Source organism: Nuphar pumila, chromosome 6, assembly GCF_984573655.1.
Source record: "Nuphar pumila chromosome 6, dmNupPumi1.hap1.1, whole genome shotgun sequence".
Taxonomy (NCBI): domain Eukaryota; kingdom Viridiplantae; phylum Streptophyta; class Magnoliopsida; order Nymphaeales; family Nymphaeaceae; genus Nuphar; species Nuphar pumila.
In genome coordinates this window covers 24,719,830-24,791,918 of record NC_143254.1, presented here as the reverse complement: position 1 = coordinate 24,791,918, position 72,089 = coordinate 24,719,830, and the positions used below count along the sequence as shown (strand labels likewise).

General features: G+C 38.6%; 3 protein-coding genes across 3 annotated transcripts; 2 read left to right on the top strand and 1 right to left on the bottom strand.

The window, feature by feature from the left end:
* The first annotated feature begins 2,694 nt into the window (after window positions 1–2,694).
* Window positions 2,695–15,962, top strand: AAE14 (acyl-activating enzyme 14). The gene is made up of 10 exons (XM_090010100.1): window positions 2,695–2,944; window positions 5,061–5,133; window positions 6,606–6,750; window positions 9,034–9,135; window positions 9,478–9,575; window positions 11,075–11,268; window positions 12,043–12,161; window positions 13,367–13,773; window positions 14,890–15,110; window positions 15,746–15,962. The coding sequence occupies exons 1-10, from the start codon at window positions 2,748–2,750 to the stop codon at window positions 15,873–15,875; spliced, it is 1,686 nt and encodes a 561-aa protein (XP_089866226.1). The 5' UTR covers window positions 2,695–2,747; the 3' UTR covers window positions 15,876–15,962.
* A 7,027-nt stretch (window positions 15,963–22,989) lies between these two features.
* LOC149834389 (GATA zinc finger protein) lies at window positions 22,990–24,731 on the top strand. The gene has a single exon (XM_090010099.1). The coding sequence runs from the start codon at window positions 24,112–24,114 to the stop codon at window positions 24,508–24,510; it is 399 nt and encodes a 132-aa protein (XP_089866225.1). The 5' UTR covers window positions 22,990–24,111; the 3' UTR covers window positions 24,511–24,731.
* Window positions 24,732–32,508: 7,777 nt separating this feature from the next.
* LOC149834388 (uncharacterized) lies at window positions 32,509–48,775 on the bottom strand. The gene is made up of 9 exons (XM_090011379.1): window positions 47,855–48,775; window positions 42,606–42,735; window positions 38,887–39,374; window positions 38,681–38,761; window positions 38,430–38,537; window positions 37,925–38,038; window positions 37,734–37,814; window positions 34,366–34,437; window positions 32,509–33,144 (listed from the first exon to the last, which is right to left on the bottom strand). The coding sequence occupies exons 1-9, from the start codon at window positions 48,173–48,175 to the stop codon at window positions 32,857–32,859; spliced, it is 1,683 nt and encodes a 560-aa protein (XP_089867505.1). The 5' UTR covers window positions 48,176–48,775; the 3' UTR covers window positions 32,509–32,856.
* Window positions 48,776–72,089: the final 23,314 nt, after the last annotated feature.

Here is a 72,089-nt window from a genome sequence, read left to right as displayed (position 1 = left end):
AAAATGAGAGATGAGGAGGGGTTTGGTGGTGGAGCTTCTCCAACCTATTTTTTTCGAGAGGTGAGTGGTGGAAAAATCATCATGGGGGGGGGGGGCAGCTTCTCCAGTATCATTTTATGATAGGTGTATCATGAATGGTGGAGAGGAAGGTTTTTCGGGAGGTGGTAGTAAAAAATCATTGTGGGGGTGATGGTAAAGCTTTTTCATACTCATTTTTTGAGAGGTGTGTGATGAATGGTGGTGAGGGTGGTTTTTCGGGAAGTGGGTGATGGTGGGTAGTGGCGAAAAATCATCGTGGGGGTGGTGGTGGAGCTTCTCCGACACGATTTATTGGGAGGTGGGTGGTAGTGATGTTGGTGTGATGGATGGTGAAAAATCATAATAGGGAGGGCGATTTTTTCGGGAAGTGGATGATGGTGATGGTAGTGGGTGGTAAAGAGTGTAAATCAACATTCTCTCTTGGTATTAAATTCTCTCTTGGTACGGAACATTCCTCTACTATCTTCGAAGGAATGTTTCTTATCAAAAATATACATTTTTATAAAAACTCTCTTAAAGAAAGTCTCTTTAAAGAAGCTAAGCATGGTGTCAGGTAGGGGTGGGAAAATCTGACACAACCCGCCAACCCGCTTCTTAGCTGGGTTCGAATTTGGCTTAAACGGGTTCGTGTCGTAAACAGATCAACCCGCTTAACCCGTTTATTAAACGGGTCGGGTTCGTGTTAGGGGTATGCCAACCCACCAACCCGTTTGACCCGTTTAATAAACGGGTTAGGTGGGCGGGTCAACCCGTTTACACGAACCCGTCAACCCGCAACTCGTTTATATTTAAAATGGTTCTTTGGGATGATTAAATTCACAACCCGTTTGTAATCAAAACTGGTAATTGTGTCGACCTATTTTAAATATACGCGACACTTTTAAATATATAAAACCCGTCCTGCAGAGGTGACAAGACTTGAGAGCAATAGCATTAAATGTGAGAGAGAAAAAGAGGTGAAAAGTTAATCGCAGATGTGACAAGACTTGAGAGCAATAACATTAAATGTTCTCATCTGAAAAAAGCGTTAATTTTTTTTTAACATCAAATCAAGCTAAAAGTATAACTCTTTTTAATTTCTTCTTACTTAAAATACCCCCCTCCCTTCTTATTTTCTGCTTGCAACATCTTTCAATGAAGATATATAATCGTGTCGGGTCGACCCGACCCGTTTATTAAACAGGTTAACTGTGTCGGGTTACCCATTTAATAAATGGGTCGTGTTCGTGTTTGCCACATTTGACCCGTTTAATAAAAGGGCCGGGTTCGTGTTGAGGTGTTCTGACCTACCAACCTGTCGACTCGACACGATTGCCACCGCTAGTGTCAGAAGTTGAAAGCCAGAATCCTTGGAAGAGTTACTTATGCTTCCAAACAATAAAGAAAATTCAAACTCCTTTAAAATCAATTTCCCTTAAAGTCTAGTTTTTGTATTTCTACATACTCGCAAATCCCTTCAACACCTATTCCCCAACAAAACCTAATATGAGAAATTTGATGAAGATATCCCTAATACACAATATAAATTTAGGGCAATACATGCATGAAGTCACTCGAATTATGCTCTTTCTTGTTGTGTTGATACGATTTTTACACAATTCACAGAAGTGTCGTGGTACTACGCCATTATGGTTTCATACAAATATATATATCAGATATTTTATTTTTCGTGTGATTTTTAACAGTCCATAAAAGTCCCAATAAAATTACAAGAACTCCAAAATATCACTTATTTTGGATATATTATAAAATTTTACATGTTTTCAAATTTTATTTATATTTAAAATATAAATACCATTTTTTATTAAAGAACCTGATTTATTGAAAGATTTTCCCTAGCCCCCAAAAATACATTCTGAGCGAACAAGACTCATGGTTACAACATTATGAATGTTTTTACTTATAGAGGAAATACTTTTGGGATTTGGACGAATCTACAAATTGGATTATGTACCTGACCAGGCCCGATCCGACTCCTTTCCCCTCTACTCATTTCCCCATGCACGAAAAGCCTGAGAAAAGTTGGACTCAACCTATATCCAACCCATACATCAGGTTTCCTTCCAGCTAGTAATTAGGGATGCAAACGGGTAGGATCCTGGATGTTTTGTATTTTTTAGCCTGTTCTTGATCCGGTTCTCCATGCATTTAGATGTTTCGAATCAGCTCCATTTGAGCCCTTACTAGTAATATCAAGATCCAGCTCGATTGACTCCACATATTGCCAGGTCCAGGTTGAGGTCTTCTACGTCAAAACTGATCCGACCCGTTTGTCCCCCCATATATGTGCCCGAGAAAAGTTGGACTCAACCCATATCCAACCCACTACATCAGGTTTCCTTCCAGCTAGTAATTAGGTATGCAAATGGGTCAGATCCTGGATAGAGGTTTTGCAATTTTCAGCTGTTCCGATCCGACTCTCCATGTATTTAGCTGTTCCGGATCCGGATCATTTTGCATCCTTACTACCCAGCTCGATTGACTCCATGTATTTTCAGGTCCAGATGGAGGTCTACTGGGTTGGAACTGATCCGACCCGTTTTGTCACCCCAATCTGTGTGCATTATCCCAACTCAACCTCTCCTTATCTTTTTAGACTTGGAGAGTATCCTATACACCACACTCTTATATATGGAACTCTTCCTTTTGACTCTTTGAAGAATGGAAAATGAAGAAACAGAGTGACTTCCGAGTAGCAGTCACAAACAATGGATGGCCGGAGGGGACACATATGTCAATGCCTATGCCGGATCTCGACGACCCGACAAGACTTTCCGGTTACCGTATGCGAGGGCCGGCAAAAAACCGGCAACCAATTTGTCGAAAGTGTGCTCGGTATCGCCGGCTGGTTGACTGAGCTCGGCCTGAGACCTGGGGAGGTCGTCGCTATTGCAGCATTGAACAGGTCTGTCTCCCTTTACTAGGCTTCTTGGTCTCTTACTCTGTTGTGGCTGTCTCTGTGGTGCACTACACATGTTTGTGTCAATTTGGAAAATGACAAGCATATCCCTTATCACGAACCTAAGATTTGATGGCCTCTTATTTTGTAGCTGAGTTGTGGTTGCATCAGCTAGGTGCTCACTTTGTCTTGGATGAGCCTGTGATTCCGGCTGTTGGATCTTGAAAATTGGATGGTTGTGATTTTTGCCCCAGTTCACTGAGGATGTTACTTGAAGGAAAAGCACAGGCCCTGCTGCACATCTGGACCAGTGATTTTTGGGTTTGATGGTCCAGATGTGAAGCTCAACCAAGCTGATTGAGCACCATGCTCATGTAATAATTCCTCTCTAAAAGCTTTATATGGTTTCTTGTAGTCTGTCCTCGGGTCGAATCCTGACTGCAGAGGGAAACCATATCTGCAGGGCTGTCACTGTTTAGGATCCGGTGTGAAACACCTAATCCAAATATACAGTTATGGTTACAAAAAAAGACCTGTAACAATATTCTGGTGGGATTGGAGTCGACCCAGAGATTATTTGGCCCGGTTTGAGCTGTGACTTTGTTGGATATCTGACCTGATCCAGACCTACCCAAGAATTTCTATATGAAATTTTAACCCAAATTAGTGCTTACATTCTAGGGTCCAGATTTTGGATCTCCTTTTCTCGACTCTACTTAGCGTGAACCCGATTGTGTAATCATGTCAGATTCAGGTATATACCCAAATGGGTCATGTGCCCGACCTATTGAGAGCACTATCCGTACCAGGGTCGGATCCATGTGAAGCATAAGTGGTGGACCATAGTCCGATTCATCGTTTTATGCATAAAACTTGAAAAAGTTGGGTCCCAAGCCAGAGCGTTTGGGTCCGATTCTATCCCTGCCCTAGGCTGCCGGGATCTGAACATTTTCACTGAGGATCCAATTGAACCATCAAACTACTTGGCACTGGTTGCAATAGCAAGACGACCTAGTATGGATCCAACCCATCATTGATTACAACATAAAATTTGCCTGGCTTCAAACTGGATCCTTTTTTGCTCAGATTCTATCCAGCTGTCCGGAGATCTTCACACTTAGAATCTTTGACAAGGTTGTGGATCCGGTTGAGACATGACGCTAGCTGGGTCTGGATTTGGGTTGTTGTAACATGGGTTGGGTCATCACTATGATGTGAAGCAAACTGGATCTTCATCAATTCTTACTCTATCCAAATTACTAGTTGGCGTCAATAATTGCAATTAGGGATGGCAGTGGACCGGGGAAAAATGGGGCCCCACCCCGCCTCGCCCCGTTTGAATCGGGGATGGTGAACATGAAACAGGGATGGAGGCGGGGTTGGAGGTTAAAATCAAAACCCGTGCAGGGATGAACTTACACTTTCTCCTGCCCGCCCCACCCCGTCCCCGATCCCCGTTAGTAAAATGCTAAAATTCTCTTTAAAGATGACAGTGGATTGAGAAAAAAATGGGGCCCCGCCTCGCCTTACCCCGTTTGGACCAAGGACGAAGGACATGAAACAAGGAAGAAAGTAAAAATCAAAACCCAGGCAGGAATGAAGGGAATTTTTTTGAGACGGGGCAAGGGTAGATACCTTGTACCCCCCCCCCCCCCCACCCACTGCCATCTTTAATTGCAATATCAAGCCTTTATGCTATTTCTTTTAGCAACCAAACATACTAGACCCTAAAGGAGCATGCGGTTTAGGTTCGAATCTCATGAGTGTCACTCCTTGCACAAACCCAAGCATGACGACTCCTTGGAGGCAATGGGTAAGCCCATAGAGTTTTATGCTGCCGGGACAGTGACCCTAATTCCGGCAGGCAGAGACAGCGCAACTAGGTCTATGATACTGTAAGCAGTTTCTCCGTGTAAATATATATAAAAAAAATAAACACACTAGAAATGTTTTACAAATATGGATGTGATTTTGACTTCCAAATTTTCTTATAACTGTGGACATTGATAAGCTCTTTTTTTGAAATATAAATTTGTCAAATTTTTGTTTTCTAATTTAGAGGTTCTGCCCTTATGGGCAACTGATAATGTTTTGTGTGTGTATGTTGGTGGGGTCCATGCAGTGACTTTTACATGGAATGGATGATGGCCATCACATTTGTTGGTGGAATTGTTGCTCCCCTCAACTATAGATGGGTAAGACCCAAGGCTTTCTTCTCATTTCTTTTATTTCCCTTAATATCTTTTGTTGAGGGATGTGGGCCCTGCAGTATTTCTAGGTTTCCAAAAATGATTTAAAAAATATATAAAAATTATAAAAATAAAGGTGATTTGTACTCAATGATGTACCAAATATTTAAACACTCCCCCTTTATACACATATATTGGAAAATATTTGTTACTAATGAAGGTAAGGAACTAATGAGCTAAAAATCATAGCTGCAAGTTGTGTAGACTCAATCTAAGGGCATGGTTTGTTTGCTAAGATTCAAGCCTTGGATCGTAATTTTCTGATATGAAAATATAATCTTTTTGAGTTGAACCCTTTTAAATACTTAATCATTTGTCACAATCACATGATTCAAAACAAGTTTCCTACTAAACAAACCATGCAGATCACATCAGTAACATTTGATCTACAAAAAGTTAACATTTTTTGAAGAAGAGAGTGACTTCTATTCATTAGTTCCTTACCTTCATTAGTATCCAATATTTATAGTACATAGTACTATTGGATCTAGTGAAATCAAGTTTCTACATGCAAGATGTGCAAATGGATCATATTAAAACCAAATCCAAGAATAGATCCAATATAAAACACTTTGATATGATCCCTACACCCTTTTGGATTTACATTAATGAACCACATCCTGAATAAACTCTCGGATTTGGTTTGGGGTTCAGATCAAATCCAATTCTTTTGCACCCCTCATAGTGACAAAAAAAAAAAAAAATAGCAAAATCTCTGCAGCCAAAAACTCGCAAAAAATATTTTTTTTTTGTAAATCTTCCATTTTGGGCAAATTCTTGGCAATAAAAAATTAAATTTAAATATAAAAAATATTTTATATAAAAAAACAATAATACAAACACATGGTTTCTTTTCCGATATATAGCCGAAAAAACATAAATATCATGTTTAAAATGTGATATTTATGTTTTTGATGAAAAAAATCACAAAAATTTAAAGGGGTGTTGCCAAAACACTGTTTTGAAAATGGAGTTGGTGGCGTGAACATCACATTTCAACACCATTTACAAGAGGATGTTTTCCACAACTCAATCCTCAACACTACATTTTCATATTTTGGCATCACACTGTTTTGAAAATGGTGCTTTCATCTCAATTCATGGCTTGCGAACAGAGCCTTATATTAAGTGATAATGATGTACTACTCAATTTGATTCTGGCATCATCTTCAGATTATCTCTACAGATGATTCTAGACAAAACCTTTACATTTGGCTATTATACTTTTGAACACAGTTGGTACAAGACCTCATCTGACTCATTTTTAAGTCTATTCTTAGCTTTTTTTGGATGTAACTTCTATTCTTAGCTTACTTGGTCAAGTCTTAGCTGAACCATACTGAATCTGAAGTTTGATTACAAAAACTACAACCAAAGATGATGTGATTAAATTTGCATGATGATGATGATATATGTAGAGCTTTGAAGAGGCAAGGGCAGCCATGGAGTTGGTAAATCCAGTCATTTTAGTTGTAGATGAACACTGCAGATCATGGTCAGCAAGGGTTGGGGACATGCCTTGTCTGAGGTTTTGCTTCTTCACTGACCCTGCAGTAACACTTGGTAAGTTCTCTTTCATATTACTAGAGGCGGAGCCAAAAATTTAAGCCAGGGTGGGCACAAATGCATAGTGACTCGAGAATCAGCTCGTCCACTCGTGACTCGGACGGGTCACTATGCATTTGTACCCACCCTGACTTAAATTCCGGGCTCCACCCCTGCATATTATCCCAATTGTGTGCAGGGATATAAACTATTCAGATTCGGGTCGAAAGTGGTTGATGCCATATCCAACTAATTGGATGTTGACCAAATGGACTCGAATTCGAATTGGATTGTGGATAGAGAAAAACTCATACTAAATCTGTTTTTTTTTTTACTTACAAATAGATTTGGATATCCATCGAATCCGAGTATCGGATGCGAATGTGGTTTTGGATTACCAAATCTGACTAAACCGAGTCAGATTCATGGTATATGGGATAAAATCCCGATCCATTGACATTGGCATCATGTGACTGTGTTGAATGAAATCCACTGTTCCTAATTTTGGCCTCACGTAACAAAATGTATGACCTCATTTATTGCCTCTACCTTTCATCAGCAACCTCTTAAATGACTTTTTGCTTCACTTCCCTGCTCTTGGAAATACTTCATTGAATGCTTTCTTTTTTTATATTTATATATATTTTCTTTTTAAATTCAAATCATTGATTGGATGACCATGAAGAGTCATGAGGACAGCAACTCATGCTCCCCATACAAGTCACAAAAGTATAAAAATCTCGGCAGCCAAAAACTCCTGAATTTTTTTTTGTTGTAAATATTGCATTTTGGCAAAATCTTGGCAATAAAATAAATAAATATTAAAGTATAATTTTATAAATAAATAAAAATAAAAATACATGATTTTCTACTATAAATAGCCGATAAAAACACAAATATTCCATTTAAAACACTTTATTTATATATCCTGTTTAAAATAGGGATAAATTGAAAATATCACGAGAAATTGCCATTTTTAACTTTCAGGTAAGTTCTCGGGATATTTTCATAAATCTCGCAAGATTTGTCACTATGGTCACATAATGGAGTTCTATGTCCTAGGGCCCATAATATCCTATTCAGATGTAAACGGGTCAAATATAAGTTGGACCCAGGTTTTGCTCGACCGGTTTTGATCAAGCTCTCTTCTAGGCTCATAGCCCCTAACTGGATAGAAACCTCCAAATGGCCGGTGGGACCATATATGATCAGATCTGGATCGAACCATACATGTACCAGATCTAGGCAAGCAAACAAATTAGACATGGGTCGAGTCAAGATCAGCCTGACACTACTGTCTCCAAAATTTGAGCCATGGATCCAGATATTGTTCTCTATATGTCATGTCTCAAATTGCAGTTCCAGATCTGATAAAGAAACAGAACCATCTGGTATTGGATCCAAAACAGGTAGAATCTACTGATTCTAAAGTGAGAAAAGATAAACTGGTTGGGTTAGGCCCAATTCCAAACCGGGCCGGACCATATATTGTTATGTAGGACCTGAATAGATTGTGTATCCGTTCCAGATCCAACTCAGCTTCAGATGCTTACCATTCAAACCTGACAGTATGGGTTGATCCAGTTCAGACCCAGAACTCCGACCCGTTTGCAATACCACCTTATGTTTAAGTGCCTCTATTAATCACTCTAAATAGGTGCTTTTATTAATCACTAACTGTACATTATGATCATCAATAATATGCTTAACACATGCTTTTCTTCTTTCAGTTTTAAATTTTTGCATTTATCTTTGTTTTTTAAAATTCTTAGCATTTGACACTGACCACCTCAGGCAGGGATACTGAATATAATTCAGAACTAGCCTGTTTTCATTAAGCGAGTACATGTGAAGTCAGGATTAAGGATTTAGTCTAGTCACATAAGTACCTAAATTGGTTGGATTGGAGAACTAGACTTAGATCTGGCTGGGCCTTTCTGTACTTAGTTGATCCAAGGTTGAGTTAGGTTGCACTTACAACAAAGACTCTGTTTTATGCTGCCTTGTAAGTATGGCAGAGACAGTGCGGCTAGGTCTCTGATCCTGAAGGCGGTTTCTCAGACAGCGCGGCTAGGTCTCTGATCCTGAGGGCGGTTTCTCGGTGTAAATATAAAAAAAAAAGGTCCGAAATCATTGTCTTTCAGGTGCAGTTCAGTTCACAGTCAAGTCCCCACATGGCAAATTTGTCAGATTGATCAACCATGTAGTGGAGTTTGCTTAATCAAGCCAGTAAAGTCTTGTAATCTAGCTAAATCTGTAAATTATCAATTTAATTTTGTTTAATTAATTTGTTTTTCAAAGGGATAATTACAAGCTGCATTCAACGATCTCCGCAAGAATTGTTAACAGAATTTAGCTTCTGTTCGTCGCCGGAGTCTGTTGCACTCATATGCTTCACATCAGGTAAGATGATCAAGCTTACCCTCAAATTCCTTTTCACAATGCACTGTTTGGCTTTTGGAAATTTGTTTTTCTTTGGCTTCTAAACAAAAACATACTTTTTGGAAATACCTGGTTTGTTTTGGAATCACATTAGGCCATGTTCATAAATTTCAATATTTCTCTGGCTTTGATGAATCCAGAAAGAAGTGAGTAGTATGTTTCTATCTAAACTGCAAACTACAATCTCTCTCTCTCTCTCTCTCTCTCTCTCTCTCTCTCTACGTAAACTTATTAAGACTCCCCATGGTGTGGAATTATAATGACATTGATAACAGTAACCCTTTTAACTATTATCCTTCTCAGGAACCACAGGAAGGCCTAAAGGAGTTGCCTTGAGCCATGCAGCTTTGATGGTTCAGTCCCTAGCCAAGATTGCTATTGTTGGCTACAGTGAAGATGATGTAAGTCCTCATTAGGCGTAGAGTATGGGTGGGCAACGGGCTGGGTGCCCGATGGGCCAAGCTGACCCGGCTCGCCATGGGCTGGATTTGGGTTAAGGTTTTACATTTGGGCCTGTTAGATACCAGGCCAAAACCTAGGCTGTTATACGCGTGGGCCAGGTCCAGGTCGGCCCGATGGGCTAGAGCTATTTATTAATTATTTAATATTATAAAATTTTAAAAATAAATTAATTACATAGTAACTTTGTAATTATTATTATTTACCTAATTAGTTACATTGATTTTATGAAAACTAGAAAGATTATTAGTTGGGTACATTAGAACTTGTTAATTATTTGCTATTTACCTAATTAGTTTTTTTCATTTAATTCATTTTTTTGGTATTCTAAAATTCAATTTATTAATTTTATTACAAATGGGTTTGGGCTGCACTGGGCCCGCTTCACATTGGTTCATTGGGCCAATGGGCCGGGTCATGGGCTGCTCTTCAAACCCGAGTCCGTAACAACCAGGCCAAAACCTGGCCCGTTAGTAAATGGGCAGGGCCGAGCTCTAAACGGACCCGACCCGGACTGATGCCCACCCCTAGCCTAGAGGGGATACAAGGATCGCTTATGTACCACCATCCGTTCACATGACAGCATTCCATGGAGTACGGATCCAGTCCTTTGACATAGGATGAGTAGGATTGGTCCACAATTAAACATTGATGGACAGCTAGGATGGACCCATCCTATATCAAAGGACTGGATCCTTTTTGCATTCCATGAGCCCCAGTGCAACAGAATGCAGGCCCCACTCAAAATACGGCCGTGTAATTGGCTGGGAGACATAAGCGATCAGTTAAGAGATCCGTGGATCCCAATTAAGCCTCATTCTACTCATATGCCTTTCACCTTTCCTTTGAGATGCTCTTACATATATATGGCCCGGTGAGAATGTAAGCTATGAATGGCTCAGATCTGGGTGAGCCCCAGAAACCACAATCTTGATCCTTGGTAGATGGGACCCAAACAGAATAAGGGTTGGATCTGGATTGAGCACATGTTCTTGTGATTGGATGTTTTGGGATCCATACCATTGGCACTGGATAAGGAACCCCCAGAATCAAATCCAGATCCATCTCCAGTTGGTACCTAAATTTTGATATGGATCTAGTTTGTCCTGCAACATTTCCTACTTACATTCTATTATTTTTCTTTCTTTCTTTCTTTTCTTTCTTTTTTTCAATGACCAAGAACCCTTGCTGAGAACCGGGCCATTTAATAGGCCTGCCCCCTGCGAGGTAAACTCGGGTGGGGTCACCAACACCCAGGACCTTAAGGAGCCACCAATCAAAGGCACTTAAAAAACTGGTGGGAGTCGAACCTGGGACGAAGGGGTCAGCACCTTCTTGCCATGCCCACTGCCACTCGGCTAAGGCATTCTATTAGTGAATATATCTAGTTTGTTTTGTAACCTTTTGGATTGATAATCTATTACTATCTACTATGGAATAGGTGTATCTTCATAATGCTCCCCTCTGTCACATTGGTGGCATCTCCTCAGCTTTGGCAGTGTTGATGCTGGGAGGTTTCCATGTCTTCATACCAAAATTCTCTGCAGAATCAGCCTTTCAAGCCATTGACAAACACTCTGTGACCTCTTTCATCACTGTCCCCACAATGATGGCTGACTTGGTCTCCTTTGCCAGGTAATTGTGAATCTATCTTTTAGTGACACTTTGCGATATCCGGAGAGCGTACCGATGATATATATCACGTGAACTTTAGAATTTTTTTTGTACTAAAGGTAAAAAGTCATTTTAAAGCAAAAAATATATAAAATTTCGACATTGGGCGATTTTTGAAAATTATAAGGTATTTTGCAAAGCACATCATTTTTGTCGTATACTACGATCATTTTCAGTATATAAAAGAAGGAGCAGAGGAACAATTGCCTAGAACTGAGCCACTTAATGGACCCACCCTCTGGCGAGGCAAAGCTCGGGTGGAGCTCACAACAACCCTGCCTTATGTGGCCACTTTCAAAAGCTATGGGCACACCCGTGTGCTAGTGAGGTTTGATCTGGTGCCTTCATCTCAATGCCTTCGTAACCACCCCCATGGGCCACACAGGTGACCCCCTGGTGGTAATATCTCACCTTGTTACCACTCGACTTATTCTAAAAGTTACAATGATGCCATATTTTCTGAGAAGATCAAACATTCTATTGTTTGGTTTGTAAGAATTTTGAGCGCATTTTCTCATTAGTTGCATAGCAATGCAGATCTCCAAAACTCCTAATAGTTGACCCTTACCACAATATAAAACTTGACTGAGTTCATAACCTCGGTAGCTTAGCTTCAATTGTGTTGGGACCAAAATCATGAACTCTTTGATATGTTATATATGAATCCATTATCAAGAATTTGATCAGATTTGCTAATCCCTTGGTTTTGTGGGATCATGAATGTCATGCAATCAGAGGCCAAATTGCTGGAGTGAGTGTCAAGAGGATACTCAATGGTGGTGGAGGGCTCTCGTCCGGGTTGGTGAGGCAAGCCTCTCAAGTATTCCCCAATGCCAAGCTCTTTTCTGCCTATGGTATGTTCCTTCATGCTAACACATGCAATGAAAACATGACCTTGTTGACTTCACAAAGACACGGATACGAACAGTGACCATATATGAGGCTTTTTTGGATCAAGGTTGTTAAATGCGATGAGGCGAAGTGAGGTGTTGAGCCTGCGCTTCGCCTCTGAGGCGTACGCCTCTCACAACTGGTATGGAAGTGAAGCGGTGGGAGGGGAGGCAGTAAGAGAAGGACCACACGCCCAGCTGGTACGGAAGCGAGGGATATGCCGGTCGTCCGGTGGTCGGAGAAGACTGAGCAGCAGCTGCAGCACAGCAACTCCGGTGGTCGGTGGTCACAACTGGTCGGAGGTTGATGAGGGGCGCATCACAGCAACGCCTCGCCTCTGAGGCGTACGCCTCTCACAACACTGTTTTGGATAGCTCAAGGACCCCCCCCCCCCCCCCTCACCGATCACACATTGACTGGCCTCTGGTTGGTAAAACCCTTGAGGTCCCCCCGAGGAGCACACCCAACTTCAACCTTGTGGCAAGGGATGCCACCCATGGGTTTCGAACTTATGACATCCCGTCAACTACGTGACATTCACAAGTCATCCCTACCAAATGAGCGGAGCCCTTGTAGGGCATGAGTCCATACTAGTTAAGACGCGAGTTAGCAAATTTTTAAAAAAATAAGACTGGATTTTGTTCATTTTTTTTTCTTTCAAAAATACAAGTGGGTGCTTATAGGCAGGTTGAGTTGTGGGGTCTCAGAAAGTAAGGCATGTAGCTTGAAGCAATCCAGGCTCGGGAGGTTTAATACGAGTCAAAACTCTGTAAAACTGATTAAGTTTAAGATTAACATGGCCTAATTGCCAGTTGATTGGTGGTTCATTGTAGTACTAAGTGTACGCCAAAATATACCAACGATATTTTGAAAATATCACGATTTAAACCTATGCTGAGGTTTTTGACAGCACGACCAATTACAGGTTGATGGGCAAAATATAGTTCGTAAATACAAGTAAAAGAGGTTTGCTAAGTTCAAATGGACTTGACCAACTATGTGAGATTCTACAAGAAAATATCAAATCACATTTGACTCAATTGAACCCACCCGCGGTAGGTCCAGGTCTATTCACATAGAGTCAGATTTCAAATTGGATCTGGTCATGATCCTAGATCCAATCCAACCCATGACATCTTATGTGATCCCTGTTTATTCCTTACTGTAGGGATGACAGAAACATGCTCCTCACTAACGTTCATGACACTCTACAACCCAGAGAGACAAGGTTCTGGTGGTGGACATGGTGAACATCCAGGACATACCCATGATGCAGTTCGGAGTCCTACCGGCACGTGTGTCGGAAAGCCGGCACTCGACATCGAAATACGGATCGGAAGCCATGGAGACCCGGCCCATGTTTTTGTTGCAGGGAGTATACTAACAAGAGGCATGCATGTGATGGAAGGGTACTGGAGCCAGAAACCAGCTATGGTAACCATGCCTTGTCCTAGCCAGCATGGTTGGCTGGACACAGGTGACATTGGTTGGGTTGATGACCAGGGCAACTTGTGGCTCCAAGGACGCAGTAAAGACAGGATCAAGAGTGGTGGTGAGAATGTTTACCCACAGGAGGTAATATTCTTCCCATTTTTTTATCTGTGACAATTTGGGACAAACGGCCTGTTAATTTGTTTCACAAGAAATCCCTCCTTTCCCCGTGGAAAAAGGCTCAATTTCCCACCTTTTTTTTTTTTTGAAAGGCAAGCTCCTACCAGTTATACAACTATACCATTGGGTTTTGAACCTGCAACGTCCCAACACAAGGTGGCGTGCACTACTTGCTCCTACCAGACAAGCAGAGCCCCTGTTGGTGGGAGCGTGCCATCTGGCTTGGTGGGTGGCCCTACTTTTTTACGACACATTCCTGCCTGTTTTCCATGAAAATCTGCCCCAAACATGGGGGAGGTGGGTAACCCTTTTCCCACGAAAAGGGCACGGCGGTTATTTTTTTCGAACTCTCACCAAAAGCATATCCTGCTGAAACAAACGGCCTATGTCACAAAGATACGTTGACATGAAGACACATGATGCGAGTACGGACTCGTTCAATTTTTTTTTCGGGAAATAGGACGAGGACACAGATTTTATTTTTAATTTTTAAATAATATAAAACTAATTTTGTGATATTTTAATTATATATACACTAAATCAATGTCCATAAGTGTCGGTGTACATTACAGTGTGTCGGTTCGTGTCACTAGGGACACAAATTAGCGTGTCTCTGTGGCAGAAAACTGCTAAGCCTCAAACTCATGACATATAGTAACATGCGTTGTGTGAATAATGAACCACGTATGGACCATATATAGTCACAAATATTGCTGAAATATTGAATTTCTCACATTTTATCATTAGAAGTTCGCAAATCGCAAGCTATGAACATCCCAATAAAGCCATAAAAAAATTAATATCTCGACAATTTCAAATATACTGCTATATTTCATGATTTTGATATTTTATTTCTGTTAATTGTTCATGCTTCCTTTGATTTTTTTTTACATATTTAATTTTAAAATGTACCATGATTTTCCAGATCTTTTTTCAGAAAAAACAAAATTTTAATCTATTTGCAAGATTTTCTCTTGCCAAGAAAATCCTGAGAAACAGAGAATTTTGTGACTATGGTAAGGATGGAGTCATAACTGGGCTTCTGCTCCAACCTTTCTTCCATTTGCTTGCATGAATCAGGTGGAGGCTGTACTCTCACAGCATCCAGGAATCATGGAAAATGTCATCATCGGAGTCCCGGATGCTCGGTTAGCAGAGGCTGTAGCAGCATGCATTAGAATTAAAGATGGCTGGAATTGGATTGACGGAAACTCGAGCCATTTATCGTCGCCAAACACGAAAGCGCAAATTCTGACATGCAAGATTTTGCAGTCTTACTGCAAGCAGATGCATCTCTCTGGGTAAACATGCACTGTCTACAAGCTCAAGCATACACATGCATTTGCACATATTCTTAATGGAATTGATAAAAAGGTATCTAGTATTACCTACTATCAATATGTTGAAGAACCAGAGTAGTCCTTGGAGTAGGATTAAGCATGAATTATTGTGCCTGTTTCCACCACACTCCACCTTTGAGGTGGACAGCCACTCAATGAGGTAGTTGTGGATGGTTGCTGTGCCATACTTTTCACTCATGTCACCAAGTTGACAGGATGTCACAAGTTTGAAGCGCATAGGTGTCGTCCCTCGCTACAAGGTCAAAGTTGGGTGCACTTCCCGGTGGGCGGGGGGACCTCAAGGGTTTTACCAACCAAAGGCCAGCCAATGTGCGGTCGGTGATGGATTTTTTTCTCTTGGATTTAAAAAAAAAAGGGCCCTGTAACAAGACTTGAGCATGATCACAGCATTATGATGACACTTTGAAAAATGGACAGTGATAGCCAACTATCCACAACTGACTCAAGGTATATTTAAAAAAAACAACAGCACAATTTTAGTGGTTGGACCAAGCATCATAGTACTATAGAGGGTGTTTTTGCAAGAGGGTCTTCCGTGGCAGACTCTCTGACAAGAAATGTATTCTGTTTTGTAGGTTCAAAATTCCAAGGATCTTCATTCCATGGAAGAAGCCATTTCCAATAACCTCAACTGGAAAGATGATGAGAGACAAAGTGAGAGCAGAAGCCATGACACATGTACAAGCACTGCACAGTAGTCTATGAGGATCTGCATTTTCAGGCAATATTCACCATTTCTTGAAGCCTACCACTCCCAAAAGTTCTAATATGAGACTTCTATAGAGATTTTTTCCAGGAGAACAAGCTCACATTTTTTTCCTTTTTCATTTTCTGTAAAAATAGAGATGTCAAGTTAATTATTTAATTTTAGATTCACAAAAAAAATGAAAGTGCGTTTCACAAAAAAAGAGTGCAACCATGTGATCCTTTCTCCCCTCTGTGCAATCAGATATTGTTCAGGCACATCCAACAATTAATATTTGGAGTGGCATGAGATGCCATCTCTCAATTTGAGCTTCCAACTAAAATGTCAATTAGCAGAAATAACTTGCACTGATTACTACACAAAAGGAACTCAGATTCACCAAAGCAAGCTAGGATGTACAAACACTGATGATTAATTCAACCAGCTTCAAAAGTGTGGGGATGGAACCTGGCTAACTTGAGGGCAGCTCTGGAAAAATGTGATTGTACACTTTTAGTGTGCTGCTGCATGCACTTAATCTTTTTTGTTTTTTTGATGATGAAGGGAAGTCCTCACTGAGAATCAGGTCACTTAATGGGTCTGCCTCACTGAAAGGAAAAACTCCAGGTTGAAGACACCACCACCCAGCCTGCTTTACTGGAGGGCTGATCAGGTACAATATAATTGCACTTTTATTGTGCTGCTTCATATAATCACCCATCTGCTGTAGAGCCCCACAGTTGACAGACTGTATCTCAAACATGGCGGATGATCAGGTTCAGCAGCACACTAAAAGTGTTCAATCACATTGCACCTGATCTCGCGCGGTTAACTAATCCTGAGTAGAATGAAAATAAAAAAACTAGGCCTGAGCCCGGGTAACAAAGTGGGTGACTAGCAATAAAAACAAAAATGACCTTCAAAACAAAAATTAGCAAACACCATTCAGAATGATGCAACATGTATATTTTCACATTTTGCATATACAACCAGAATTGCTCCATCTGCACAAACAGGCTGGGTTCCGCATGCTGTGTTCGTAAAACTCAATAATTACTGACACCAAGGCGTTGCCTGACAGCTCCTCCTGATCCAAATCCGTTTTTGTTAGTTGACAGCCATGAATGCATAAATTATTAACCCATTCTAACAGACCCGAGCTGCACACAAACAGGAACAAAGAAATAAAAAGGTATTCCAAGATAACACCTTATCATTTGTCCAAGGTCTAAAGGCATTGATAACAAAAACATCTAAAAAACCCAAAACATTAAGGCCCTGTTTGGAATCTAGGAACTGGGACAGGAGTTAATGCATTTGGCAAAAAGTTGGTCAAACTACCACCTCGTGGCTGTGTGGAAACTGGTAGCTAGGATGAGAGTTAATGCATTTGGGATGGAAAGTGGCATCGTATTTACACAGCTATCACTTCATGAAATGCTGCCTACTAGTTTCCAAACAAGGCCTTCTCGCGAACGATCAGACCATGCCCTGCACTGGGTGAGCCCAACAACCTCGATACAGATCACTTTGAAAATTCTCTTGACTAGGGTTGAATCGGGTATGGAGCTTGAGTTTGAATCTGGATTTTAATAATAGCTGGGTTTGAATCCAAACTATAATTGGATATGAATTTGATAAGCTATCAGATCTGAATCTTAGATAAGAATTTAAATTATAACATATTTGAATCCTAAATAGAGATCCAAATTATAACCGAATCTAAACATTTGTAGGAAACTCTACTGGTATTTAGGAAAAATTAAAAAGATAAATGATATACTTAACTAGTTTTGAGCCAAAAACAAACAAACAATTCTTAGAGTGCTTACTAGTTTATGCTTTGCACCACTTATTACAAATGCAACTAATTGGCAGTCTTTGTCATAAATGCATCAGTTTCTGTTTTTTCAAAATTACCATGCATAGTTCTAGTATCCACTAGTGTTGGTCCCACGTAGTATTGCAGCAGCCTTTGCTCCCTTGCTAAATGACACGGTCATGTGCAATCCCAAGGTTTGAACATGACTGGTAGATAGGGATGGCAGGGCGGGGCCAGGGGACAAGGTCTCCACCCCCCCCCCCCCCGTCCCGTCTCAAAATCCGAACCTCCATCCCCGCCTTCATCCTCGCACATGGATGAATTTTAACCTTCATCCCGGCCTCCATCTCCGACCCAAACAGGGGTGAGGCAGGGCGACGCCCTATTTTTCCTCAGTATATAATCATCTCTTGAATGATTGGGGATGGGAACGGGGACGGGGACGGGGACGGGGACGGGGACGGTGGACGGGCGTGGCGTGGCGGGGGAAAGCATAAGTCCATCCTTGCCTCCATCCCCGAACGGAGATAGATTTTAACCTTCATCCCCGCCTCCATCTCCGTTTCATGCCCTTCATCCCCGGTCCAAACGGGACGAGGCAGAGCAGGCCCCGTTTCCCCCCCTGTCCACTGCCATCCCTAGTGGTAGGTCCATCTATATAGAAGAGGGCATTCATTTTTTCTCAGATAATGTCTGAATATGGGTTGTAGGTCCATCATTATAAAATAGACCATTCATTTTTTCTCAATTAAGGTCTGGACATGTGCTGTAGGACCATGAATATAAAACAGTGCATTCATTTTTTTCAGATATATGATCCAGTCAGTTTCATATAACATTATCCATTCAGGAAACATGACAATACAAACATGAGTGGATTTATCTTCACTAAGCATTAGATTTCCATATCCACTTGTGGTAACAAGAGAGTTAAGACCAAGACTTTTTTTTTGCATTGAGACACATAAATAACACATTTTGGTGTTATGGTAGACTAGAAGCTTCTCAGAAAGCATTACTGCTATACAAGGCATGGTGTTTTGGGGGATCACATAATTAAAAGGACTAAAGGATGTATGGTAAGTTTTAGATTTAACTAATGATAGAAGTGTATTTATTCAAGGATAAGACCTAAAAAGGTTGGTGTAAATGGGTTTTTGACAGCTTGGTATAGCAAGTATCTCATGCAAGGTAGTTTTGGCACCTAACAAATGGCAGAAGAATAACTATTGAAGGGTAAGAAAGTTGGTGCAAACTGTTTGATGATATAGCTGTGAGACAAGTGTCACTGATGGTTCTCATATAATAATGCCCTAGCAGTAGGTGCAACTATGATGTTGGTCATGCTCCTAAGTATTAATTTAATTAATGTAGCTATAGGCATATCTTATATGTAAGGAAAATGATTATCCTTTTTTAATATGTGAGTGACTAGTGCGTTACGTGGTCTTTATTGGTAGCTCACACTTGCCATTAGATATAGTCATATAGGGCGCCTTGGCTTACACCCTCTGAAAACCATTTCCTCACGGGTTACAAATAGGGGTGTGGTTTGACCCAGAATCGAGTCGTACCAAACCCTATAGGGTCAGGGTTTGATGATAAGAAAGGAGGTCCGATTAAAATCCAGGTCAGACTCAAAGGATCTGATTAGTATATAGAGCAGGGGTATGGTTTGCAGGATTTCATACTAAAGAGCCAGGTCTGACTTCAGTTCCAATTAAGATCAACAAAATTTCAATGTAAAAAAGTTAAAAATTATTATTTTATCGAGCATGATTCATGACTGGTTCATGTAAATTTTTAGAGGACCCTTGTATGGTTTATCTTATAGTGGGTTCAGTTGGACTGAGGCTCGAACCCAGTACAAACACCTCAAATGAAATTCTGTCTCACCCTCCTTACAAACATGAAAAAATGGACCCCTTGTATGAGAGAAATCTCCAAAAAACAAAATAATTCCGCAGCTCTATGAGAAAGAGAGACATGGAGTTTTGATTCGATGACTCCCTTTCTTGGAACAAAAGACTCAGTGATCCAAAAATCACAACTTCGAAATGTTTGCAGATGTACTCACAGTTTTATGCCCTAAAGAAAACCAACGTTCTCTCTTAGAGTTACCGAAAGCACCATACAATATGTGGAAGCATGCCTTCCAGAAACGCGTTTCGAAAGCGCAAAACGTGACACTTTCGAAATGTGCGGAAAATCGTAAAAAAAAATTAGGAAGCACACTTCTCAATTTAGGAAAAGCGCACTTTTCATTTAAGGAAAGCTCGCTTTTTCTTATATTTTTAACTTTTTGTGTTTTTTTTTATTTTTCTTACTTTTTTTTTATTTTTTCCTCGCTTCTTATGTCAGCTTCCAGTTCGACAATTCTTGGTTCGTTTTTAAGTCATCCCACGCTTCCCGCTTTCTAAAATTTTGAAAATGCCTCGCTTCCTGCTTTAGCTTCTCCGACTGGCAACTATGCTCTATCTCTGAATATCTCATCATTTATAGTGCATGTGATGTTATTTTTGAACATTTAGAAAATCTATGGCTCTTAAAGATAAAGGTGTTGTGAATAATTGACCATACACACAAGCTAGCAGCATCCAAGTTGCAAATGAGAAAGGGCCATGATGATAATTAATTGACTCTACCAATGCATGAAGAAGGAAGCAGGGACAGCAACAAAGTCCCAACATAGAGATGCCATTTTTTTCATGACCATGGATTGTAGCCATCTAAATGGGGCCACCAAACACGGTTAATAATGAAATTTCTTTGTTGGCATCCTAGGTGACTCGTGAGCAACCACTACTAGGGATGGCAGTGGGGCGGGGGACAAGGTCTCCACCCCCGCCCCGCCTCAAGATTAGAACCTCCATCCCGGGCGGGGATGGATTTTAACCTCCCCCGCCTTCATCCCTGTTTCATGTCCTCCATCCCCGGTTCAAACGGGGATGAGGCAGGGATATTGTGGGGAAAAGTGATGGGGATGGGGCGGGGACGGGGCGGAGAAAAGTGTACGTCCATCCCTGAACGGAGATGGATTTTAACCTTAGTCCCCGCCTCCATCCCCGTTTCATACCCTTCATCCCCGGTCCAAACGGGGCGAGGCAGGGCGGGGCCCGCTTTCCCCCGGTCCACTGCCATCCCTAACCACTACCTTGAGAACCGGAGCAGGTTAGAAATTGAAAATTTGTGATTCAACAATTATTGTTATTTTTTTTTGTTTGAAAGGCAAGCTGGGGTTAGGCATACCCCACCATTTATTATTCAACGTACCCTGGTTTTTGAACCTGAAACGTCCACCTGCAGAGAGACGCGCATTGACTACCAACCTCGCGGAGCCCCGTTGGTGGTTCAATTATTGCTATTGCATATGCTTCTTGTTCACTGTCTCAAGATTTATGAAAATCTCATGAAAATATCTTAATAAATTACTTGAAAGTTAAAAACAGTAAATTCTCACGAGTTTTTTTTGTCAAAAACATAAATATGATAGTTTAAACATGATATTTATGTTTTTATCAGCTATTTATCATGAAAAAAGCAGGTGTTTTTATTTTTAAATATTTGCATTCATACTTTCTTGTAAAAAAATATTTTATATATATTATTTATTTTTCATTGCCAATATTTACCGAAAATATGAGATTTTAAAAATCGTGAGTTTTGGCTTTCCATATTTTGCCATTTTAAACTTTTGTCACTATGCTCTCTCTCTCTCTCTCTCACTAGACCACTATTGTTTGCGCAATCAAACACCCCTTAAAGTCCATTTTATGCCACTTTTTACCATAAAATGATGCAGCAGACAGCGTTGACCTCTCCTAAGTAAAGCCTCTTAGCTTTAGGGCCTGTTTGCATGTCACGGAAAACCCCAGATTTTCGCAAAAATACATCGACGAGAGTGCATTTCTGAGGGGCTCACAGTAGCAAAACAAACATGCGAAACTGTTTTCACGTGAAAAAAGAAGCCCAAAATAGACGCTGAACCCTTTTTTTCTCATGAAAACAGTTCCCGTTTTGGGGTCCGGTTATAAATCCGGGGAAAAGGAAATCACAGAGGAGGTACTGCAAACGGAACCCTTAAAGGGAGATCGGATTCGTACCCCTCTTTAGGATTTCATTGTTACACATAGTTTTGATCAGATTCGGATTCCATAAATGTGATCAGAATCGTCCATTTAGTAAAGATCAACGCTGGAAACGCCAAAATTCAACTTGTTTGTGGGATTTCTTTAGCAATTCAAAAGTCAATGACAGAGAAGGCACAAGATTTTATGATTTTAAAAAACACCTTTTCCTAAGAAAATACAAGCTAAAGGTAGATTCTTATTAAATCAACTGCGCTGAATCCATCTTTCAAGTCAGATTTGATAACGTGAAACCAAATTAATATGAATAGGGGGGATGACTTAGGGATGAGTGTAAAGATGGCAGTGGACCTGAAGAAAACGGGCCCTCCCCCGTCTCGCCCCGTTTGAATGGAGGATATGAAATTAGGATGGAGGTTAAAATCAAAACCCGTGCGAGAATGGACTTACGCTTTCTCCTGCCCCGTCTTGCACTGCCTTGCCCCATCCCCGATCCTCGTTAGTAAAATACTAAAATACTCTTTAAGGATGATTGTGGACCGAGAAAAAATGGGTCCCCGCCCCGTCTTGCACTGCCTTGCCCCATCCCCGATCCTCGTTAGTAAAATACTAAAATACTCTTTAAGGATGATTGTGGACCGAGAAAAAATGGGTCCCCGCCCCGTCTCGCCCTGTCCGTTTGAACCAAGTATGGACGACATGAACGAGGATGAAAGCGAGAATGAACGTTAAAATCAAAACCGGTGCAGGGATGGAGGCAAGGATGCAAGGTGAAATTTTAATACGGGGCGGAGATGGAGACCTTGTCCCAAGCCCCGCCCCAGTTCACTGCCATTCCCTAGATCAGTGAAACCAAATTACTATAAAACACAAACAAACCGTCCGTCAAAAAAAAGAAAGCTGGGAAGCGAACGTGTCTTGTGATCAGATTATGGACTGAGAGGACAGGGGCATTTCCAGCGTTTGTGGGAAAACAAAAGCCAGGAAACGGAGGACTCTCGAAGTGGATTTCGAGTGCACGAAAGGAAGGAAAAGTTTGATCAGATTATGGAGAGACTGCAAATCTGTTCCTTCGGAAAACGAAGGCGCTGGACAAAGGAAACGGTGTGAAGGAAGAAATTCAAATTTTTTTCTTCTTTTTGGGTGAATTTCTGCGAATTTTCTCTTGTAGGTAAGGCGGCAGTAAGGGAGAAATCGTTTTTTTTCTGATAAATATCAAGAAATTTTCGCTTGCAGAGAAGGAATAAGTGAATAACTAAAGGGAAATCCGAGATTTCAATTTTGCTTTTCCGCTGAAGGTTTTCACATTTCTTGTTTTTGGCTTTAATCTCATAAGGGAGGATAGATGTGAAGAGATGCAGAACAATTGAAGAATTCCGAGTGTGCATTTTTTTGCAGTATTTCCTGGAAGATCCGCGAAGGGAAGAACTGAGGTTTTTAAGTTGAATCGTGGGTGAGATTTAGCAAGAAAGATAAAGAATTTCTAGTGTTTCACTGTTCCTGAGAGGCTTAGCTGCGGGTCGGCGAGTACGGAGAGGGAAAATCGATTTTTTTTTTCTGGGGAAAGCTCGTTGAAGGACGGAATTATTCTGATTTTTTTCGTTTTTCTTTGTTCCTTCATAGAAGAGGCAGAGTTCCAAAGAAAGACGAGCGGGTCTTGCTGAATTCGGAAGCAGGAGAAGACGAAGACGGATCCGCGAGTTTTGCCCAAGGAAGAGGATTATGGTTATACAAACGAGGAATTTCAGGAGAAAATTGGAAGCAGATCGTCCTTGTATGATACTCTGAAGTCAAACTGCGGCTAGGATTGCAATAGTTCTCGAGCGAAACCGGGGGCGTTTTTGGTAGTAGGTGAAAATCAAAATCCAGAATTTCTTCGCAGTTTCCGAATCTACAGGGTAGAACCATCGGAAGAAGGGAAATTTTTGGCTCCCACTCCTTTAGTAGCGAAACTCCGCCAGAAAATTGCTGAAATTAGGTTGAATTCTCAAAGTTTCACCGAAGAAGGTGAATTTCAGAATCCTTCCACCGTTTCCGTACAGAGAAATCGGATCAGAGAGTGTTGGAAAGAAGATACAACTAGGATTTCTTTCCATTGTGGCGGTTGGAAGCAGATTTCAGAGAGAAAAAAGAGAGATTCCGAAGAAAAATCGCATCTTTACCGTACTCGGAGAAGAATTGCAGTAAGAGAAGACTCTTTAGTTTCCTCTCCGTCGGGTTTCTACTGCCTCAAAGATAGATACAAACCCCAGAAAGATTTTACTGTATCTCGAAGCAGAAATTCAGAAATCCCAAGAAGAAGAAATCTGAGGCGACAAACCCTCCGAAATTTTTGCTCATTTCGGAATGGCGGGACGCGCTTGGACTCCGGTTCTCCTCTTCCTGCTGCTGCTTCTTTTCCGGCAACCGGCAGTGCCGAGAGCGAGAGATATCCGGCCTTCGATGCACGGGCTGCCGTACCAGAGACCGGTGGCGGTCGTCTCGCCGTCGACGGTCACCTTCTTCACGAACTCTTCCGACGTCGCTCTGCCGGAGGGCCTCGACACCGACGCGGCGCTCCGGCCACCGGCGGGAAACGCGTCGTCGGGATCGGTGCCCTTCTTTCCGGTGAGGAGGAGGCCCGACGGAGCCGGCCGGACGGCGAAGGTTCTATTTGTCGCCAGCGTCGTCTGCGGCGCCCTTGGCGTCGTCTTGGTGGCGGCCGCGGTTTACGTGATGTTCGCTCGGAGGCGGAGTTCCAAGTGAGTTCCTGTTTTTGTTTTTGGTTTTTCCTTTTCCCCAGGTATTCTTTTTCGTGGTCTTGATCGTGAAAAAGATTGGAGTTAGTGTGTGACTTAGATCTTGTTTTCTCACTTTTCTTATCAACTGTCTTCGTGATTTGGAATGTGAAATTATTGAAGATTGATATCATGTGTATTTTTATTCTTTTGTGCCTTTTTTTTGTTAACCGGATAATTTCCCAATTCCCAACTTTTTGTTTTAAATTATTATAACGACCACAGTTTTCATTCTTTTTCAAAGGACTGCCAATTTTTTTATTTTAAAAGGCAAGCTGGGTTAGGCAGACCCCTGCTTAAGCCCCATGTGGCAGAGGGATTCGAACCTGGCCCTTCAGCTTGGCACAGGTAGGACTGCCAAATTTTTGCCACCAAATGCCCCAATTTCTCTCGGCAGCGAATTTTTGACAACCGGCAACACTTGATAAACGGTACTCTCTCTCTCTCTCATCCTTGCCTTCTACTTGTTTTTTTTCTTTCTGTATAATAAGTGCATCAACCACATGCTATGGGTTGGTCCAATGTGTGAGGCAACCGTGCAGCATCCTGTCCTGCGGGCCATTAGGGGGGTCTTTGATTGCTTGTCCAAGATTCAACAAAATTTTGTATCTTATGTAACAATTATGCTTAGTCTAGCATTTGTTTCGACTATACACAAAAGTTGTATTCCTTATATTCAACATTTGATTTATGTTGTGTAAACAACAACATGGATAATGGGTCAAATAACTTTGTTTCAAAATCGTATGACTCAATCCTCTTTATCATATGAGTATTTTGACATATTTATTATGGATTTTAATTTAGAATATAAATCTTGAATTAGATCTAAATACCAAAAAAATCTAAAACTTATGTAAAGTAAATGTTATAATGGGTATCATATTGGATCCAATCATGAACCTATGTAAAAAAATTATGAATTTTCGCTTTAAATATAGATCTTGATTTGGATCCATATACCAATATAGTATAAAATTTATGTAATTTAAAAAAAAAATAATAGAAAATAAAAAATATAAATTAATAAACTTTTATTCATTAAAAACTAAACTTGCTCGTACATTCATTTATTAAAAAATGAATTTACTTATACTTACATTCATTCATTCATTAAAAAATTGAGCATGCTCATATATTTATTCATTCATTCAAAATGAAGCTGTCCATACATTCTTTTATTTTATTCATTAAAAAATAAACTTGCACATACATTCATTTATTTCATTAATTCAAAAATATGAACTTTATCATTTAATCATCCATTTATTCAAAAAATAAACTTACTCATGTATTCATTCATTCATTCAAAATGAAGCTGCCCATACATTTTTTTATTTTATTCATTAAAAAATAAACTTGCACATACATTCATTTATTTCATTAATTCAAAAATGAACTTTCTCATTTAATCATCCATTTATTCAAAAAATAAACTTACTCATGTATTCATTCATTAAAAAATAAATATGCTCATATATTCATTCAAAATGAATATGTTCATGCATACATTAATACATGCATTCATCCATTCATTAAAAAATGAACATACTCATACATTCATCTATTCATTCATTTAAAAATAAATATGCTCATAGATTCATTCAATCAAAATGAATATGCTTATGTATAAACATACACACACAAATTCATCCATTCATTCATTCATTCATTCCAAAATGAACATACTCATACATTCATTCATTAAAAAATGAACTTGCTCATACATATATTTATTTATTTAAAATACCAAACATATATAGAAAATCATAATTTTTTATTGATTCTAAAATAAACCTTCTCATGCATTCAAAATCAACTATATAAGAGAGTATCATAATATACAAAAAACCAAAATCTTATCAATGAAACAATATTACAAAGTATCATATTATGTGAGAAGGTACCGAGTCATCAAAACTAAAAGCAAGTCATATAGTATGTCAACCACCCACCCTAGCTCTAAAAAGTGTATATCATCCCAACACGAAAATACATCAAAATATTATAAAAAATCAAAAAGCTAGAAAGAGTAACCCGACAAGAGAAATGCAGCATCCCCTCAAACATCGTCTAGTTGCTCCTGAGTGTACCTCTTGTTGTTGCACTCACCTTCTCTTTGGCATATCTCCTACAATCGGCTAACAACTTCTTCAAAGTTGGTGAATAATCTGTTTGTTGTTCCACTATATTTGTGCTTGTGTGGTTAATATGTCTTTCAAGAGTCGTTGATGTCTCTCGCCCGCTCTTCGAATACAATATAATATTTATGGTGGGACATCATTGTCTTTGCTTTTAAAGACAATAATATAAGTTAAATATATAATGTTATCAATCAAGAACATATAAAATATAGATTTTATTAAAAGACTTTTGCTACTCATGTAATTGTAATCATAAAACTCATGCAACAAGTAACAAAGTCATCAAATATACTTATTGTGTGACAAATCATTATACATTTGAGTTGTTATTACATCTCTCGTATCCTTGTTACTACCACAATTAACTAATTGTCTTGCATTTTTTCTCTTTAGATTCAGGTTGACCTATGATATAATTATCATTTTCAATTGTGAATTGTTCAACATCTAAGTTCTTTTCTAATATAAAGTTATATAATATGCATAATGCATGAACACTTTTAACTTGAGTGAAAACTAGATATTATACTTGGCACTTTGAAATTTGAAACCAAACTTTTAGTAAACAAGAAACACATTTTATTGTTTTTTGCAATGAGGAGTGTCTATGATTGAATAACTCTTGTGGTTTGTCGATTCGTTTTGCATCGGGTGCATTAAATTCTGAAAAGTGATAATGATACATTTTGTGTGGAGTTATAAACCCAATAGTGTTTGGTTATGTACCATATGCGAGAAAATATTTACCTACATACACACATTTGGTTTAGCTTGGCAAAAATTCTTAGTTATTATAAATTACATATATAATATATATTTACTTCGGGTATCAATAGAGGCTGACCATGATCATCAAGTGCATTTTACAATACTTTTGTGTAGGTTGTGTTTCTCAACCAGCAAGCACATTGTGAAATAACATGTTAAGCTCCATCATAGCAAGGACATTTTGTAACAACCACCATTTTCTATTTCGAAACCTCATTTATTTTTCCCTTGATATGTGTATAAGAATATGTGTTTCATATGTAACTCTCAAACAATTTTATCATAAACAATATAATGCAAGTTACTTTGTGTGCGTGTACACACACATATAAATTGTAATGCAAGTGTTGAAGATGCAAGAGGGTAAGTCCACGGAGTTTTACGCTGTCAAGATAGAGACTGTAAGTATGGTAGGCAGAGCCAACATGACTAAGTATATGGTCCTGGCGGTGGTTTTTCCATGTAAATATAAAAAAAGATGCAAGATTACCTTCAAATATGGGTAGAATCTCAACTCTTCCTAATTTTTCTTGGAATATTATCATTGTGTTGGCTCATGAATCAGTGTTCAATGCTAAGTATTATGTTTAATACCAAATTAAAATACTTGTTAATTGTTTGTCTTGAGTATTGGAATGTAATTCGGTGTTAATAAAAAAATGCAATTTGTTCTTTAATCCCTACAACACTACCATCCCAAAATAATCCACTATTATGAAGAATCTCTCATAATGATATGTGTGTATTTTTTTTCATGTGTAAGAGGTCAAAACAATTTCGTCGATAATCAAGTACAGTCACACACAAAATCATGACATGCTAGAAGGTGAACTATTTGTGGGTGTCTCATCACAATGAGCTTGTAATGATGAGTTGATCTCCTCTATAACTTTTATAAGACGTGGTGGTGGTGGCTGTTTCGATTGGATTGTCCTATAGTTGCCTATGACAATTGATTCTTCATAAATCTTCAAAGGACGTTCATAATATCTCTATTTTTTGAGCTTCTGATAATTCTTTCATGCTAGGATTTTTCTCACATTCAATCTATACTTTTGTATCTACCACAAAAATGTTTTTTTCTGGGTCCCACCCTAACCCAGAACCGTTCAATATTTGGTTCATAATTATTAAGTTGGGCTTCACACGCTTCAATTTGTTCTTGATTTCATCCAATGTGAATTGAGACCCAAATTTCTCCATCATTTGCCTTTTTACCACCCTCATTGCCTTGTCTTTCAATCCCCCTAGAATATTTCATTATAGCTAGGGGTGTCAATGGGTCGGATTTGACTCAAACCCAACCCATACCAAACCTTATAGGTCAGGGTTAGGCAATAAATAAGAATGTCTGATTAGAATTTGAGTCAGACCCGAAGGATCCGATTAATAGATGGAGTTAGGTATGGTTTGTAAATTTTCATACCAAACCTGAGCCCGACTCGAGTTTCGACTAAGATTCATAATTTTCTAATATAAAAAAGATAAAAAATATTATTTTATCATGTATTGACCAGGTTCATGTAATTCATATAGAATTGGGTTACAATTTCTCTTATGGTGGGTTTGATTGAACCCAAGTCCGGACTTGATACCATATCTCAAATCAAGTTTGGGTATCTTTGCATGTTGGAGACGATGGCAACACATGCCATGAGCTTTTAGTCTGCGGAAACAAAATCATGCAAATGAACCCCAAGACTGGTCTTTAAGGGCGTGTTTGATGGTGCATCCTGTGTGTTGTGCGGGACACCATGCTCATCAAACACCATTTCACGTATGCGGCAGTCAGCATGTGCATCTGTTGGGTCCAGTGTTTGATGAGCATGGCATCCCGCACAACGCGCAGGACGCACCATCAAACACGCCCTTAAAGACCAGTCTTGGGGCTCATTTGCATGATTTTGTTTTCGCAGACGAAAAGCTCAGGGCATGTGTTGCCATCATCTCCAACATGCAAAGATACCCTTGTGTTGTGTGTTGGACAACAATTACTCGTGCAAAGAAAGCAGTGATAGCTCAAACAAGAGCGCTACGGCCGTGTTTGCATCGAGGTACAAACACGTGTGTGGGACCAAGCAGTCCCATGCGCAGTGTGCATCACATTTGAATTAGCAAAACAAAGCGGTTCCAGCGTGGACTGCTTTGTTCTCTTCTGTTTTATTTTAAACAACAAGAATCAGACACCCCCTGGGTTACGGCTGGCACATTCTGTACATAATGCCACCTTGTTGTCTGGGCAACATGCGCTCAGCGCAACAAACACGCCCAATATGGAATGTCCTCACATTTATGTGGGTGGAGTACATAGAGTTGGCCTCTACACAAAAGCAAGCCGTCTAAATAGTGAACCTTGATTTACATGCCCTCGGGGGGCGATTGATTCATGGACAGTAATGGACAAGGACCATATGTTCTGTCCAGTCCTGTTCTGAACCTGTTCAGGGCAGTTGCATGGTGTATTTGTCTAGTGTTTGCATTGACCATGTTAGAACATTTAACGACATGTGTCATGCGTTTGATTTATCATCGCGGACAACTTGGACACAAATGCTTAAAATTTGTGCATTTTAATAAAAAAATTATATTCTAAGCATAAAAAAAATTGATTTAGCATGTGTTCACTCAATAAATTATCAAAATATGGATTAAAATTCTTTCAATAAATTATAAAAATATAGATTAAAATACAAAACCTTTAAAATCTAAAGCATACCCGAAAAAAAGAATTCAGATTTAGTAACATTAACTTAATAAATTACAAAAATAAGGATAAAAATACAAAACTCCTAAAATCTAAAGTATTTTTCATAAAAAAATTGGATTTATCATCATTCACTCAATAAATTGCAAAAAATAAAAACTAAAATATAAAACCTCTAAAATCTAAATCATGTAAAAAAAATCAGTTTTAGCATAATTTAGTCAATAAATTACAAAAGTATAGATTAAATATAAAACCCATAAAATTTAAATCATATCCTAAAAAATTGAATTTAGCATCATTCACTCAATAAGTTGCAAAAATAAGAATTAAAATATAAAACCCATAAAATCTAAATCATATCCAAAAAATAGATTTAACATTATTTTCTCAATAAATTACAAAAATAAGGATTAAAGTACAAAACCCCTAAAATTTAGAGCATATGTAAAAAAAATTTAAATTGACATCGTTCACTTAATAAATTACAAAAATAATGATTCAAATACAAAACCCTTAAAATTTAAATCATATCTAAAAAAAGTAAATCAAAATTGGCAAATCCTAACCCTAAAATCAAGTTAAGGAGAGAGAGAGAGAGAGAGAGAGAGAGAGAGAGAGAGAGAGAGAGAGAGAGAGAGAGAGCACCTTCAATGAGGACGCCGTGTCAGAGAGAAGGATGCAAGAAGCAAATGCAGGAAAGAGTGTTGTAGGGGAGAGGAGCGCAGTCATGGGGGTGGAGGGGAGGAGCTATCCGGGTCAGGGTAGGTTTCTCTTTTTCTTGTTTTAAAAGGGTCCAACACCATTTGGACACCACTGCTCCATTGGGGAGGTGGAACAGTGATGGACACCGCCCATGCATTTGGCATTTGTGTGGGCCCCATGCTTTGCAGGGACGGCACACCACAATCAAATGGGTCCTCAAGGTCCAAGGATTCCCTACCTTCACAAGCACGTGTGCAACATTTACATATTTTAAACCTAAGGCTTTCAGTGTGGCTATATAAAGATTGCCGAGTTGTGTGTGATGCATGGAGGATGAAGAGAATATGCTTACGACTTTAACAAAAGATACACATAAGTTTTGATCAAGGTCACCCCAAAGGGGGTTGGCATACTGAAGTTGGGCTCAGAACGTCACACAGGCATTGAGGTTCAAATCCTGCAGGGATCATATCCCGATGCCCAGCATAGTTCCTAGGAGCAGGGGTCCTATCCCCTTGGAGGGTCAATGTATGATCTACCTGCCACGAGGATCTGGGATTCTCTGTGTAATATATCAAAAATTAAAAATAAGAATCTTGATCAAGGTCATAGCAAATATGGGATTGCCACTGGGTTTCAATCGAATCAAGATGGTAATCTTTCTAGTTCTTGATGGGTTCTAGTTTGGGCCTTCACAAATCAGCTTTGGACCACGATCCCTCAAGTTTACATCAAGGAGCTTTCTGCAAACATAACAAATTTAAATCTGTTATACACCATAGAATTGGGCAATGGCCTGCTATCATAACTTGTTTTGGTAGACGAGCCAAAGTGGCTGCAATCATATACAAGTTTAAAGTTCTGCAATCATAATACAAGTTTACAGTTCAGGAAAATTAACAAAAGAGATTGTCTATCGAAAAAAAAAAAATTTAACAAAAGAGATGAAAAAGATTTCTTTTACTCTCAAAGCATTCTTTCCAATTATCACTGCTTATCTTTCAATTTGCATCCATCAAATGAAATGTGAATAACGCAAGCAACGACAATACCTGCCTACCAAAAAAGAACGCCACGCGTCCTATTTATATTAGGATATCTAAACGTCAAATGAAAAATATATGACATGAATGAAAAGAAAAAATGAGCTTCGCTTTAAAGGAAATGCTGGGATATTTACAATGAACAAAATATCAAGTTAGTTTACATTCACACAAAATGAAAAACGAGATTGTATTGAAATTAATGAAGATAGTGCTACGAAATACCATAAATTAAAAAAAAGAAAAAGGAAACAGTCCTCGCTTTTTATGCATTAAAACTGTGAAATGCATTAGACCAACCATACTGGACCAGGTTCATTCCATTGGTGAGATGAGGGCATATTAGATTTTAGAATTTGGTGAACTTGAGCCATGAAAACCTGATCGGCTAATCAGAAAGCCATTCTTCTACTAAGAAAACAAAACCGGCACCCTGGTCAGCAGATCACCCAATATCAACCAGTAGTAGCAAAAGAATAGCAGTTAGTAGATTAGCAAGCCGGATGGGGACACAATCTGTCCCAATTCATCAAAATCCAAAAGCTCTATGAATCAAGTAAACCTTGCAAAATCATAACTCTGCAGAACAGCTAGAACACAGATTAGCCAAGCTTTCTTTCTGATTGAATGATGGCTAAAAGAATCATAAAGCAGCAGAAAACTTCACAGTACAACAAAACATGTACAGTACTTGCAGAGAAAAGGAGATCCATAGATCTATTTACAACCAGAACAGGCATCCAACCTCTGTTCAGAGCGCTAGTCCCTTGTTTCCTTCCCTTGCTCTTTTACTGATCTCCAACCACTTCTTTTTTCAACCTTCACGGGCTTAATGAATTTGGCAAGCCTTTCGTGTTACCGGTTTTTTGTTTTTTTGGATGAAATAAAAATCGATCAGTTCTTTTCTTGATCTTTTGTTTTCTCTGCAGTTTCCTTTTGAACCTCTCAATTTACAGACCACCACGCCATTGTTTCTTAAACTTTTTTTGGTTGATCAAGAAAGAACCCCAGGGTCTTCTGCGCCTGGACGAAGTTTCTGTGAGATCAGAGAAGAGACCTGCAGCCAATGCTTGCTGAAGCCAAACGTCAAACTCTTCATCCCCTTTTTCATCCATCATCTCGGCATCCAAATCCCATGTGAATCGGCAGTCGGATTTTGACCTCTGAACCTTCTTCTCTAACCCAACCATGTTTACATGGAATGTTGGCCTGTGAGTATTTGGCTTGCAAGTCATTCCCTGCCCAGACAAATAAATCAGGAAATGTGCATCAGTTCCGGTCAATTATCTTTGTTTGCCAGGCTTGAAGTGATTTCCTTGGTTTAAAATTTTAGTGTAATTGAGCCAGCAGAAAAGAAGTAGCTAATTGTTTTTCTGCAGCAGCATTTTCATATTATCATCAGGGTCAATGGTACTTTCTGCCTGGTGGCATGACCGTGCCAATGGGAGTTAGGAAGGCAACCAATACTGAAAGGATATAAAGAATGTGACTGTTTAGGTATTGGGACAGATGCAAATTCCACAAACAGATTATACAAATGGAGCCCAGAAGCAGATAGTTGAATTTGTAGTTTTCGGCTGGTACTAGTTTTTCATTCGCATGGTTACTTTTCTATTTCTAAGTTTTCCAGGCTGCCCTTTTCTTTTCAGTGCCTTCTATAAAGATAAATAACAGCATCATAAACCTGACAAAGCTGGTCTTTCTGTTGAACAAAAGAGCTGGTACAGAAGGTAACCTTGACAGGAAATAGATAATTTCATCACAAGATTATATAACTGCTCATCTCTAGTACAGTCACCAAGACCATCTTCCATCTAATAAGAGGGACATACTCAATGCACCTGACAGAAGCATAATTAGAACCAAGAGCACTCCCCATACATCATAGTGCATAAAAAGTGTCTAACATCTGCCTATCAGAAAGACAGAGTTGAGGAGAAGAGTGGATAGGACAGATGTTGGAGCTTTTTACTCGTACAAACATACAGTGCTCACAAACCTGCAGAACAACCACATGTTGAGCACTGCTTCATTGAGACAGTGGTTGACGCAGGCATGACACTTCCATACATAATGGTGTATAAGGATTGCTCTCTGAACAGAACCACACAAAGTAGCAAATGCTTTTTCTTTCTCCATTTGTTTCATACAACATAGCATATGACCAAATCAAGTAATCAACATCTCTGCAGATAGAGCCTCACATTTGTTGTTTTGAATATGATAGGCTGATAGTCGTAACTTTGAGAATATCCTAAACACAGTTAGCATTCAGAATAAGGCTCACTTTCTTATAAAAATTGTGCATGCTGATTTTCAAGGGAAAGAAAAACAGCATAACCAGAGTTGTGGAGTTGACCCATCAATATGTCACCAGGGCGGGTCTGTTTTTTAAGCTAGTACCATTTTGCTATGTTCTTTTAGAAGAAAACAGAGAACAAACTGTTTCTATGCATTACCTGACAAATAGCCCATTCTGAGACATCAAAGATCTTGCTTTCAGCACAAACATAGGCACGAGGAATATCCACCTGTGATGCAAAGTATTATAAATGTTATTCATAGCAGCACAATGTCCAGTAGAAACAGGAATTCAAGAAAGTTTCCTAAAATTGCTAGAAAGTTTTTAAGATACTACAATAACTTGCTTGCACCATGTTGAATAAAGGATGACAGAAATATCAACGTGAGCATTTAGAATACACAGCTCAGCATTCCTTGAGGAGCTTATGCAGGAATATCCTTATTATGATGAAATAAGTTTTCCATGTGTATGTTATAATTATCTATTCACCAATTAGGATAAATTACAACCTAATCATGTTAAATTTCTCACGTATCATAGGGGTAACTGCGTATTCAGGTTTCCTTCATTGTAAGTTTTAAAACAATGCAGTGTCTTCCATTCAGAAAAGAAACAGGGTAAGTGTAGTGTCCGTAGTGCAAAAATGCAGTCTAAACAAATTTATATATTTTTAGGGCAGCTACTGACTACCGAGTATAAAACTAAACTTATAACAATTGGCTTATTAGATATTTAGGGTAGGCAAGTATATGGGCATAATGCTTGCTCACTCATGTTTTAACAATATTAAATACTACGAGACCATAATATAAGCCTATCAGGAAAAAAAAAGAAGAGGGACCTTAACATAAGAGAAGCATGCACGCACGAGAGAGAGAAAGAGACTAAAAAATGCAATATGATAATTATTGCTTGGAATAAAAAGCTAATCACACTCTTTATACTAGCTATGAGTCTATGGCTGTAGCTTTCAGGTTGCTGCAGTTGCTAACTTTGAATAGAGAAATGCTATGAAATAAGGAAAAAAATCCTACTCCTGTCAGTGATATGGATATTATACTATAAGATGAAGATACGTAGATGATGTAAGCACTTGTTATCACACATGAATTTCTTAGTCCATGGTTTCTGAAACACCTTACAAGGCAATGATAAGAGTTCAACAATCAGCAATCCATGCCTCGAAAATGCACAATTGTAACCTAGCAAAATGTGTTAAAATAGTGGCCATATTCTGCAGGAGAAAATCACTAATGGCCAATTTGTTCATGGGAAAGGGAGCTGTTTTGCATGAAAATGGCTTCCTCTCTTGTCAGTATGAAACAAACATGCCTGAAAGAAAATGTGGGGCTGACACAGTGCCTACATTAAAGCACATCGGGCCCCGCATTTTCCAACAGGGATTACCATTTCATACGAAATCTCTTCCCCATCGGAGGAGGTGTGGAAACCAATTTGTATGAAAGGAGAGGCAGGGTGGTTTTTCAAATCATGTGCCCCCTTTCATATGAAAGGGGTTCCCTCCCTTCCCATGAAACGAATGGGCAGCAAGTGGATAACAGCTATGTTGCATCATTCAGGCTTGATGCCTGGAAAAGCCAAATGCTTGGTAAGTGTAGAAGGGTCTTGCTAATTTCCTAAACTACCCTTCCACTCCCAAAGCAATATCAAGGATTTGATTTATAACAAAGAAGGTTAAGTTGTTATTATGCATTATCCAAAGCCTCACAATAATGATATAGTAATGAATGAGTTGCAGCAGACATAAGCATTTCAATTCAACTGCAATCAGAATGGATATTCTTTAATTTTTCTAATTCTCTCAATTGATTTGGAAAAGAAAACAAAGGAAAAAGAGGAACATCTGGAAACCAACTTATAACAAGATTTAAGATACTTAATAGCTCTATCACTTCCTAGCAAGGTTACACAAACAGCTCATTCCCAACCAGAATCCAACCTATTCAATTCCAGTCATTCAAGATACAGTCGTGCCACATATTGCTCAAAAGATGGGATATTGATTAGTGTTCAGTTCATGTAAATAACACCCACGAACTTTCCTGCATCTCCCACACATTTAGTAGATATTTCATATATTATCAAAGGATACACTCAATAACCACTCTTAAATAGGTATTGGATGACAGAGAAATGATCTAGGTGGAACCAGAGATAGATACAAGTTGGAATTATTCGGGCACATCCAGAACCCCACATAAATCCCTGACGTGTTCCTTAGGGGTCTAAGTCCAGATCAAACACCTTAAGCCAGTTCAAGATTTGGTTCCCCAGATATAACCTTGAAATATAGAAGAAGGTTACCAGATGTATATATATGTGATTTCATAGGCTTCTTTCACCTGACCAATTGAGGCTGAGAACCTCCCCGAGATTTTGTGCATTTGCTGGGTTCATTCTACATATCCAATACAGATATTTTTGAAAGCTATAAGATACCAGTTTTTGCTTTCTCTGTAAACATGCAACTGAAATGGAGTACAATATCTATAGCTCTTGCAGTTGCAGGTTCAATAAGATGCATTTCCTGGTAACATGGTTTGATGGCTTGGATATGCCCAAAGTGACCCCATATTCCTGGCTACTGGCTGGCATTAAGAAAGTTCGGATGTAACAACTCTTAGTGGCTCTTATAGCTGGTGGTGCACTTTATTAGAACTTCTGCATGAATCCATAGCTAACTCATTGTTGGTGCAATGCAGTTGGTACGACAGGCACCTGCAGAAGGGACTTTGGACCAGGGTTACCGGAAGTGCCATAAGACCCGGGGAAGCGAGCTTCCCAGAAGCGTGTCTCAGAAGCGCAAAATGTGGCGCTTCCGAAATGTGTTGGGAAGCGCCAAAATTAATTGGGAAGCGCCAAAATTAATTGGGAAGTGTGCTTCCCATTTTGGGGAAGGTCGCTTTCCCCTCACTTCTCCTTTTTTCCTTTTTTCTGTTTTTTCCTTCTTATTTTTCCTTCTTTTTCCATTTTTTTCGCTCTTCCCTCGCTTCCACCTCACTTCCTATGTCGCTTCCGGTTCTCTTCTCTTCTCGCTTCCGAGGCAATTCCTGGTTCACTTCTAAGTCATCCCGCGCTTCCCGCTTCCTAAAATTTTGGAAGTGTCTCGCTTCCTGAATCTCTTCCCGCTCCCGCTTCCCCGACTGGCAACTCTGCTTTGGATGGTAAAGCCATACTATCATAACGAGCGGTCTCAAGTTTGAAACCTAGGGAGATTAATCCCCAGATTTCCCATAAAGAAAAAAGACTCGGGATCCTTTCCCACTGGCTAGTGTGAGAGGATTCACTGATCTGTCCTCCTTTCTTGCACTCCTCCATGTCAATTACAACTTTTAGTTATTTTCACTTTCAGTTTTTGTATCTGCCTTCTCTCAAACTAATTTTTATCTATTTTTCTCTTCTACACAGACATGGTTATAAATTTCAACTGTCAAAAGAGTATAAAACAGCCAACTTCATGAACAACTAAGACTTATGAATCATTTGTAGATTAGTAAATACCTTCGGAGGCATCCTGGCTGATGTACATCCAAGTTCAACCCAACCATCCCCATCTCTGGCTTGATGGTATTGTCGACAATCCTAATAACAACAAAATTATTCACTAATGGCTCCATACTAGATCAGCAAAACCGTCTGTTTGATGCAATAACTGATCTATAACTAGCAAAGCAAACAAAACCAAACCAAACCTGACACCACCTCGCCTTTGCCTTAGATCTACTTGTGCACACCCATATATGAAAGTTTCCACATTTTGTGCAATGTATTCTTCTGGATTCCTCGGACCAATAATCAACTCCATCCTAAAAGACAAACACATAATCAGCTCAGAGCTTATTGTAACTAATGATGGTGAAGTTAATGGCAGTGAAAACAGAAGTCATCGGGCATGTGAATAAACCAAACAAGCATGAAATTTTTTCCAACTTAAAAATAACAAACAACTACTAAGGAAGATGAAGCTCCATCCTTTTATGGTGCAACTGAATGTTGTTACATAGGAATTCCAATATCTTTGAGTTCAACATGGGAGTTCGAAATGCCTGGGGATTTCTCATGGTCAATATATCTGCCCAGACAAGTCGAAAGAATTCAAAACAATAACACTAAACTTTAAAGAATTTTTTTGAGAGAAAACACTTCTTTTCCACCTCAGTTGCTGAATGAATTACAAATGTACGCTGAACAAATTACCGGTTGAGAACTGCCACGGCTCCGCTGTAGAATACTGCTAGACTCTCTACATTCTTCCTTTCTTAATAGCTCATCATAGTTTTTCTTCTTCATTGCATCTGAAAGAACCTGAACAAAAGTTTCAACGAAAGATCCTTTCGTAAAGCTTCAGGGAAAGCACATCCCAAGAAATCACACAATATAAACCACAAGTACTTGAGAAAGGACTAGTATAAATATTTAAGCTGCATCTTTTCAACACAGAAACTCACCTCATATGCACACTGAAGCTTCTTAAATGACTCACTCGCCATTGGAATTCCCATATTTTTATCAGGATGAACAAGCACAGCCTGCAAAAAATAAAGCTTTCATAAGCCCCTGAATATGCAAGTTTGGAAAGCATATTGCAAGCTTAAAACTGTAGAATGCATTTCATATAAATGATTGGAGACCAATGAGTATATTCTAATCAAACCTTTTTCCGATATTCCTTTCGCAACAATGTCAAATCTATATTACTGTTCTTGGGAAATCCTAGAGCTTCATAGTGATTCTTGCTATCTAATATTCGTTTTATCTCATCCAGTGAACTTGAATCTGCTTTAACAACCTTGCTAGCAGAAGCTTCTTTGTGGATTTCCACTGGTTGTGAGACACTGGACATTCTGCAAGATGCTTTGCAAGATGAAAATTTCTCTGATTCATCACTCTGAGCAGAATATTCAGAATCATATGTAAAATCTTCTACATGGGAACTAGCTTCATTGTCCTCTGCTGAAGTTGAACCTTCACTCACACATTCATATTCTTGAAGCACATAGTTCAATAGGTCATTCGATAAAAAGGCAAGGTTTAGTGACAGGAAAACTCCAAGTAACCCAACACGAACTTTAACGCAGTAAATGGCATATGCAGTTGACATGAAGACCACCAACCGTGCATGATTCAAGGAGAACAGATAGCCTACATCATCAAGTCAAAGCCTTTAGAATACGTGTAAGAACAGAGAAACAGTAGATACTGTGAACAAACAAAGACATCAGTGATAGGAAAAGCACAACAGGAAAATCAAACTTCACAACATGGTTCTAGACAACATATAGGCCAAAAAGTTTTCCAAGGATTTGCAGACTAATACAATCTATGTCACATGGGTGCAGGTGCAGGTGCAGGGATTCGACACTTCCAAAAAACCCGGGTGCGGGGCTGCAGCAGGGGCAAAAATGTAATATATATATATATATAAGGGGGGTCCGGGGGTTCCCCCCGGCGCGGGTCCCATGGGCAACAAAAGCACAAGTGTTCCTTGAAGAATGGCTGTTGACCGAGTCATCGATGAACCAAGTCCTTGGCGTCGACGATTTAGCTAGACAACGCGCAATGGTTTGGTCATGGATCAACCAACTTGGGAATGTGCGTGCCACAAGTTCCTGCCCTTATGAGGATGGTGTTTGTGGGACTCACATGGGGAGTTGAAGTGGCCAACTCTGGTGCTCAAAATCCAAGCCCTGTTAAAAAGGCAAATACCCACCCCACGTAACCTTGGTGACTTCTGAGCGGGTCAACAGTCGCCCCGCCTTGAATACGCACTATGTAGGTTCGACTAACTTGTATAAAATGCTGGACTAACTTATTAAAAGCAAGTCAGACTCAAGAGTCGCCCAAAAGAACCAGTTATAGACTATAGTCGAGTCGAGTGAGTCTGCCAGGATAAAACAAAGAGCTATTTTGAGTGTGGTTGGAGAGTGCTGAACTGAAATGAAAGGCTCGTAGCACGTGACAGCCTGGCACTCTATGGCTTTTTCGTTTCAAAAAGCTGGAAGCGTCGTCCAAAAGCAAAAGCAAAAGCAAAAGCAAAAACAAAAAGGAGGGACTTCCCATACATACAACCAGTGACTAGTTGTCGCGTTACGCCTGTCAGTCTCCCAAATGTCGAACAAAAAACGTTTCTTTGAAAATGAAAGGTCACATCGACCACGTCACGTAAGTCCAAAGACATATGAGGACGATGGAATGATCATTATCCTGGGCTTGGGCAAAATTTTTTCTAAATTCCGCAACCCATTTCATAGGGCAATTTAAAAAAAAACCAAAAAAATGAACCAAAATGACCCTAGGTGCGATCAACGCACCCAGGGTTGGGTTGACCGCACCCGGTGCCTCACCCGCACCCGCACCCGCACCCGCACCCGCGTCGACGCGGGTGCGGCACCCTGCTAGCCGAATCCCTGTGACATAGAATACAATCATAGAAAGTGAAACTATTGTTGCTTCTATATTGACACATGGGCCAACAACACACGAAACAAGAGACTTGGTTCTCCATATTCATCAACAGAACGATCTATAACCTATGTCACATAGGTGCGGGTGCGAGTGCGGATATAGGTGCGGGTGTGGCAATGTGGCACTTTAAAAAAACTTAGGTGTGGGGAGGGTATATATATAACCGTTTCAAGTTAACACTAATAAAATAAAAAACAATTATCATATCATCAATTCATCATGCAATAAATCAAATTAACAATCTACAATTCATCATGCATAAATTTACCATTTTCATCCTTAAAACCCAAAAAATAAAATTTATAAAAAAAAATGGCTGAACTTAGAACCCAACCCAAGCTTGGGTTTGGTTCAACTGAACCTAGGACTAGGTTCACTAGAGCCGAACCCAGTAGGCCTGCTGGGTTTGGCTCTTGAACCATCGAAGGGAGGAGGAAGGAAGAAGCAAGAGAGGAGGAGGAGGAGGAGGTGGTGGAGAAGGAAGAAGAAAGAAGAAAGAAGAAAGAAGAAAGAAGAAAGAAGAAAGAGAGAAGGTCGAGAATGAAGAAAAAGGAGGAAAAGGAAGAAGAAAAAAGAGAGGAGGAGGAGGCGGAGGAAGAAGAGGAACAGAGAGACTTACCGTCACCATTGTCGCCGCCACCACCACCGTCGGAAGAGGAGCTGAGGAGGAGTGGGGGAGGGCAAAGATGAGGAGGAGGGGTTGGTGGGGAGGGGAGGAGTCACGCCTTAAACACACCCCATGCCCCCCTCCCATATTTTTATTTTTAAAGTTAGACCAAAATGGATTCTATCAAAGTTGACCAAGTCCATTTTGGACACATACAACCATGGGTGCGAGTTGATCGCACCCGGTGCGGTAAATCATGAGTTTTGCATATGAAAATAGTGTGAAATATAGGCTACACTCTAGAGTACAGTACACTAGCTAAAACTCATAGGTGCAAGTTTTATTTCATCAATTTGACCCTACAGATGCATTCAGCATGGTCCTTATACTAGGGAATGCACTTTTCGTCGAGTAGTTTCAATGTGAAAAGTGAAAACATGGCTATCTCAATCGTAAAATTTTTACACATTGTGCACCATTGAATTTTGAGGCCCTTAAAAATCTGCTTACACAATGCAATCCAACAATCTAAAACATGTTTTTGACTAAACAAATCACATAGATCATATCCATAGGGCTTGATCCACAGAAAAATAAAAAAATGTAATGGAACAGGATGTTTCCAATAGAGGATACAGTACAGTCGACCGTAACCAATCATTTCCCGAAAATAGTAAATACATCAGATAAACAGAAAATTTCTAATATATATATATATACATATATATATATATATGTGGGAAAATATAAAGGGGTTTTGTACCATGATACCATACGGTGGTAAACATTCTTGTTTGTATGGATCTAACCACCAAATAGTAGATCTAACCCTAGAGATGTAGTTAGCACAGTTTATTTACTATGTTAAAAGGTTTTATCATGTCTAATACATCATAAGATCCTATTTTTGAGACAATAAAAATGAACGGCTTATAATTCATGAAAATAAGGGTGGTCTAGGAATGGCATAAAACATCATATTTCAATCAACTTCAACACATGGAAATAGTAAATAGGGCATGTTAAACATGATCCAAAGGTTAGATTTTGCATTTGGAGCTTAGGTCTATGTTAAATCAAGTGTGTACCATAAATTATGGTGGCACGGTACCACCATATAAAGTACAAACATGAGATTGATGCTTACACACCTTAATAGAGCAAGAACGTCACAACTCAATTAACACTACTCACCATGCACCTAACCAATATGCAGGATAAAAGAAAGAGGAAAAACAAAACATTAACGGAATAGAAGCACACAAGCATGAAAAATACACAGAGGCCAAAGAGGGTGATACCTCCAATTATGGATATCATCCCAGTTATCCACAGATTGCCATATATAGACAGAATCAAAACCCCAAACAGCCCAACGATGAAGAGTCCAGGGGTATAGCCCAAATAACGAACTGTGGCACCAGAAACTCCCTGGAAAATCAAATCGTGTTAACTTGTCTTCTCTTAAATAAATATATTCAGAGAGAACCAGTAGAATCTCAAGGTACATCAGGCACATCAACAACAAAAATTCAACAAAATTATCAAAGACATATGGTACATACTGCCGTAGGTTCCTGTACCACACAGATTTTGTGGTTCAAATGGTCCAAAGGGCTTTCAGGACACAACTGATTATCAAATAGTTCCAAGACAAATAACTAAATTGATTTTGATAAAGCTAGAATGAAAAGAAACACATATTCAGTAGCAGATATAGATGCAACCATCATAATCAACATAATGATCTAATTCCAGGAAATATCTTTGAAAAGAAATGCACAATTAAAAATAGATGTTTTGCAATGGAGATATGAAGTGAGACAAGTGCAATAGGAGGAAATAACATTTGAAATAGAAAAGTTCCCTAAAATTTATTGTTCTAAACAAACAATATAGCTAGAAGAAGACCATGACCTAATTGTTAGAAAGGAGAAGACAATTCCCCAACTTCAGGTATCCCAGAGAAAGTAAGGAGACCCCTGGAATCCCTAAGATAATCAGTTCTCACACCACATTGTCATATACTTCATAGCATTCCATTTACAACTTCATATTTATCCCTTGCCTTGGAAACATTTTCCCACCATTTAAGCAGAAAATTTAAAAAAGCAATAGGGGTAACTTGGAACATCACTTATTCTTTGCCAGTTAACGTGGTCCAAGCTTAAGATTTCACTGGGTTGACCTATCGAAAGAAGCAAGATGCCCATCACTAGCCTTCAAAGTTTAAAGTTGCTTATCAGATTTTTTTTGCACAAAAATATGCTCTTTCTGGTTAAGAAATGAAAAATCTCTTCTGGTGAATGACTCAAATGTTTCAGTTCAACAGGGAACAGATGTGCTGTTTTCAACAATGACTTTGCTTTTGTTCAAAATTTATCAACCACTCCAGGTTAAATGGAAAATGAATGCAAACCTCCTAAAATTCTAAGCATATTTTAGGTAAAAATTGTCGCTTCTTACCTCTAAATGATGAGATATTATCATCAAGTTTAAGGGTCAAGGTGGTCCAAGCTCAAGATTTAACTAAGTTGACCTATTGCAATAGGCAAGATGCACAGCCTTACCCTTAAAAGCTATTTTGGTAATGGATTTTTGTCATTCAAAATTTTGCACCTCTTCTTCTGGTGCATGACTCAAATGTTTCAATTCACCAGAAGACAACTTTCTCAGCAACGACTTTGCTCAAATTTTTATCAGCTGCCCAATGTAAATTTCCTAAAATTCTTTTAGGTCAATATTGCAAACCAACATTTAAAAAAAATGAACATCAACCAATAAATATTTTGGTATTATAACAAGTTTCAACTTCTGGTGAAATGTAACTCCTGCTCTCAATGAAGCAAAATTTCCTTTCAACAGAACCCCTTTCTGCAAAATGCACTCTTCCACTAAATACTCTTAAAAGCAATAGAACCTTTTATATTTTTAGGCAAAGCAAAAAAGCATTATTTATTAGAAAATAGGTACAATAAATTTTCAGCAGAAGTCGAGCAAAGAAGAGAAGAAGAAGAAGCATAACTAAATGATGCATAACTTAATAAAAAACCCTGAGTGAAAATGATACACACTCACTCACCACAATAAGTTAATCTGCATGCCTTGCAACCCTAACCAAAGTAATCTCTACTGTTTTATGTTATAATTTATTCATATATGGGTCAGTGGACCCCTTTGGTGATGTGAACTTTAGCAGTTGTGCATAAAGGAAGGTGTTTATACATATATGGGGGTCAAGAATTGGTCAGGTCACCATGACGTCCAAATGAGCTTCTTTTTCATTTCTTTTTTCATTTTTTTTTGTTTTTCATGAAACCAACCTTACAGATGTGATCTACATGGTTTGGTTAGTAGGAACCATAGTAACAAATATTGCCGATATTTTGAATGCCGCACACAAAAATTACGATAAAAACCTGAAACGCAATATTTCCGTTCTTTTTGCAAGATATTAAAAAACTTGCTAAAACTGAATATCTCACAATTTTTTTGCAAGATATTAAAAAACACGAGAAATTCTTCCATCATCGTAATGGCATGATTCCTCCTTCCCTTATTTATATAGCAGCATTTAATAATGCTGTACGGTGGGCAGCACATTTAAATGCTGCACGGCAGGCAGCATTGATTGCTGCACACCCTTGAAAAAAGCCTTTTAGGCACAGCAAACAAAGGCAGGACCCTCCTCATTTTATAGGATGTGGGAGGCACTCCCTCCCTAACTCCCTTCGATATGGGACTATTCCAAATCCCTTGAAACATGTATTAGCAGTGCATAACAGCATAAGCATTATTTCAAAAACCCATTAAACTTCCCCTACTCATTGCACACTTCACATTCTTGCTCAAGCCCAAACACCTCTCTCTCTCTCAAAATATGTATATATTTTTGTATTTATATTTTATTTGCCGAGATTCTCCTGAAAATTTTCTGAGAACAACTCATTTTTTGAAAATATCCCGAGATATTCCTTTACCGAGAATATCCCAAGAATGAGATATTTGACTATGGTGGGAACTGGCTCTTGGATCAGTCGTTTATGACATGTAGGCAGGATTTTGTGAGGCTTCAATTCAACTGCCTACAAAGTGTGACATTTTCTTGGCTCATAAAATCGTGTTTTTTAGGTGAGAAAACATGATTCAAGAGATGACTGCTAGTGGTTGGACCATGTTGAACACATCTATAAGGTCAGATTGGGTCAACAATATCCGCACCTATGATTTCCAGCTCATTCAGACGGTCAGGGTGCCATAATTCAAATTTCAAAAAGCCCACTCTTTTGGTGATTAAAACAGAAAACAAAAATGAAAACTGTCTGTTGACTGTGCATGCTCAGTACCCTCTTCCCAAAACATTAAAGAAAACTGTAGACTGCCTCTATCAGAAATTCGATTTAAGATACTGAGTCAATACCGACCTGATCTACCAAACAGATTGAATCTAATGCACTTTATTCAATCTGATATCCATGTCAAACTTGTCCTATTGGCATCTTAACCTTAGTTCTCAATGCTGTCGATTTTGTCCTAGCCATAATCCACCCATAAGATTTACTTTTAATTGGATAATCATTACAGAAGTATGCTCAGATTTATAACTAGATCAGGCTCAATTAGGTCAAACGCCTTCAATGGAACTAATGTGATGCAGTCAACCTAATACAAGAAGGCAAAAGTGACCACGCTAACAATGTCCGCCATAATCACATCATACTCACAAGTCTTATTCTATTCTTATCATGATAGATACAGGTGTCATGGGCATATTTTGCTTTCACTTTCTTTACTATATACCAGTTTTTACAATTTTTAGTTGTAATACCATATCGTTAAGTTACAAGCATTTGAAACAGTACATGTATGCAATGAATAAAGACTTTAGTGTATTAACTATTCAATGAATATGCTTATTACTGTCTAATAACTGCCACTAAAGCTATTAACTAATAAATTGGATCTAACCATAGGGATGCAACTTGAATGAACTTTGACAGCATATTCAATAGAAAAGATTGTTTAATAGGGTTTTGAATATAAATATATTTGATTAAGTAATTGGCGTAGTTAAGTAGTTTAACATGCCTTTGTATATGTAAATTGTCTTTGTGTATAGTAAGGCTATATAAATTCATGCACATCTAAGATGAAGTGTGATGATGTCTTAAACATTGATATGCATTATGCAAGTATAACTTCAGAGTTCAGTTGGCCAATTAAAAAAAAATGGTTTAGAATCTCTTCATGTTGGTATTATGGTGATTGAATCGACAAAGCCAAACCTAAACACCTCAACCTAAGTAATGTACAAGTTTAACCTAATAAAATGCAGTCTATTTATCACCAACAGAGAAGGAATGTCCTACAAAAATAAAAATTTACTTTAGCGTTAACTAAATCCACACAAACACTTAGAGGTTGCACCAGAACAAAACCACTAACTATAAGCACACGTGAACACAAGAATGCAAAAAAGCTTTATATCTTACCAGTCCAGTTGTATTTTGGAATCTCCCAAGTTGGGTTTGTACAAATGTGAAACTTGATAATAAACTTGATTTGTTCAGATCAATAGAGGGCTCATGCTAAATGAAACCAAGACTGGCTTCTAAACCTAATTCTATCTTTGAAACAACATCGTAATTAAGTCTTGACCATGCAACACATCATAAAAAATTATACATATTATATCAGTATTAAAGCACAAAAAATGTTACAACAATACCAGTTCTTTGTAATTACAGGATCATTAAACTTAAAACCATAATTCAGTGTGGGTTTCACCCAGAACCAAAATGTTTGATCATGGCTTGTGTCCAACTAAGACAAGTTTAATAGACTGAAGGCTTACTCAAAATGTGTATTGGGCGCAGAGGAGCTTCATCTTCTCTTTATATGACTGGTGTTTTGCATAAAAAATCATGCAGTCTTTTCTGCAACTTAACCTTAAAATGTAACAAAATCCAGTGCAGTATCTACCTTCTATCTTAATGTCATTGAATCATTGATATATTGAACCTTATCAAACTATTTTACAAAATGGCTTGCATATACACTAACCTTAAAATGCAACAAAAGTCCACACTATAACATTTACCTTCTATCTTATTGTCATCGATATATTGAACCTTTTCAAACTATTCCCAGACCTGATAAAACTAACTTTCAGGCACCTTGTTTTCGTATGATAACACTTCTACACCAATTCTCTGCACCTTAACTTAGGACCGGGCAATATCACTTGTTTATTCTACGTGTTGGGCATTGTACTCAATGGCAACATAAGGAAAGCGAATGAATGATCAAAACCTTGTCATCCCCTACGTGAAGTATTCACCGTGAAAGATATCAACGTCTTTCCATATTGTGGTCACGGTTATACAAGAAAAATCAATGAAACCACAAATATGAAAAGGGAAAATAAGTAAAAACATCAATGTACACAAACTTATGATAAAAGATGCAAACTATGCACCACCTCCAAATGAAAAAATAAAGAAAGAAACGAGAAGGGAAGCAACCGAGAATATGGACGAGGAAGAATTACCAGCACCATAACCACATAGAACAAGCAAGATGTCGATGTTAAACTAAGAAAGCAGCTCCAGATTATGACAAACAACGCCGCCGAACCCAATCCAAGCATCGATCTGACGCCGCGGACAGCGCAATCCCTCCACTGCAACAACAAGAACAACAATAACCTCCCCAGCTGAGAGCACCAACTGCAGAAAATCGGCCCGTGCCGGTCGGCGAAAACCGCAATCCGTTCCGTCAAGCAACTCATGAAGGCCTGCGCGCCCAAGAACACATCCTTCTGGGATCGAACCCATTTCAGTCCCTCCTTAAGCAGCCCTATATCCCCCATTACCCCCCCCCTCTCTCTCTCTCTAAATCATCTCACTTTCAACTTCAAAAAAGTCAAAACACCAACTTCTCGAATTCCACCACAATAGCGGGAAAAAAAAACTAACTCGAGCAATCAATCACTGCCACTTCAGCTCACATACTCATCAAAACCACCACACCAGCAGTCTCAACAAACCCCAGAAATCAAAAACCCTATATTTCTTCCATGTATCAATCAATTCCCAACCAAATCACTTCACATGCTTCCCGTGAACAACGAAAACACAGCAAGAAAAGAGGATCACCAGACGCCGGATTTCACGAGAATCCTCCGCTCCCGCCGAACCCAATAACGAAAAAAAATAGAATTTTCTCGTCGACGAATTCTCGGAAATCCCGCCGAGATTCCTCCGACATGTTCGCCATTAACACTTCCTACATCGAGAACACACCCCACAGAGCGATCTCAGAGAGGGGAAGAGAGAGGGAGACGAAACCTGCCGGAAACCGGCGAAGTACGATTTCCGGCGAGTATCCGTCCGGGACCCGGCGTAGTAGCGCTTTCGGTCTTTTTGTTTTCCGGCGAAGCTCTCTCTCTCTCTCCCCCACTTCACATGACGACTACGAGACCCGTCTTTTTACCAGTCCCGCTACTGACATCACTCAAATCCAGAAAATGAAATTACCCAAATGGACAGAAAATTTTCCTTTAAGGACGAAAATCTACCTTATTACGTGAAACTCGTTGACTTTTGTAAAATGACGAAAGCACCCTTCATGCTGGATTCGGGTTGCGGACTCGATTTTGGTCCAAGTCATGGTTAGCTCACTCTGCCAAACCATGGGTTACCTAAGCATGAATATGAAGTGGTTAACCCTTGGGGCTCCGTGCACCTAGTTAGGGGGGTCAGCTTAGAAGCGTTTAAGTTGAAGGACGTCATGAGTTTGATACCCGAGGTGTGTTTCCTTTGCTGCAAGGCCAGACCACGTTAGAGTCGGATGAGTTTATAACTTTATACTATCTAGATTGTGGCCAATTTTCCTTTTCTTTGCCAAAAAGATAGTTTGAAGTGATGCATAAAGCATAAAATGAAGTGTTTAGAGAACGACTTATTGGAACTCAATAAAGGAAGGTTGTCTTGATCAAATTTGATCTCATGAAAGTGTTTAACATAGTCAAAATAGTAGTAATCCACCCTCTGATCACAGTTTTCAACTTAAAAGTGTATATATATGTTTAAAAAATTGATACATTGTATAGTTTTTTTTTTTAAATTCTTGTAAAAATTGCCCTATCTGACAGAAAACATGATTCAAAGGTAAGTTTCTACAACAACAACAACTACGCCTTCATCCCAAAACAATTGGGGTCGGCGATATGAACCAACAAAGAAAATCATTTTGGGTCTTTCACATGAATCCTTCTCCTCTATTCATTTCTATCCAATGACATGTCCTCGGTGAGGTTCAAAGCATTCATATCCTTTTCTATCACTTTCATCCATGTCTTTCTAGGCCTACCCCGACCTCTTTTAACTAATATATTTTCCCATTTCTCCATCTTTTTAACGGGAGCATCATTAGGCCTTCGTCAAATATGTCTAAACCACCGTAAACGATTATCTCTCATCTTCAAAGGTCACTTTCTAATAACTTAATATGTAGTTCACATTAAAAAGGTTGGATGTGCAAGAAAAATTAAAATTTAAAAAATAAAACTATTATATGCACATGATGTGTGAAATATTTAGAAAGTGTAAAGAGAAACAAGTTAGAAGTGACAATGCATCAAGTAGAAAGTGATTTTATTGATAGGATCGATTCAAGACTAAATTCACGGCGTGCCAAGTATCTGGCACTTAGAACAAGTGAAGGATTGGGGTGGGACAAAAAAATGAAGATCCCAAGAGCGGCGGAAAGAAGGCTACTGCCGCTGATGGAGAGGATGGTGAGGGGAATGTCCGACCATCGAGAGATTTAAGTTGGACCCTGAATGCTCGGGGAATGGGTGAGAGAGAGAGATCGAGAAGCCCCAAGGCGGATTGATCACAACTTCTTCTTGGCCCTAGCACAAATGTTGAAGGATAGCTTGGACATAGATTCAATCGATGTTGGGAGGTCAATATTTTTTTGTGAACTGTCCCACAACGAGCTCTGGCAGGGTCATGGACTCATGGGTCGTTTGCTCATCTTCCCCTAATTCTTTATTTCATAGAAGCTGCTTGACGAAGCTAGATGGCTACCGGGAGGATCAACTATGGAGGAGGAAGGTGACTTGAAGGTGGTTCACTTTGGAAGGTTTCACAGAGCGTTTGACACCTTCTTGAAGCTTAAGGAATCTAAGCCAAGTCATGGAGATTGGATGTGTGATTGTTGTCATTTCTTGAACTTTTGTCGACAATCAAGTTGTGCAAGGTGGGTTCGGCTTTAGGAACCTTGCAGACCTTCTTTTGATGACGAAATGACACTGACAAAAGTGATGTCTATGTTGAAAATAAAAGTATTAGGTGCACCAAAGTGAGAGATATTGTTGGTACTCAAATAGATATGCTACCCAAACAAGCAAATGAAGGGTGCCACAAGAAATCTGATGAAAACAAAGGTTTAAAGTTCATTGGATGAAGCACAAAGACAAAAATACTAAGTTCTTTCATTTGTATGCAACAACAAGAATATGAGAATTTTTTTATCACACTATAGGGACAAAGGGCTAAATTTATGAACATGAGGACATTATAAGTGCAATCACTAATCACTTTCATGACATATTCACAACTCCTCTAGTAGAAGGATCCTTTGAGGCATGCATGAGCTCCTTTTATGTCAGGGCTCAAGCTTCTTTAATTGGTTCATTTTTGCCTAATGAAATAAAACAAACAATATGTGAGCTTCCTAACAACAAGGCCCTACAAGTAGATAGGTTTCCTATTGAATTTTTTAAGATAGCTTAGGCCAAAATGCATAGATGATTTTTTAGTGGTTTTTAATGAATTTCATGTGAATGCAAGTTTACTTGGCAAGTGAGAGGAATCAAAATTGGTATCGGTTCCTAAGGAACATGGGGCAAATGAGATTGATAAATTCAAACTAAGTTTCTTGTTGAGTACACCTATTAAGGTGATTACACATGTATTGGTCATATGCCTAAAACAGGTGGTTCATCTATTAGTGTATCATGCATAATGTGGTTTTGTGTCAAAGCAAAGAATTCATGAAGGGTGTCTTTTAGCACATGAAGCAATACACAATTCAAAAGACACTTTGACTCTTTAAATTAAGATTTTCTCTTCAAAGTTTTGCATAAGGGGGTGGAGATGGATAGATAAGAGCAATATTAGGGTTCTCTTTGATTTCAGTTTGCATTAATGGCCAACATGTGCCTTTCTTTACGCCCAAAAAGGGGCTAAGGCAAAGGGGACCTAATTTTCTCCCTTCTTTTCATTATAGCCATGGATGTACTCAGTTACCTTTTGATTCAATCCAACACAAGTGAAAACTTCAAAAGGTGAGTTTACCGGGAATGAAATCATTCTCACACATTCTCTTCATGGATGATGTTTTAAGTTTTGGTGAAGCCTACGAAGGAAATATGCAATGTTTGAGACTTATTCTAAAAATATTTTCTGAATTTTTGGAGTTGATAGTGAATTTTTGGAGTGGAATTCTAAAAATATGAGAAGAAAATTCAAAATGAAAGTCTGTGTCTTGCATATATGTAAGATGCACTAGGGGTGGCAATTTCTCACACTACCCGCCAACCCGCCTCTTAGGCGGGTTCGGGTTGGGCTTAAGCCAACCCGTTTAATAAACGGGTCGACCCGCGTAACACATTTATTAAACAGGTCGGGTTCGGGTTGGGGGTATGCCAACCCGCCAACTCGGCTGACCCGTTTAATAAACGGGTTAGGCGGGTGGGTCAACCCGCCAACCCGACCCGCCAACCTGAAAACCCGTTTACCCGACCCAACCCATTTATTAAATGGGTTGTCGGGTCGTGTCGGGTTACCCATTTATTAAACGGGTCGGGTTCGTGTTTGCCACAGCCGACCCGTTTAATAAACGGGTCGGGTTCGGGTTGAGGTATGCTGACACGCCAACCCGACCCAATTGCCACCCCTAAGATGCATTGGTTCTACACCACTTTATCGTTCTGCCCCCCTTCGAAAATAGTAGTTTTTTTATGGTTTCAAAACTCGATGACTCATCATTCAGCTCGCCCTTGAGTAACCCGTGACTTGGTTGGGTCATGTTAACTTTATATTTTATATATAATATGTATTATATGATATTTTTATAATATAATTAATATATAATTTTATTAATATATGTATAACCATATATATATATATATCCATGGCTTGCCCATGGCTGACTCGTCCATGACTTGGCTAGGTCAACTCAGTGACTCAGCTGAGTTTTGTACAAAACCAGTACAAACTCGCTTTTGACCCACTGACTGGGCGATAGGGCTGAATCAATCGAGTCACTGGTTTGACCCGCGAGATGTTTCTCACATCTAACACCCTAGATGTGATGTATAGGTTTTGTTTAGTGGAAACCATTTTGTGGATCACCTGAATCTTACCTCTATACAGGTTTTTTGGGTGATCCAAAATCAATGGCTATGAAGGTTTCATTTTTTTTGACTAAAAAAATATGTTTTTTTTGTTGAAAAAGCATGATCCAAGAATCGATTCACACTAAATCGGGCATGCTAAACACATCTAACAGTTCAGATCTATCATAAAATACTTCAAACTATGAGGCCTAATGGGGGTAGAATGAGAAAAGTAGGCCTAATATGTTCAATTCTCTCTCTCTCTCTCTATATATATATATATATAAGTATAATGTTTTTTATAAGCATAATTATAAGATTATGTAGTGGGCAGTCCACATAGAATCTTTGACAGAAGGTCCATAAATGTGGACGTAGTCTGATTTAGGGTCCATAAACAGAAGGGCAGTCCGGTAACTTCATGTCTAAAAAAAAGTTCCTTATTGAAAAAGTTTGAAGAGTTGGTTAGTTTAGGTTTTCAGACCAAAATCCAACTGATTGAAGACGGGTTAGGTTGGTTAAATAAAAATGGTCGCAGGCACATTATTGGGGAGCAATAGCATCAGGCCGTTCTCATTTTTATAATCGATGAGCACCAATACATGTTCTGTCGTTGGGACCCATAGGTGACCCAGATGCAGACGCATCGCCATCGACAAAAAGGAATAAAAAAAATGTTGCTTTGGGAGATGGAGATGAGGGTGGGCCCACATCATGATGCATGCAAAAATCCGTAAGCAAACTGCAAATGGAACCAAAATTTGTCATCGGTTTCTTTGCTGGGCATTCATCCATGTTGCTCTGTTAACGTCTGTTATTTATATATAAAAAATTCCCACCTTCTCTCTCTCTCTCTCTCTCTCTATATATATATATATATATATATATATATATATATATATATATATATATTACAGTCTATTTACAATCTCATGATGTGAGTTGTTGACGCAACAAACATGTTTGATTTAGTATGACTCTTGATCATGTTTTTTATAAAAGAAACATGCTTTTGTGAGTAAAAAATTGATATATTCGTACCCTTTTGATTATTGAATTACATCTATGGTGTTAGATGTGAAAGAAAAAACAAAAACAAAAAGAAGTTCTACCATTTTGCTGACAATATATATATATATATAGTAAAATTGGTTCCTCCAAACTGTCCATAGGATGTGTAGATAATGTCAATTTTCAATGTTTCAAGCCATGTTTGGCAAATCAATATGTTTCATTTGCTAGGAATAAACTATTAAATCATAATTTTTCTGCTAGGAATAAACTATGGAATCATAATTTTTTGGTGAAAAATATGATTGTATGAATCTTTAAATTTATGAAAATTCTAAGTCATCGATTTTTGAAATCCTATAAATACCTGCTCACATATCATATCCAGAAGATCCAAAAGTCATCATGCTAGCTTTCAAAAGAAAGAACTCAAAGTTGAAAATCAAGACTATCCACACTTTTTTATGTATAAGAAGAACCAATCTCTCTTTCTATGTATATGAGTTATTAGAATATATTTATTGGAAATATATTTACCAGAATATGAACCAAAAAATTAGAAGTTTTTTTTTTGTTTCTTTCATAAATCTCACTATACGGATGTGATCTACTTACTCGGTTTTATGTGCACCGTCTCTTGGATCGCCCAATTGTGATGCATAAGTAGGATCTTTTAAGGCTTGAAATCGACAGCTCAGAATTCTCGCAAAAATATATGAGATTAATTATGATAACTAGTGTGAACTAAGTTTTTTTTATATTTTTTTGCAAAAATAATCTGCAGATGCTTAGACATGGTCCATTTGCTAAGAACTGATTGTTGAACATGCTTTAAAAAAAACAGAATTTAGATGCTTAAACAAAGAGATATCTAAAAATAATATAGAGAATCAAAGCCAATTATGCAGCCAAAGAATTTAATGTACTGCTAAACAAGATGAATTCTTCTAATTCTTTTCAAACCAATTTCTAACTATTCCACCAACTCATTTCCATCAAACTTACTCAATAAACTGGGCCTTAGTTGAGAGTTCCATGGGCTATGAAGTTGCAGATCTGCTTCGTATTGGCTGGAGCATGAATCACTTGACACCCCTCCCAAAAAAAAAACCAGATAAAACATGCCAAAACTAACTAAAACAGATCAGGTGATCTGTTGACATCTTCACCGTCCACTGTTTCATCCCACAAGGACCTCATGGTTCTTGTGTACATTGTGGATTGGGTCCGATACGATCAGGCCCAACCCGCATGACCCGTTGGCCAAATGGGTCGAGTTATGTGCTCAAACTCATTAAGAACCGGGCCAAAACCTAGCCTGTTGACAACAAAGTAGGTTGGGTTGGCCCATCGCCGCTGCCCAGTAAAAAGTATTAAAAAACAGGATTTGATTTAAAACCCATAAGAAAAAGCGACAGAAAATAATGAATTGAATCTCAACCACAAGATCCTATTAGATCGAAATGTAAAATTAGGTCTTATTCGAAAACTCAAATCTAAAAATAAGGTGTTTGATCCAAGTTAGACCAAGCCCAATTCATTTGCAACCCTAATTTCATGTCGAGTCGGATGGCTACGGCTGCAAATGGATCCGATATGGGTTTAAGATATTGTTAGAGCCGAATCTAAATTTGAAAATAGAAAAATTTTCAAATAACCAACCAAGTTATCCCTCTGTCTAATCTGCCTATTCCCTTATTTTCATCAAGAGGAACTAGAGAGAGAGAGAGAGAGAGAGTCGGATGGCTACGGCTGCAAATGGATCGGATATGGGCTAAGATCTTGTTAGAGCCGAATCTAAATTTGAAATAAGGAAATTTTCAAATAACCCAAAGTTATCCCTCTATCTAATATCTGATTTAGATCTGATATGTCGGGTTGAATTTAGATCCAAAATATGTATGGTAATACTGGATCTAGTAAAAAACAATAAGACTAATCTCTTTTCATGTAAAAGAATTTGAAATTGGATCCGATTTTAATCTGGATCAGAATTATATCGAACTTTAGATATTGATTCGAATACTATTCATATCCAAAAGAAATCTGATATAGAAAATTTGAATCCACACTTGGATCTTATTAAGGATTCGAATCAAGAAACATTGTGTTGGGTTCGAATCTAGAAACGTGTGGGATTCGAATCAGATATTTGATTATATCTGATCTGTATAAAGCCATACTACTCAGTGACTTGGTAGTGGAGAGTGAGTGCTCTCCTTCAACAAATTAGATCTTGGCCCAGCCAAAGCCAATCCTCTCTCTCTCTCTCTCTCTCTCTCTCTCTCTCTCTCTCTCTCTCTCTCTCTCTGCTGTCAATGGGTCAGGTACTCGACCCATCAGGGTGTACACGGACTTTCCCAAATATCAACTTGTCCACCCTACCTTGGAAAGGGTGGACAATGAGCTAGAGCAGTAGGTGCTGTAGCCAAACTGATTGCAAAAGAGGGTAATCAGCCACTGTAACGACCCAAAATTTCGAACTTGTAAACCTTTTTTAAAACGGTTTAGAAGACTAGAGAATCTTTTTTCTTTCAGAGTTTATTTATAAATTTAGCGGAAACATGTCTTTGAAAAAAGAGAGGGCAAGTCGACAATCTTAGATACGTTAGCTAAAAGCGCACAAATGACAAAGGCATAGCTTGCAAATATCTAGATGAAACATTAGTATTATAAATAGTTTTAAGTTATACAAAATTTGGATTTCCTTAAGAAATCCGTAACAAAAACCCAAAACGATCAGGACAAGAGTTGCGAGTGGTAACAGTGGATCCTGAAGACATCTCGCAATCGCGTCATCGCCTGCTAAGCACCTAATTATCACCTGTACCCATAAAATGAGTTAGTTTTGTGAAAAACTAGTAGGTGCACAAGTAGACAGAAATGTCTGAAAGAAGCATAAACAATTAATTATGCATGATGAGTAACCAAACAGTTATTGAATTAACATGAGCAGTTTACTAGCATGTGTGAAAGTCTAACTAGCACCTGCTACATATTATATCAAAGCATTTAACAATGAATTGAAAATCACTGAGCTTTAAGCAAAACAACAATTCTATGCTTATTAGGTAGAGTGCACACGTTACTTTATGTTTCATCATTAACTGGCCTGCGGGTACGCGCAGACGCGATTCGTAGAAACAACTGAGACTAGTTCAGGTGTCTATTATTTTATGTATTTTGAATAACCCGAATAGCTAGTTGAGTCCGTTCCTAAGGGGACGATCGTTAGCCGAGAGAGGATTCTCCAAAGGCGTTTGTAGCTACGGATGCATCCTACTTCTGCAGAAGTCCAAAAGATCTACCACCTAGGATAATATCTGGTAGTCTTATCCCCTAACTCCGATGACTGAGGATACCGAGTCTTTGCTCGTAGAATGGTTGTTAACAACCTGTCTATCGAAGTGTGTGTACCAATCCGTCCTCTCCCTTGGCAGACAACAAGAAAACAAATGGGTGTGTCAGGGGTTACTTAACCAACGACCCATTCTACATGCTCTGGTCTTTTGACTCAATCGAGCATCTTACCTGTGAAGGCGAAAATCAATCAATCTGTAATGTGGTTTACCAATGTGCTCATAGCACTAGTCGAGGTCGAATGACCGTCTCAAACATCCGTCGTATTATTCGCATGCCATGCATGTCTATGAGCACATTACAAGGAAGGGTTCTAGGTCCTTAATGGGAGCCTCAACAACATAATTTGCAAAGATATAATGTCATCATTCTAAACTTTTGAAATGACCAATATCATGTGCCAACTTATGGCATGTGATTTTCTTGAATCTAACATTCGTTATCGTAGTGTCAACATGCAACACAAATTTTGACACTGATAACGATAAACGGTGAATGCAGATTTCGCATGAGAAAATTACGCTCACAAGCTTGCTCGAGTCTGGGATTTTGGGAAATCTCGAGCTGCGCCAAAAATACTAAACAGAGTAAAAAAACTACTCCTTCCGAACGTTTTGATTCGAGAAAACCAGTTGTGATGGCGCAATACTCAAAGCCTCCAGCGTTATTTGTAAAAATGTTCAATTCATGAATCGGGGTTCTTACAAAGGACCCCTTCCATCTTCGAGTTTGCAAATCCTTGCTATTCCTCGGTCGCAGGCGTGAGGGAGGTGCAAGCCTACGCACGTTCTCTGAGTTTGAAACTATGAAACTCCGTACGAAAAAATGCTACAGGATAGTGTGTGCGATAGCAAGGTGAGAACAATAACAGTAATGAAAAAACACAAGAGTCTGGGCGCGAAACGCGACAACAAATTCAAAGACAGAAAGCAGAAAATGCGAAAGCAAAAGCCTGGGCGCAAAGCACGACGACAAATTCAAAGGCAGAAAGCAGAAAATGTGAAAGCAAAAGCCTGGGCGCAAAGTGCGACGACAAATTCAAAGACAAAAAGCAGGAAATGTGAAAGCAAAAGCCTGGGCGCAAAGCGCGACGACAAATTCAAAGACAAAAAGCAGGAAATGTGAAAGCAAAAGCCTGGGCGCAAAGCGCGACGGCAAATTCAAAGACAAAAAGCAGGAAATGCGGAAGTAAAGGACAAGGATCGTGAATCCACGTCCTTGAGCTAAAAGCATACTTATATACTTATACATATATAAATATATATTTTTATTCTTTTGGTCTTTAATTATTTAGGCTAGCTTCAGTTATTTAAGTTCTTGTGCAATTTCCCCTACCTCAGGGTATTGCGAGAAAGAGGTTGCCTACGAGCGTAGGTAATCGCCGGTTTGGTTCGCGGGGCGCGAACATGCTCCGTTGCGTAACACTGCAAGAGTACGATATTAGCATGAATTTTAATTAAAAACGGAACAAAGGTCGGGCAGGGGCTTAATTCCACTGTCCGTCGAACATATTAGGGCGACAGGGGCCAAAGGCTCCTGCTAGCCTCCCAAAAGACGGGACAGGGGCCTTTGGCTTCTGTCGACTTTCTAAAAGAACGAGGAAGGGGCCAAGGGCCCCTACCGAGTCCTGAAGAATTATGAAGCAAGGGACAAAGGCCCTTGCCGGCAGTTCTTCCTCGAATGGAAGGGGGCTTCCCACCCCCCTTCCGTTGGCCTGTCGAAAGGAAAAATGAGAGAGAGAGGGGGTCTCAGGGGCCAAATGCCCACCTGCGACCCTCAAAAGAGGAGGCAGGGGTCAAATGGCCTCTGCCGAGCTTTGCTTGACAGAAAACGAGACAGGGGTCAGAGGCCCCTGTCGGTCTAGAGAGGGGCAGGGGCCATCGGCCCCTGCTGGGTTTCCAAAAAAAAGGAGGCTGAAGCCAAAGGCTCCTGCTTTCCCTTTTTTTTCTTTAGGGGAAGGGCAAGGGCCATCGGCCCCTACTTGAAAGAGAAGGGCAGAGGCCAATGACCCCTTCCAAAATAGTAAAAAGGGTAGGGGCTCTGCCCCCTGCCTGCTAAAAGAGACCAAGGCAAAGGGGTGGAGCCCTTGCCTGACGAAAATGGGAAGAGGAAGGCACGGTAGGGGCTGCCGGCCACCTGCCGGCCTTCCGACGTACCTAGAGGAAGAAAGGGGGGAATGAGAGGAGAAGGGGGTTACCTGGGATGCCAGAGGGAGAGAGGTCGTCGGGCGGTGGTTGCCGTGATGGGAGCTCGCCGAAGAGGGAGACGTCGCCGGAGGGGCTCGTTGGAGAGGAGAGCGAGGGAACAAGAGAGAGATGCAGAGAGGTGCACTCGCGCGCGCGCGCGAGAGAGAGAGAGAGAGAGAGAGAGAGAGAGAGAGAGGCTCGTAAGCCCTCCCCTCTCCCATCTCGCCCTTTTATAAGGGCACAGGGGGCGAGCGGCCCCCTGTGTGTCATCCACGGACAGCCCCTGAAAGCCCTTTCGATGGGCAGGGTTGGCTCGGTTATGGATTCGGGTCGGGTCCAGACCCGACCGGGGTCCCAAATTTTTTTTAACTAGGTTTTACATCACTAAGATTACCATATAGAGATGTTCTTTGATATCCAAAGACTGCTTAGCATCAGTCTGACAAGTGGGTAATGTTTGGGTGAACTAGAAAAGTTTGGGTAAAGCCAAATCTAAATGTTGGCTGATTTAGCATCCTATAGTAAAAGGAGTAGTTATGAACCTTGTAGACTACCCCCATGGAAGTGATGAAGGGAGGGCACCAATTGGTAAAACAAAATCCACAACTCCTTAGGGTTATTTTGTACTTGAAAGGAGTAGAAAAAAGAATAAATATACTGATATTTTTATTCTTCATCGCCATAAATAGAAAAAAAATAACGAATGACGTAAAATCAAAAAGGTTTTTTTGCCTTTACAAAATGAAAAGAAAAGGGAGTAATCACTTGTGGCATGTTCATCTAAAAAAATACTTTTATAGCTAATCACTTATTAAGTAAAATTGAGAAGCTCGATGTGGGGGAGGAAAAAAGGACATTATACCTTCAATGGTCGGTCATACAGTTTCTATTGATATTGAAAATGAGTTTTTACCTATTTATATAACGGATCGTATGGTGGGTCGCAAATTGAGAAAATTTGCACCTACTTTGACTTTTCGAGGACACAAAAAATACTAATAGATTCCGGTGGTAATGGTAATATAATTAATGTAGTAATGTAAATAAAAGGTTAAATAAGTGCTCATGATTTATTCTTATTTTTATTTGTGTGTGTGAGGTAAAACCTTATGATAAATAAGACTCAGGGTACATAAATAAGAGCTTTAGTTCGACATATATGTATGTCTGCTAAAAAAGCATGAAGGGTGATTGATCAATGACCAAACACTTATGATACTGGAACTCATGCCTTATCAAGTATGTTATCCCATTTTCAAATTAGCTTATGCTAGTCACAATAAAGATTTGAAAGATGCTAGTTTATTTATTAGTAAAGTTGAAATCAAGGAAAGTGTTATTGTTGATAAAAATTTTAAAGTTAAGAAACAAATGACTTGGATTTGCAAAATCCTTTTTGAAATATATGGGGACACCATATGCAAGTCTTGATAGTCCTTTGCATGAGGAAAAGCTAAAGCTCATACAGGTTTCTCGATTTCCGCAGTTAGAATTACACTATCATAGATTCAAATATGCAAAGATATAAAACATGTATAAATATTGATGAGCTGATTATATGAAATCAAAAGAAATAAATAAAGGATCTAAAAAGTACCTTTTTCTGACTTTGGGGTTGGTTTCGTTCCTTTAGGCTACTTTTGGTCCGACAATACCTCCACATAGGTACAAAAGTTATTACAAACAACACCTTAGTATAGGTATGATTTCTTGAGAAAGAGGGGTATGGTAAGGGCAGGGCTCGTTCTCTCTAGTGTTAGCACTTGAACATGAAATTTCTAGATGACCATACCGTGGGGGTGAGCCCCTATTTATAAATTTTTGAATGAGATACAAATCATCAGATTTTTCAGATCTAGATCCAACCCAAATAAATCTGAGTTAATCCTAAATGAGGATAAGACTTATCTAGAGGTGTCATTCCCTCCTGAAAACGCGCAGGAGGAGAGGAGGTTAGGATGAGAACGGATGGAGATAAGACAAATGGCTTATCCTCTCATTCGAGTCATGGGATGTCTAAAGTATTTGGTCGTCCTAAGGTAGGGCATCCAAAATGAGGGCCATCCCAAAGCGGGACAACTAGACAAAGAACCGTTCCAAAGTATAAGGATGGCTAAACAGGTGGTTGTCCCCAAGACAGGAGGCTGGACAAGGGACTGTCCCAAAGTGGGGCGGTCGATCGAGAACTCATCCCAAATAGGGATGGCCAAACACAGTGTCATACTCAATGCAGGATAGCCGAATGAAGAGTCGTCCCCAAGTAGGGATGGCCGGACAAAGGGTCATCCCAAAGAGGGATGGCCAGAACTAAATTGTCGTCCCAAGGTAGGCTTTTACCCACCAAAAGCTCGATCTGAAATCTATTTTGTCAGAAGAGGTTAGCACTTCAACATCTCCGAAAAATTAGGTGTCTACAACAAGATACACAACATATAAACAACCAAACTAGAAGATAAAGGCAAACAAATTGTTAAGAAAACAAATGATTTAGGATAACTAGTTAGACAAATGAACACAAACACACAAGTAATTTTGTAATACCTGTGATTTTTTTGAGATTTTAATGAGAATTGTTTGGGTATTTTCTAGATAATTAATTGGCGATTAATTATCGACAATATCTTGATGATTAATTAAGATTACTTGATCATTGATTTTATAAAAATTGACACATTTTAGATATTTGGCAATTATTTTTATTTAAACATTTAACTAGAGAGTTATCTGTCAATTAAATTGGGAATTTATGAGGTTTGAATGAGGTATTTGGATCTAGATCCGAGTGAAGATCCAAGAAGAATCAAACTACACAAACGCAAGTCTGAATGAACACATAGGATCCACTGGATCTTGAGTTACCCAGATTTGGATCTTTGAATAATTTGAGTTAACCCAAACGGGTTCAAGTAAGGTTTAGACCCATATTGTGATTTGAACTGGATATGAGAGAGTTTTGGATTCATCTGAGACCCAAAATAGGTCTCACTAAGAATTTAGATCCATTAGAGACCCAAACAAATCTTTTAAAAGTAAATGGGATTTCAGGTCTATTCGAAGACCCAAATGGATCTCACCAAGGTGAAAATTGTTTGGATCCATTTGAGAACCAAATGGATCTCATTCAAGATAAATGAGATTTTGATCTATTTAAAGACCCAAATGGATCCCACTAAGTAACATGAGAATGTTGGATCCACTTAAAGACCCAATTGGATCCTATTAACAACTTTTAGATCTATTAGGAGACCCAAATGGATCCCACTTAAAATGAATAGGGTTTGGATCCACTTAGACTCAAATGAATCTAATATATATAGGTTGAATTTAGATTATGGGTCTCACCAAAATCCAAACCCAACCCGGCCCACACCTACACACACTCATGTGCGTTGAATCCAATCCCAAACCCAACCCCTTTCATTTTCATCTCAAACATTATAAACCCAAAAGTTTAAATTTTTTTTCTCTCACACCCACCTAACAACCACGACCACCACTGTGTCGACGACATGGTGGCACCCCAGCCAACCACGCCACCCCCACCACTATGTCATCGACACGGTGGATGCAACCACCATGCCACCTGGCACAATGGCCTGAACCATGGCCACTGTGGTGGCCTGACTGCCACCTCTTGACCCAGCAGGGCCACAAGAGAGTTGGAGGGCCCTTAGCGAACATGAGGGGATGAGGATCCATCCCTTCCCTCATTTTGTGAATGGTGGGGTCACCTCCCCCTCCCCCGCCCATTTCGTGGTACCCTCCTGTGCCTCATAGGGCACGAGGGAAGCGGAGGTCACCTCATCGTAGTTTGCTCTCCTCTATGAAAAGGGCAAGGAGGGAGAGGAGGCCTCAACCACCCCCTCTTGCCCTTTCTCGCAGTCTCCCTCTCTTATTTTTCTCTCTAATTCCTACAGGGAGGAGGGTGCCACAATTAATATACATTACAGTATTTCTTTATATTCACTGTTATTTGGGTTGTTATTATTAATAGAAAACAGTTTCAAAGCATGTATCTTGCCCTAAAATAGTGAAATAACTAAAATATCTATTTATTCGCATCTGATTTACTATCTCGCATAAATTTATTTATGCATATCCGCTAAAACCACTAAAACCACAAATATCCTACTTGTTCACATATACTTCATGAATTCCCATAAACATATTTGTGTAAATCCTACTTTTTTTGCAAAAATCCTAATGTTTCGCATATACTTTACGAAATTGCATAAACATATATATATAACTCTACTTAAACTGAAACCACTAAAATTTCAAATCTCCCACTTTTTCGCATATAATTCAAATGAATTCGCATAAACATATTCGCGTAAATCCTATTATTTTGCATATACTTTACGAAATTTCATAAACATATATGTGAAACTCCACTTAAATTGAAATAACAAAAATCACATATATTATACTTTTTCACATATAATTCGAATGAATTCACATACATATATTTATGCAAAATCCTATTTTTCGCAAAATCCTACTTATTCATATATACTTTACGAATTCACATAAACATATTTATGAAAATCCTACTTTTTCACAAAAATCCTCTTTATTCATGAAAATCCTACTTTTTCACATAAACATATTTATGACTCTAAACAATACAAACATAAAATATGTGTTTTCAATATTGCAAATATCCACATTTACAACAACATTGTCCAAACCATAAAAATATTCTTAATTTATAGCAACATTGTCCATATCATCCATACATGTGTATGTAAATGTACAAACTATAAAAAACATTTTTAATTTACATCAACATTGTTCATATCTCATATATGTGTATGTAAACATCCTTAATGTTTGAAGTTTATGATATAAAGTTACAATGCACACATAATTGTCTACTGCTCAGCTATTGGGACAGACTCTTTTGGCACCTTTCTAATTCATGTCTATGTGTTTTCATTGACTCTCGTACCCTTGGAAGCCATCTCTTTCATGTGCTTGTAGAAGTTTATCATATGATTCATTATATTTGTGACATGTTGTTGAAAATAACTAACTACAACGAATATCTCAAAGAAGTGAACTAACTAACATATAAACACATATATACATGAAGTTCAATCTCCAATTTTTGCCCAAGTATTGCATATACTATATGACATATATACCACAGTCATACATGTAAAATGAGAAAATACTAAGTGAAGAGCATGTACATGTACGAAATGAGTTAACAAACAAATGCAAAGTAATTATTCATTCTCTTGTTGAGGAATACCCTCCATAGTCTGTGTCGTCCAATCTTTGTCACAGTCAAATGCAAATTGCGCTAAAAAAATGAAATTGCAAAACATATGCATAAAAAGGAGATAACAAATATGCACAACAAAACAAGTATATTATTGAATAAGTTATGTTATCATACTAGTTGTTTGAGGTTTTTATCTGATAAATATGTGTTCTATATAGAATTATACAGCCTCAAGTCCTTTTCCTTCATGTTCATTTCTTAATGAATCTAGTGCTCGTTGCTCCAGTTGAAAGGAATTAAGAACTGCAACATAAATCTAGTTTAACGTCGTTGTGCAAGTGAAAATTTATTTTTAAGTATACAAAGTTGTGGCTAATGATACCTTATCAATGTCAAGGAAATGATACAACAAGTCGTTGTTCTCCAAACAGTCAACTGCCCCACTTCATTGCCATTTAATTGCGACTATTTGCTATGAACAAACAAGGTTTACCAATTAGTTTTTATTAATCAGTAGTAAAACAATGTAAACATCACTTTTGAGACTCATAGAGAAATACAGAGTAAGATAAAGGGTCTTCGAAAAGTTATCTCTTTCCATGTGCTTGTTGGGGGTCAGTTGAAGTCTATCTATGAATATTGCTAAATATTGCATAGTATATAAATCCAGTATAGTAACAAAAGAATAAACAAAGTAATGTACAAACATTAAAAAAAAAACATGCAAAACTAACACTTATGACACTTGCCAACAAAGTTTTTTGCCAAACTCATACCCTTTTAGCTCTTCTGTGTTCTCTTATATAACTTTTTCTTTCTCATTAACCTGTTCTTAACAACAAAATAAATTGTATATGATTAACATACATATATAGTACATCAAATATACACACATGATTCAGAATATTGATTATATCTGATGTACCATAATTTGTTCCTTGCTCTTCAAAACTCGGGGTAGTTTGGTTACCTTTGTACCACGAGAACGTGTATGGCTATACATCATGAACTACATAAGAATTACACATAAAAAAGCAAATCATTAAATAATACTAGATATGCACACAAAAAAGCAAGCCATTAAACAATATTAGATATACACTCAAAGAAGCAAGTCATTAAGCAATGCTAGATATATATACACAAAGAAGCAATTCATTAAACAACATTAGATATACACACAAAGAAGAAAGTCATTAAAAAATACTAGATATTCATATTATTATTCATGCTTTCGCCGGTTATGGCCAACCTCACCATATACACTGTACTTATATGGCACAACACCCTTGTGTTTTGTTTTTTGTCTATTAACCTTAAGTCACCTTGCTATGTGAACTAATTTTAGTAGATAAACAACTATAAGAGTAGATAGAGCGATGCGTGGGACATTATCCACCATCGAGAAGAACGAATATTGATTATATACAACTCGATACAATTTAACTGTGAAAAACTTATCGCAATAATTCTTTGGTAGGTTGCCCTCATGCAAAATGCATGTGATCGCATGTTCGTAAGGAATCCTACTAACCTGTCACTATTCACAAGAGCAAAAGTGTCTCTGAAGATCAACATTATCACCGTGAGATCGATCACAGGATTTATACTGTTATCGAAGGCAATGCACTACTTGCACACGTATTTATTGTGCATTTTTCTTCAGTTCCTCTAGCTTTTCTTTTACCTTCGCCACCACAATGTCTATCATATGTTGCCTGACAATCTTTCTTTTCTTAAAAAGTTTTATCAGCATAAGATAGAGTTTTTCAATAAGAGAAATTAGGGGCTTGTCATTTATGACGAGAATCCATAAATTGAAGCTTTTCGCTATATTAGATGTTAAGCAATCATATCTTTTGGCTGAAAAGTGATTGTTAGTCCAATGTTTCAGTTCTACGTCAAACGTAACATAATTGTATGTGTCTTTGTTTTGTTTCTTCATTTTGTCAAGAAAATAATTGCATTGTTCTTTCATTGCTACTCGAGTGGGGGACAACATATTTTAAACCTTCAAAAACTGTGTGGTGAACCAAATTTCTTTGAAAAGTTCTTTGTAAAATGCTTCATGCAAAATCCAATATGATATCTAGGCCATGTGTGGGGTATAACATATGTTAAACCTTTATGCCTATCTGAGATAACTATCAATACTTCCCTCTCTCTAAACTCGTCGAAGTGTATGAATTCATGTTTTATACGCTATGAAAACTATGTCCATTAGTCGTTGGACTCGTTGTCGACAACTGCAAATGCTACCAAAATTATCGCACCACAAGGATCAATACTATTGACCGACAACAATATAGTCGTATATCTTTATTTTTGAAACGTGTCATCTATGATAAGAACTAGAGGAAATGCTCTAAAAAACTCATCGATGTTTGACCGAAAGGATAAGATTATATACCAAAATCAATTGTTTTATTAATCTTAATATACCTTAGCGATCCTTGGTTAGCCTTTATCAAATGATCCAAATATGTCGAAAATATCTTAAAGGACTCTTTGAATGAACCATATAATGCCGACTTAGTGTATTCTCGTCTATGCCATTCTTGTTTATAAGTAATCTTCGCATCTTTTTCGTGATTGATGTCATTCATGATTTCTCTTAGAGTTATCTTCGGATTAGCATGCATGTTGTCTAGTGATCTACCACATGTATGCTTGCTTTCATACTTCTTCACTTGAAAGAAACTTATTTCTCGTACCTTTGTGTAATAGATCCTTTTAGAGCAAACAACCATCATATGTGAGTTCTTCCTCGTGCATACGACAATAACTTTGTTATTGCAACAATTTAATAATTTTGCCTTATAGTTATTCCTGATCACATAATCTTTTAATAACTTGTGGCAGTGTTGAAGATCATTAAACCTTTTGCCCAAAGCAATTTCTCAATCATTTTGAGTATGTTATTAGCCATTGAAATTGTTCAAAATCATAAAGTTTTTCATTATGTGATTTGTCGTACAAATGAGATGTCTTTGTTTCAATGATTTTCAATTGTTCTTCATTGTATGAGAACCCATTGAACGAGAACCTATTCAACCATTTTTTATTAGTGTAAAAACATAAACAAGTTATACTTCTCAACAAATATTCATATAATTATACAACATACCAAGGGTTTGCATTCTCAACTCTTATCGACATGGTATACTCATCATCATTGATATCATCCATTTCACTATCAACATGATCACTGCTACCGCTAAGTGATTGTTCGGTTGCACCAACTAAATCAAAATTTATCGTATCTATCACTTCATTTGCTTCCATGCATGCTTCATTCATGCATTTCCAACATTCAAGATTAACCATCAAAATATCACATTCATCATCACGCATGCATCTCATCCATAAATTAAATCAAAATTACAACTTGAACCTAGCATTGTCGTATGCCTGAGAAGGTTGCATGTCATTTAAATTACTACGATAAAGATCATTGGCACTAGTTTGCCCACGTGGTTCCACATCCTTTGTAGTGATTCATTGATCATGTACAATATCAATATTTTTTACTCTTTGGAATAGTTAAATAATCAACAAAGGACTCGACTCGATAGCTGGTGCCTGAGATACATGCAAATTCTCCACGGGATTCACATCATTTCATTTATCAATTGTTCTTTGTCTAACTACTCATTGATTAACTTTGCATACATTCAAGTAAACTTCACCACTAAATAACATTGATTCTACATCATCATCATCCACAACATCTATCCACATTTCTTGGTTCTTTAAGTTTGAAGAATAACTATACCAGAGGCTCAATAAGTTTTCAGAATATATGGTTTTACGATATATCAAATCTGTAAATTCTTTAAAGATACTATTTTTAGAGGCCATTATAGATCTTCAATTAGTATAATCAAACCTACAATAGTATACTTTAACCCTTTCAAACACCATCATTGACTGCCTACAACAACCACTATAGATCTTTAATGCTTGTGCACAGTAAATTCTATACTCATTACACCAACACAAGAACAACAAATATTAACTAAAGGACAACCAAACAATCATAAATCATCTACAATAAAAATAAATATATATTTCTATGAAAAAATCATAAACATAATAAACCCTAAACAAAAAATTGGGTGGTTGGGGAAGTCGACAATACAAGAAAACATAAAAAAACATCCATAGCAACAACCAAACAGAAATATGTATGAGGATATTAAATGATCATGAGCTAGATCTGTTTGCACCCCTGATTGTAGGTTACCATATTAAACAAAAATATGCATGGGGTTACACATGTATATAATATATGAAACTCACCTTTTGAACTTGTAGATGCGAAATTCGATGAAAAGGATGGTACCGTAACCTCCTTGGAATGCAAAGTCAAATTACATAGGAATCACTGCAAGGTTTCTACAAAAAAGTTTTTTGTAGACCTCCTCAGAATACAGAGTCGATGACAAACGAAAAGAAGAAACCCTACGTACAAAAAACAAGTATATATATGATTTGAGAACTCCAAAAATATTAAAAAAATCTCATATATTAATAAATTTATAAATATTTAAGTAGGATATTTGCGATTTTGTTGATTCATTTTAAGTGGAGGTTCACACGTATATTTATGTGATTCGTGAAGTATATGCAAAAAAGTAGGATATTTGTGAGTGGAGGTTCGTAAATATATTTATGCAAAATCATGAAGTATATGCAAATTGGAATGATATTTGTGATTTTGGTAGTTTCCGTTTCACCAAAAATTCGTAAATAAATTTATGTGAGTTTGTGAGGTCCACATAAAAAAAATGTGTGATTCTGGATTTAAGTAGGAGTTTGCACTAGCCAATGGGCGGTACAATTTTATCACAATAAGCTATCAATTCATAGTTGTGAATGGTAAAAGGGTCCTAACGATGTTGGATATTTGCGAGTTTGAACATTAAGAGAATATAATTTTTTTTTAGGTTTTTTAGGGAATTGTGTCAAATTATCTATATAATACGGTCATTTTCTGAAAAAAAAAATATATATATATGAATCAGTATTTTCATGAGAGTTTGTGATACCAAAAGAGCATAATGACATATCACACAAACTTCCAGAGGTTCGCTCATGTAAAGGGTAAAAACATCCTAAAGAAGTTAGGCATTTGCAAATTTGGACATGGAGTGGATTTCAAAAATTGTGGGGCATTTCTGAAAACATGTCATTTTTACCGTATAGTACGATCATTTTTTATACTTTTATCATATGTTCTACGTTATATTATATGTGATACAAAATACATATTTAAAATATAGCTATTACTACTAAATGAACTTACTCAAGCCGAACAAATTTGACAATAGCCAAGCACCTATTGTTCACGCTCGGTTTGCCGAGTTCGAATGCGCTATTTATGAGCTGAACATGAATCAAGCACCAACCATCCGTAGATGACACCGTAAATTTAGAACTGAAAACACATGAAATCTTTGGGGATTTTTAGGTATCCAGACCTTACTGCAATTTTGTATGTTGGGAACTTTTGAACCCCGAGGGGTTTGGCGCAGTAGGATGGGGCCTAAGCCGCTAGGCAGGGAGTCTAGGTGAAGTGTGGCAACTCCCTAGGGCCAAGGGGTAAAGCCCTCAGAGTTTTATGCTGCCAAGACAGTGATTGTAAGGACGGCAGCCAGAGCCAGTGTGGCTAGGTCTCTGATCTTGGGGGCGGTTTCTCTGTGTAGATATCAAAAAAACTTTTGAACCCCTTCAAAGGCCACTTTTTTTGTCAATTCAGGCAATCTGTTCTTTTGTAAGATATTTGTAAAAAAAAATTATAGTAAATGAGAATGGAAATTGCTAGCAGCAGACTATTACGAATTGGTGCAGAGTCCTAGCTAGGCCTGGTAAACAAGCTCAACAAACCAAACATTAGATGTTCAAGCTCAGCTCCCTTCTTGAGTTAAGCCGAGCCAAACTTGAGTTCACAACTAGCTTATTTGTGAAAAAATATATTTTTTCAGCATTGAAAATAATAAAATTCAACCCTGAACCTACTAAGCCAAGCTTAAACTGGCTCATTTACAAAATAAACAATTGTGTCAACCTTGTAAACAATTTGGATTTGATCTGTAAACTCATTGATTGTAAGCCAAACACTTAAACCATCCCATATTTATTATAAATAAACAAGCCTACATGAATCTACCTGAACCGAACATTGGTTGTTCATGCTCGAGCTTGCAGAGCCTGCTCTTCACAAGCTTGAACAACACTCTTTATGAGTCAAACATGAACTGAGACCCGAGTGTAAGACCTATAATTTTTCAGTATCTTTCTGAAGAAATTCACGAGGCATTTTCAAGTAAAAATAGCATCTGAACCCGAAATACGAATCAGATCGATTTGTACGAACCAGATATACTTAGGATATTCGTATCTTCACGAATATATGCTCAAACGCTCTGGAGGTCATAACTTCCTCCCTGCTCGAAATCAAGAGATTCCTGCGAGCCAACTTTCTTAGTTACATCAATACAAAGATAATGGCCTACTTAGAATTTTTCGGGAAAAAAATCACCGAAAACCCGAAATTCTTGCGGGACCCACGGAAATGTTGGTGGGACCCAGAGAAATATTTCTCAGAAAATATTCTAGAATATTCTAGCACCTTCCAACATCTTTCAGGACCTTCCAGCTCCTTCCAGCACCTTCCATGGAAGGGATTCTCAGAAAGCCCAAGGGCAAAAGGGTAAATGAGGTTGCTTAGCCCCTAAGCAACCTCCCCTATAAATAGAGGAGGCCCCCCTTTAGAAAAAATCGCCACCCCCTCCCTTTGCCTTCTCTCTCTCCTCCTTTTCCAAACCTCCCCTACCTAGCCTAGCCCACCTGACCTAGGTCTGAACCCACCTGACCTAGCTCAAACCCAGTTGACTTGACTTGAACCTAGTTGGGTTGGAAGTCAAAGTCAAAGTCCCTTTTGGTCCAACTTTTGGTTTAGATTTCTGAACCCAGACTTAGCCTACTTGAGTTGAGTTCGAACCTGTTGAACCCAGTTGACTTGGACCGCACCCAGTTTGGTTCAAACCACTTAGGTTAAGCAGCTTGACCTGCTTTACCTCTTTCTCAACTAGGTCGACTTCATCTGACCTAGTGTGACCTCTTGACGGAAGGATCGAAGCTTGTTCAAAGCGTTGGATCATTCGGGAGTCGTTTCTTCCGCAAATTGAAGTAAGTTCGCTTCATTAAACCATCTCTCTCAAGTATTTGATTGTTTGTATATAGCATATACTTTCTGAAGTAGTATCTTGCTTTAGTTCTTGGTTGAGCCCTCTAGGACACTTCGGTGTTCACGCGCTCGCCTCGTAACTATCGTCGGATATATATGTTCGAATACGCAGTATATGCGTTCTTCAAAATAGTATCTCACCCTAGTTCTTGGTTGAGCCCTCTAGGACACTTCGGTGTTCACTCGCTCGCCTCGTAACTATCGTTGTATACAGATCTAGGTGTATATCTGCTGATTCTGCCGACGCGTCTTATATCGCACAAGCTATGTAATTTACCTTTGCCGTCGCGTCGTATGATGCCAAGGCTCCCTGCTTTCTGTACTTCCGATTAAAGC

Bases quoted from the DNA above. Each gene is read 5' to 3' on its own strand.
- AAE14 (XM_090010100.1), top strand. From the start codon at position 2,748: ATGGATGGCCGGAGGGGACACATATGTCAATGCCTATGCCGGATCTCG. The intron at 2,945-5,060 runs GTCTGTCTCCCT...GGGTCCATGCAG, and splicing joins GCTATTGCAGCATTGAACAG to TGACTTTTACATGGAATGGA. The intron at 11,269-12,042 runs GTAATTGTGAAT...TCATGCAATCAG, and splicing joins GACTTGGTCTCCTTTGCCAG to AGGCCAAATTGCTGGAGTGA.
- LOC149834388 (XM_090011379.1), bottom strand. From the start codon at position 48,175: ATGGGGGATATAGGGCTGCTTAAGGAGGGACTGAAATGGGTTCGATCC. The intron at 37,815-37,924 runs GTTTGGTTTGGT...TGTTGTTATTAG, and splicing joins CAAAGGCGAGGTGGTGTCAG to GATTGTCGACAATACCATCA. The intron at 34,438-37,733 runs GTATTTACTAAT...TTTGCATCACAG, and splicing joins CAGCCAGGATGCCTCCGAAG to GTGGATATTCCTCGTGCCTA.
- LOC149834389 (XM_090010099.1), top strand. From the start codon at position 24,112: ATGGCGGGACGCGCTTGGACTCCGGTTCTCCTCTTCCTGCTGCTGCTT.